Source organism: Gadus morhua, chromosome 8 (genome assembly GCF_902167405.1).
Source record: "Gadus morhua chromosome 8, gadMor3.0, whole genome shotgun sequence".
NCBI classification, from domain to species: Eukaryota; Metazoa; Chordata; class Actinopteri; order Gadiformes; family Gadidae; genus Gadus; species Gadus morhua.
The window spans coordinates 26,940,982-27,013,070 of NC_044055.1; the positions used below are offsets into that span (position 1 = coordinate 26,940,982).

At 42.1% G+C, this 72,089-nt stretch overlaps 4 protein-coding genes across 5 annotated transcripts in view; all 4 read right to left on the reverse strand.

The window, feature by feature from the left end:
- Positions 1 to 1,587: 1,587 nt before the first annotated feature.
- ptrh1 (peptidyl-tRNA hydrolase 1 homolog) lies at positions 1,588 to 38,827 on the reverse strand. Of its 2 annotated transcripts, none has more exons than XM_030364416.1 (5): positions 38,502 to 38,827; positions 18,466 to 18,685; positions 18,266 to 18,365; positions 2,440 to 2,485; positions 1,588 to 2,161 (listed from the first exon to the last, which is right to left on the reverse strand). In XM_030364416.1, the coding sequence occupies exons 1-5, from the start codon at positions 38,631 to 38,633 to the stop codon at positions 1,928 to 1,930; spliced, it is 732 nt and encodes a 243-aa protein (XP_030220276.1). In that variant the 5' UTR covers positions 38,634 to 38,827; the 3' UTR covers positions 1,588 to 1,927. The 2 variants fall into 2 exon arrangements, with proteins under 2 accessions (XP_030220276.1, XP_030220275.1); XM_030364415.1 differs by having other exon boundaries at positions 2,440 to 2,497.
- On the reverse strand, positions 34,694 to 37,229 carry LOC115549285 (uncharacterized). Its single transcript, XM_030364414.1, has 2 exons — positions 36,122 to 37,229; positions 34,694 to 35,512 (listed from the first exon to the last, which is right to left on the reverse strand). Exons 1-2 carry the CDS (start codon positions 36,670 to 36,672, stop codon positions 35,047 to 35,049), a joined length of 1,017 nt encoding a protein of 338 aa, XP_030220274.1. The 5' UTR covers positions 36,673 to 37,229; the 3' UTR covers positions 34,694 to 35,046.
- Positions 38,828 to 39,271: 444 nt separating the features above from the next.
- Positions 39,272 to 56,369, reverse strand: LOC115549398 (natterin-3-like). Its single transcript, XM_030364544.1, has 4 exons — positions 56,241 to 56,369; positions 42,115 to 42,159; positions 41,209 to 41,260; positions 39,272 to 40,675 (listed from the first exon to the last, which is right to left on the reverse strand). The coding sequence occupies exons 1-4, from the start codon at positions 56,253 to 56,255 to the stop codon at positions 39,585 to 39,587; spliced, it is 1,203 nt and encodes a 400-aa protein (XP_030220404.1). The 5' UTR covers positions 56,256 to 56,369; the 3' UTR covers positions 39,272 to 39,584.
- A 14,692-nt stretch (positions 56,370 to 71,061) lies between these two features.
- The window catches only part of LOC115548330 (natterin-3), a 2,296-nt gene continuing 1,268 nt past the window's right edge, over positions 71,062 to 72,089 (reverse strand). Inside the window, exon 3 of the mRNA XM_030362865.1 lies at positions 71,062 to 72,089. This exon is cut by the window's right edge and continues 190 nt beyond it. Within this exon, the coding sequence (XP_030218725.1) occupies positions 71,195 to 72,089 (895 nt within the window). The 3' untranslated portion in view covers positions 71,062 to 71,194.

Below are 72,089 nucleotides of genomic sequence, written 5' to 3' on the forward strand. Positions count from 1 at the left end.
GATCCCAATACCAGCTAGGCGGTCCAGGAGCAGAGGGTGGGAGATGGTGTCGAATGCTGCACTGAGATCGAGGAGGATGAGAATGGTGAGTAATCCAGAGTCGGCTGCAAGGAGGAGGTCGTTGGTGATTTTGACTAGGGCTGTTTCAGTGCTGTGTTTTGGACAGAAGCCAGATTGGAACGGTTCGTGGAGATTGTTAATGTCGAGGTGGGACTGTAGTTGTGCGGCAACCACCCTTTCAAGTGTTTTGGAGATGAAAGGGAGATTGGAGATGGGCCGGTAATGGTTAAGGTCAGTTGGGTCAGCACCAGGTTTTTTCAGGATGGGAGTGATGGCAGCCAGCTTGAGAGTGAGGGGTACAGTACCAGTAGTGAGGGAGGAGTTAATTATGTTGGTGATCATGGGGGAGATGGACGGAAGACATGCTTTGACAAGGGAGGTGGGAAGAGGATCGAGCTGACAGGTGGTGGTTTTGGCTTTGCGGATGAGTTCTGAAACGGTCTGTTCTGTTACTAGGGTGAAGTCAGAGAGGGAGCTGATGAGAGGTTGGCCAGAGAGTGTGTACACTCCCTCTCTCGTCTGAAAAACGCTCCCATTCAAAATGCATTGGTTTACATTTCGTTCTGTGTAGCATGGAGAAATCAGAGAAACACTCCCATTCAGAATGCATTGGTTTACATTTTGTTCTGTGGAGCACAGTTACATTTATTTATTTTCAGTTTTTGAGGTCTGCTTCAAAAATGCAAAAATGGAAATGTGCACTGTACTATCTGCGCACCCCCCTTCTGAAGCCTTTCTCTTTCTCTCTCTCCCGTTTCGTTTTTGTGGAGCACTTTAATTGTCTGAGAACGCGCGTTCTGTGGAGCACGTTCGTTTCAGCTTTTGAAGAGGTCTGCATAAAAAATCTAAAATATTGACATAAATAACTAGAGGGTGCACTGTGCTATCTGCGCACACCCCTTCTGAAGCCTCTCTCTCTCGCTTCGTTTTGTGGAGCACGTTAATTGTCTGAGAAACGCGCGTTCTGGGGAGCACGTTTGTTTCAGTTTTTGAGGTCTGCTTAAAAAAAGAGGGTGCACTGTACTATCTGCGCACACCCCTTCTGAAGTCTCTCTCTCTCCTATCGTTTTGTGGAGCACGTTAATTGTCTGAGAAACGCGCGTTCTGGGGAGCACGTTCGTTTCAGTTTTTGAGGTCTGCTTAAAAAAAGAGGGTGCACTGTACTATCTGCAGACACCCCTTCGGAAGCCTCTCTCTCTCTCCCTCCCTTTCTCCCGTTTTGTTTTGTGGAGCACGATAATTGTATGAGAAACGTGCGTTCTGTGGAATTTAAGGATGAATGACCTCATTAGGTTTACACTCCAATCAGCAAAGCGGGGTGCACTGGGCATGCGCGGATAGAAGCGACACAGTGCTTCTGCAGACAACTTTTGATTATCATACGTTTCCTCATTGCCCGCCACAGAATAAAAAATATTTAGGTTTAAAGTAACGCTTTCAGAACGAATCACTCATACATGCCCACCCACAAATTGGTCGTTGTAAATCACCCTGGGGAAGAACATGGTGAAGAGGTAGACCAGGGCCTCAGAGTGGAGGTGTCTTTATCATAGCTCTAACATATAGAAGATAGTCCCGCTGGTCTAAGCTTGCAGGGACCAGAGGGGTTCCGGGTTCAAACAGCAAAAGAGGGAAACTTATTAAAATGATAATCTTTATAGAAGTAATCAGAGCAAACATTTTAAAGTCCACTGCGGGCGGTTTCCCAGCTCAGCCCGGGTCCAGGCTCCAGGGGTTAGGGTCCCTGCCCTGGGTCAAGGTCCATGCCCTGGTTCCTTAATGTACCGACAGCGATATATTGTTTCAGCTTTTTCTGACAAATGTACAATTGTTAGTACAAACTGCTAGATGCTCTCTATAGTCTAAATTAATGTAAGGGTTTAGGAAACTCTGCTGGCTCCCGGGGTTTGTCCCCCCCCTGCTGGTGGGCCCGGGACCTTCGGTGTGTGGGGGCCAGCCAGGCCAGCAGCAGGTCCACGCTGCGCTGCAGCACAGCCGCCACCAGCGGCTCCTCGGAGCGGGAGAAGCAGCCCAGCACGTGGCGCTCCACCAACGTCTTCCCCTCCGGCCTCCCGATGCCCACCCTCAGCCGCAGCATCACCTGGATCCAGTTCAGTCATGTTTTAATCCGGTTTAAAAAACAAGTAGGATTTTGGTGGTTTACCTGATCCATTGTAACAATACAGTTATAAACAGGTCTGTCTCTTTAGCTTCCAATGCTAGTGAACAACAGAAATATTAGCAGTACAAAATAAATGATGTAGGTGATGAGCTGACTGTATATATAATTTATTATTCTATGCTAATGTGTCATATATAGTTATACTATATATTATACATATGTATGATGTCATAAATAGCTATAACATGAAGTCTTACGTTGCTCTGCAGCGTGTCCACGCAGGAACGCACACCGTTGTGACCACTGGAAAGAGGACTGCGGTCAGAGGTCATTCAAACATTAGACTTTATATTCAACCTGACCCCAACTCAATACATAGCTCACAATAACCCAACACTTAACCTAACCCCAACTCAATACATACCTCACTATAACCTAACCCCAACTCAATACCTACCTCACAATAACCCAACCCTTAACCTGACCCAACCCTATCCCAGTCCTAACACAAACCACCTCAAGTGGCGTCTGAGAATGGTTTGGTCTCTGGATCATTGCTGTGGTCGCCACAGTGCCAATTGGTAAGCTAGCAGTCCTTTCAGCCAACCTGGTCTCACAGGAATCCGTGAAATGACCACGGACGCTTAACTCAAAATCTGTGGAATCCTCACGGAAACACTCCAATTTCCGAGATATGGCCATGGATTTTGCTCCAATGCAAGTTGATGACACTCATATACCGTGGCACACACACACACACTGATCCCCGTCTCAACCTGATCAAAGAGGGATCCGTGAAATGACCATAGCCTATATATATATATATGAAATTCATATTGACGGTATGGCACCATATCCCTGTTCTCGCCCATGCAGCCATCTTGACCATTTTTGTTGCTTCGAGGAGGTCTGGTGGTCTCCTTATATAATAAATAAACATATATATATAACGAAATGAATAAAAATGAATTAAACGGTCTATTAATTTCAAGAAGGGCCGGCGAGAATAGGGATATAGTGCCATACGTCAATTTGAATTTCATTAATTTCCGAGAGGATGGTCAATGGTCAGATACAGAGCTTGTTATAACAATAATTTATATTGATGTAACGAGAAAGGATGTAATGCTAACGCTAAGAAAATAAAGGCTAGGCCTACATGGTTATAATAATTTGAATATAATTAACTTATAAAGCGTATAACAGACAACGAGACAATCTAGTTGGGGGCCAGCAGAGGCTGCATTTGAACCGAATTCGGCCTATAACCTTATACATATAATAGTCTAACTCTATATGTCGAATGTATGATATGCTGTAGGCCTACATATAGGCTCGTTTTTTATGTTATAAATATTTTAATATTGTCATACCTGAACCACATTCTCCATAGAAAAAGTATGACGGGTTACTTGGTGTTACAACCCTCTTCGTTGATTCGATTGGTGGAAGTGGATTGTCAATGGTCAGATACAGATCTTGTTATAACGATAATAGCTACATTGTCTACTTAAATATTATAACTAAATAATTGGATATTTATTTACGGTATATATAATATATTTTAATATTTAATTTATTCAATATTAAACCAATGCATTTCAATCTGGAGATGATTTTCGACTTCAGAAGGGGGGGGGGGTGCGGGCTGCGCAGGATTCGTCAAAACAACAATCCGATTTATACGATTTTTGAGCAGACCCCCTCAAAAACTGAAACTAACCACGTTCCTTAAACCCAGTCTCACACCAGATTGTAGTAAAACTGCGCACAGCGGAAAATACATTACAATAACGGCTCTAAACATGTGACACGCATACGTTTTTTTGGCCTACTCTTTTCAATGGGCCTGCGTCCACGTCACGTGAATCTCATGGTTGCTATGGTGGTAATGCCATCGACTGCCCCCCATATCTTTACATTTTCCACAGTTTAGACTTGTAATTAATAAGTTACTTTTGAAATCAACTTGACTCATTCTTTTAAATCACTTCCTGGTGGCTAGTTACGTCACTCTGAGAGATGCGAACGGACATATCGGTAGTGACACAGCCTATCACCTATTCGTGAAAGCAGAACATCAAGCTCATTGATAGAACGAGGCAGGGTAATTTGAAATAATTCATTAAAGGGGACCTATCATACCACCAGGTGTGAGTGTGATTAGCCATTACAAGCCGTTTTCAAAATGTGCAGCATTGTGACATCACAGGTGGGAGTGTCCACCTAGATGTATGACGGATAGATGAGCAATGTTTGCTGCAGTCCACTGGGTAGGCTGGAAGACTGATCTATCCAGCACACATCTAGGTGGACACGCCCACCTGTGATGTCACAATGCTGCACTTTTTTTTTTTACATTTTTAAATGGGGTCTCAAAGGACGCATACACATCAACTTGTGGCTCCAGCCCTACAGGAAATGACTCAGCAAGTGCTCCATCTCGTTGCACCACGACCAGCGGCTCGCTTGCAAGAATTTGGCCTGAAGTTCTTCCCAGACCTACACCCTAGCCATCCAACATGCATATCTGAGAATCAGGGCACTCTTTAATAATGACGAAAAGTTATGAGAGAAATTCACATAAACTTCTTGTTATCTCATAAGGGGCGTGGTGCCGGCTCCTTTTGACCTTTTGACGCCAGACTTCAAAATCTTGTCCACAGGCCAGCTGTATCGACACACCTTAACGCACAAATTTACACCTCCATCCCACCAAAAATGGGGACCAGAAACGAACCTGTCTTATGCAAATGTACCTTACTGTTGGAGGTCACGCCCCTTTTCCCGCCTTTTCAAGATAGCTAGAGATGCCAAAATGTATATGCACATTTCCAGGGTCCCGAGAACGGATCATTTCAGTTTGTGGTGAGTTCTGTCCTGTGTGTTACCTGTGTTCCTGGTGTTCCCTGTGTTACCCGCGTCACCCGTGTTCCTTGCCTTTTTGAGTTAATAAATTATCCTTTTACTCGAACTGTCTGCGTTTGGGTCCTACCTGCCTGCCTGCCAACCGCTAACTGTGACAGAATTATCCGACCATCATTGGACCCAGCGGACGTTTTTTGTTGGAGGCTGTGTTCCAGAAGGGGTCCGCCCTCTACCTTGACTTTCAGAGGGGTGCCGCCTTCTAAACCTTCCAGAAGGGGTCCGCCCTCTACCTTGACTTCCAGAGGGGTGCCGCCTTCTAAACCTTCCAGAAGGGGCCCGCCCTCTACCTGGCCTTCCTGAGGGGTTCCGCCTTCAAGACCTTCCAGACCTTCTAGAAGGGGCCCGCCCTCTACCTCGCCTTCGTCTTCGCCGATGCCGGCCACCTGTGGGTCATTGCCGTTGCAGGCCTCCAGGATTGCAGGCCTCCAGAAAACATTTTTTGTTCCCTCCTCCTGACTCCCCTCCACCCACCCTATTTGGATTTGACTTTCTTTTTTTTTTCATGTCGTAGGTCGCCTGGTAGTCGACCCTTGAGGGGGGGGGGGGGTACTGTCATGTTCTGTCTGTTTCCTTGTCTTGTTTTGGTGTGTTACCTGTTTTACTTTGGTATCTGTCTTGTTTCTCCCCATGTCAGGTTTCCCTCCTGTGTGATTACTATTTAAGCCCTTGTCTTTCCTTTGTTCCTTGTCGGATCATTTTAGTTTGTGGTGAGTTCTGTCCTGTTTGTTACCCGTGTTCCTGGTGTTCCATGTGTTACCCGCGTCACCCATGTTCCTTGCCTTTTTGAGTTAATAAATTATCCTTTTACTCGAACTGTCTGCGTTTGGGTCCTACCTGCCTGCCTGCCAACCGCTAACTGTGACACAGACAGCGATTAAAAAAAACAAAACGAGTCAAGTTCAATACAAAAATAACTTATTTTACGCAGTTTAAAATTACAAGTCTAAACTGCATAAAATGGAAAGATATTCCAAGGTGTCCTATTTCCTAGCCAGCAGACCCTAGTTTACGACAAAAACATCACAATCGACGGCAACTCAGTTGCTGCCCTTAACATCATTAACGTGGTTTGGAGCAGAGATGTTTGAACTCATGAAGTTGTTTGCAACAGTGCATACATTGTGTGCATTAATGTTCCTCATCAAAGCATCCCGCTTCTATCACAGGAATCTAGAATCAATATGTTCGGGGCTTTGTTCAGAATATTCTGCATATAACATGAACATGTATTAAACATGTGTTAAAGAAAATGAAATAATGGACATAGGTCGTAAAAAAGTGCACATGGATGTATACGATGACTTTGGGAAAGGGGGGGGGGGCAATGGGTGGGTGGAAGGGGCCGGTCGATGGCAACCACCATAGGATTGTTGTTTTGACGAATCCTTCGCAGCCAGCTCCCCCTTCTGAAGTCGAAAATAATCTCCTGATTGAAATGCATTGCTTTAATATTGAATGAATTTGTAGTAGACCATGTAGCTATTATCGTTATAACAAGATCTGTATCTGCCCATTGAAAATCTACTTACCCCAATCAAATCAACGAAGAGGGTTGTAACACCAAGTAACACAGTGTACTTTTTCTATGGGGTTGTGGTTCAGGTATGACAATAATTAAATATTTATAATATAAAAAACTAGCCTATATGTAGGCCTACAGCATATAATACATTTGACATATAGAGTTAGACTATTTTATGTGTAAGGTTATAGGCCGAATTTGGTTAAAATGCTGGCCCACAACTAATTGTCTCGTTGTCTCGTTATAGGCTTTATAAGTTAATTATATTTAAATTATTATAACCATGACCATGACATCTTGGCGTTATCATTACATCCTTTCTCATTACATCGATATAAATTATTCTTACAACGAGATTTGTATCTGACCATTGACCATCTCGGAAATGAATTAAATTCATATTGACGGTATGGCACTATATCCATATTCTCGCCGGCCCTTCTTGAATATAATAGACCACTTTCGTTGCTTCGAGGAGGTCTGGTGGTCTCTGTATATAATAAATAATTATATAAATAGGTATGTAGGCTACATACCTATTTATTTTTATTTATTTATTTATATACGGAGACCACCAGACCCCCTCGCAGCAACAAAATAAATAAATATATAGGATATGTATAAATATGTATGTGTACATATTTTTATATATATATATAAATACACGTACATATTTTAGGGCTGGGCGATATGGACCAAAACTCATAACGATATTTTTTGTTTGAATGGCGATATACAATATTAAAACGATATTTTTAACAAAACGGGTAAAGTGTGTAAATTTAACTCCACGCCACAAGTATATACAGGTGCTGGTCAAATTATTAGAATATCATGAAAAAGTTGATTTATTTCAGTAATTATATTCAGAACGTGAAACTTACATATTATATCAATTCATTACACACAGAGTGATATATTTGAAATGTTTATTTCTTTTAATTTGGATGATTAGTACTGACAATTACTGAAAATCCCAAATTCAGTATCTCAGAAAATTAGAATATTAGTTACGACTAGTACAAAAAATGATTTTTTAGAAATGTGGGCCAACTGAAAAGTATGAACATGGAAAGTTTCAGCATGTATGGCAATCAATACTTAGTTGCAGCTCCTTTTGCCTGAATTGCTGCAGCAATACGGCGTGGCATGGAGTCGACCAGTCTGTTGCACTCCTCAGGTGTTATGAGAGCCCAGGTTGCTTTAATAGTGGCCTTCAGCTCTTCAGCATTGTTGGGTCTGGCATCTCGCATCTTCCGCTTCACAATACCCCATAGGTTTTCTATGGGGTTAAGGTCAGGTGAGTTTGCAGGCCAATCAAGAAGAGGGATACCATGGTCCTTAAACCAGGTACTGGTAGATTTGGCACTGTGTGCAGGTGCCAAGTCATGTTGGAAAATGAAATCGTCACCTCCATAAAGTTGGTCCGCGGCAGGCAGCATAAAGTGTTCTAAAACTTCCTGGTAGACTGCTGCATTGACCCTGGACCTCAGGAAACACAGTGGACCAACAGCAGCAGATGACATGGCACCCCAGACCATTACTGACTGTGGAAATTTTACACTGGACTTCAGGCAACGTGGATTCTGTGCCTCTCCTGTCTTCCTCCAGACTCTGGGACCTTGATTTCCAAAGGAGATACAAAATTTACTTTCATCTGAAAACATAACTTTGGACCACTCAGCAGCAGTCCAGTCCTTTTTGTCTTGAGCCCAGGCGAGACGCTTTTGACGTTGTCTCTTATTCAAGAGTGGCTTTACACGAGGAATGCGACAGCTGAAGCCCATATCTTGCATACGTCGGTGTGTGGTGCTTCTTGAAGCACTGACTCCAGCTACAGTCCACTCTTTGTGGATCTCCCCCACATTTTTGAATCGGTTTTGTTTGACAATCCTCTCCAGGGCGCGTTTATCCCTCTTACTTGTACACTCTTTTCTACCACATCTTTTTCTTCCCTTCGCCTCTCTATTAATGTGCTTGGACACAGAGCTCTGGGAACATCCAACCTCTTTGGCAATGACCTTTTGTGTCTTGCCCTCCTTCTTTAAAGTATCAATGGTCATCTTTTGGACAGTTGTCAAGTCAGCAGTCTTCCCCATGATTGTGTGTCATACAGAATCAAAACGAGAGACCATTTAAAGGCTTTTCCAGGTGTTTTGAGTTAGTTAGCTAATTAGAGTGTGGCACCAGGTGTCTTCAATATCTGACCTTTTCACCATATTCTAATTTTCTGAGATGTTGAATTTAGGGTTTTCATTGGTTGTCAGCTATAATCATCTTCTTTTTGGCAAAAAACACTTATAATGTATCAGTCTGTTTGGAATGAATGTATACATTCTACAGGTTTGACTTTCTAAATGGAATTAATTAAATAAATCAACTTTTTCATGATATTCTAATAATATGACCAGCACCTGTATATGCGCAATGAAGCACAGCTGTGCTTTAACAGCAGATATAAAACAATAGTGTTGCCTGTTTGAAACATGTCAAGTACTATTAAATGAAAACAACATAGTGCAGTGCAAAAGTGCAAATAGCATACACTTATAGGCATAATGTGCAAATAACAAAAAATAAAAAACAGGCTGACCGAAAAACAGGCCTATGGCTTCACAGTATTACATTAAAAACAGAGAAAATAATAAAATACAGGCCTACATAAGCCAATATTTTTGTTATTTGCAGGCATACCCCTGCAAATAGCAAAATTGTAAACAGTAGTGCAGGCCTCACCTGAAAATATACAGCTGCATAATTAGTCAACTATGAAAATAAAATGTATAGAAAATAAATAAGCCATAATAAACTCAAATGGCTAGATATATTGTAAATATTCACTGAGGTAGACTGAGAATATTTAGTCTTTGAACCAAAAATTTTACCAGAATATTTAATCTGAAGTCTTCCGATGTAAACTTGTTTCTTACAGGTTCTGTGCTAGGAAAACAATCCTGTGAACTGTTTCAGGCTTCAGGGATGCCCTATAACAGCTTACAATGTTACCACTTCAGCTGAAAACTCGCTCTGAAGGAGAACTGGCTGCTGGTACTAAAAGATACTTATTTGCTACCTTGCTAAGCGCTGGATAGATCATTTCAAATTCCCTCCACCATTTAAGAGGATCTGTATCATTCTCAATACTAGCTGACAGCAAGTAGCTTGAAAGTTCATTTTCAATTCTCTCCTGCTGTGTCGGTGTGTTGCCGCTGCTGGTCACAGTGCTTCGTTTGAAGAAGCTGGCTAGTGACTTTTACTTCTTTGCTGCGGATGGTGCCATTGAAACTTCTTGCTCTACAGGCTCAGACAGAGGCAGCCGACTGCCTTTAGCCAAAAGTGACTTTGCCTCCTCAACAACTTTTTGTTTCAAGGCATCAACCCTGTCTCTTGGAATGCATGCATCTTTGAAGCGTGGATCCACAAATGTGGCCATGTCCAAGAGGTCACTTGTGGCTGGATCAGAGTACTTATCAGTAAGGTAGTCCACAATGGTGGACTTTATTGACCTGCAAAACTCAGTGTCACCTTCCATCACTGCCAGGGTACTCATGCTGAAAAGATGCAGGACAGGTCTGACATAGGAAAGGGTCACATAGTTCTCCCCTGACAAAGCGTCCGTGAACTCCTGGAGGGGTTTAAGAGCCTTCTGGACCGTCTCCGGTACCTCAATGTCCTGCCATGTGAGGACTAGGTTCCGGCTCTTTTTGTCAGAGGAGAGGACCTTGGTGATAGCCGCCTCTTGTTCCAGGATCCTTTCGATCATCAGCTGCCTTGATCCCCAACGTGTGGCAGATTCTGTCTGATGAGTTGGGAGGCCAAGCTGTTGCTGGACTTCGGAGAGCGCACTCCTCCTCAGCCAGCTGTAGGAAAAGCTGCTGACGATCTTTTTGCACAGGGAAATGGCCCTTGTGATGCGGCTGTCATCCATCCCATGACCTGTGAGAATCAGAATCATAACTTTATCAGCAGAGTGCTTTCTTAAAAATATAAATATGGTTGATCTGCTTTTCAGTGAACCCGCAAGCTCTAACACAGATGGCGTTGACGGACGAACTACTGGTGGTATTGTGTGTATAAAATGTCCTCTTTAATAAACAATCTGTACACTTACAAAGTTATGAATGCCTCGTTTTATATGTTAAGACCCTTATTATACAACCAAAGAAGTGTCGGGCTACTTCTAGCCTTGTAAGAGGTTTAAAATAGCGATTTAGTTTTTACCATGAGATCATTCCAAGGTTATAGCGTTTTGGTAGAATCAGCTAAAAACAGCCAACTTAAGAATGCGTCGACTCCAAACTCCAAACTTCGAATATAATTTGAATATCAAAAAATAAATCAAAATTCGAACGAATATAAGGCAGCCCTTAATATTCGAACCTGTTATGGGCAGGCCAAGAGGGAGAGACGTCAGTCTATTCATAATATTGTAATGACCACGGAAGAGGCAGTGAATGAAGTATTGATTAGACAGTGATTTATTAGATGCCTAATAAACCGTTGGAACACGCAAGACCGGTAACCATAGCAAAGCCGGTAAACAAACCACGCAAAGCCCAATCCAGGTCTTACTAAAGGCATTTACTTGTCAAAATATTATTAATAAATATTCAAATATTAATATTAATAAACAAACAAACTTCGAATATGATTTTTGGGCAAAAGTCAAACCCCTAGTCTATATGCGAGTTCAAATAATAGTTTTTTAAAACAATTTCTTTAATAATACTGTAGAGACACTTACCAATAGCCAAATGAAGTCGGTGACCAAAGCACTGCATCCTCAGCCACTCATTCAGCTCCACCGCCTTGATGATGTTGCTTCCGTTATCTGTCGTTATAGCTATGAGTCCCTTTTCGTCAAGCCCCCAGTTAACAAGGGCATGCTGAAGAGCCTCTGCAATGTGTTCACCCGTGTGGTTGTCTGGAAAATAGCTTGTTTGGAGGCACGCTGTTTTCCGCTCCCAATCTTCAATAAAGTACACTGTTATACACATGTGCGGCTTGTCCACATGTCGGTTGTTAGCCCGAAATGCGTCACTTTAGCTAGTCTTTCCGGCAAGTTTTTTCTGCACGTAGCTTACATCTCTGGCAGATACTCCTGAGCAAAATGATTGCGGCTGGGCAATTGGTACCGTGGGTCATTTGCTTTCAACAAATTGATGAAACCCTTTTTCTCGACCACGGCTATAGGGACCATGTCCTTGGCAATATGGAATGCCACCAAATTGGTTATATCGCGCCACTTCTTACTTTTACTGTCATAAGGCACGGCACTGATTAATGAAGCTTGCAACGAGCTTTGCTTAAGGAGAGAGACATTCTGTGAGCCTTTGGCCGCAGCAGCAGCACCATGTCGTTTTACACTCTCTTCATAGAGCAGTCGGTGGTTCTGCTGCAGGTGACTGAAGAGATTTGTAGTGTTTCCACCTTTTTGTCGTAACCAGTTTCCTGCACCTTTTACAAATCACGTCGCTTTGCTGTTTGTCTTGAATCCTAAACCCGAAATAACTCCAAATAACAGAGCCATTATTCTTTTTTTTTGTAACCAACTGCTCACTACCACCGTGTCCGCCATGTTTTGGTTCAAAGTTTGTGATGCGTAACCTTCTTTAATAGGTCCATGTGCATAACGTGGGTGGGAGAACACTACGTACATTTAAGGGGCGGGATTTGTAGGCTCAGAGAGCAGCGATCGGCTTTATAAAATAGCGCTCGCAAGGCAACATCAAAATAATATATAATATACCGGTATGGCGATATTGTCCCAACTACATATCGCTTTCAAAAATATACCGGTATAATTTTAATACCGGTATATCGCCCAGCCCTAATATTTATAGATATTTATTTATTTCGTTATATATAGATGTTTATTTATTTATTTATTATATACAAAGACCACCAGACCTCCTTGAAGCAACGAAAATGGTATATTAAATTCAAGATGGGTGCATGGGCGAGAACAGGGATATGGTGCCATACCATCAATATGAATTTCATTCATACATATATATATCTAGGCTATGGTAATTTTCGGATCATCATCGCCCGTGGTCGACTTGTTTATTGAAACAGGGATCTGTGTGTGTGCCCCGGAATATGAGTGTCATCAACCTGCATTGGAGCAAAATGCGTGGCCATATCACGGTAATTGGCGTATTTCCGTGAGGAAACTGTGAGACCGGGTTGCTTTCTGCAGCATTTGTATTTTGTATCAGTAGTGGTAGTAGCATTGTAATTTTTGAAGTAGCGTTTCTTGTAGAACTAGTTTATTAATATAGAAGTTAAATGAAAATATACATTTGATGTGCCCACACAAAATCACCTGCTGTCAGGTGTGGTAACATCTAAACTCAATGTGTTATCATAACTATGCGGATGACATTCAAATTTACCTTGCTCTTTCTCCTAATTAGAATGCACCCTTTCTCTCCATCGGTGTCACGAACAGGTTAACACTTGGATGTCACAAAATGTTCTTCAGTTGGACACAGACAAAACTGAGGACATTATATTTGGGAACAAAGAGCAAAGATCCAGGGTTGCTACTATGGGATAAATTAACCATTACTTTTTATATTAACTATGAGTATTATCAGGCCTATATATCATATAGATACATTAATAGTGGAAAGCGGCAAAATCACCCCTGAATTCATAGGAGAGACTCACACAGCGCTAGAGAGTCTGGGGCCAAGGCGTACTGACGTCCACCTAATGTTTAGATTAACTGCGGATGATCACCACATACTTTAAGGAATGTATGGCTGATCATCCTTACCATAAAAGGAGATCTTATGTGCATGCTGTGGGCGGTCATACTATATGGAAAACAGCTTCGTTTGTGAGAATAAAAAGACCATGATCTTATGACACGGCAGTGTCTTTGCAAACCTCACTTGATTTGTTGTTGCTTGTTCGCAGGTAGCAATAAAGTCTCTTGTCATACTCGATCCGAACTCCTCGATTACTCATGCTCTCTTAGTTAGTTGAAGTGATAGAATTCGGTTATTTTCTACCACACTATTCTACCTGGCAAAAATTGACTTAAGGCAAAGGATGCTGCAAGAAATCTTGGCATCATCATTGACAGTGATTTGAGCTTCAATAATCATGTGAAAGCAATCATCAGCATTTCTTCACCTGAAGAACATTGCAAAATTGAGGAACCTTATGTCAGAGAGTGACTATACATACTAACTATGCAAAATACTGCTGCTAGGGTGCTAATTATAATAATAATAATAATAATAATAATACATTTAATTTAGAGGCGCCTTTCAAGACACCCAAGGTCACCTTACAGAGCATATAGTCATCATACTTTATTTAAAAAAAAACAAGACATTGTGTAAAAATAAATAAACATAAGCAATAAGAAATAAATAAAACAAAAACAAAAAAACAATCAAAACAGTGATCAGTTAATTATGTTAATTATTAGTGATTAGCTAATTATGACTAAAAGGAGTGAGCACATCACCCCTATCCTAAGGTCCTTATACTGGCTTCCTGTTATTTATAGAATTGATTTTAAAGATCTACTTCTTGTTTTTAAAGCACTAAATGGCATTGGCCCAAACTATATACACATGACATATTCATAGAGCACACCCCGGCCAGATCACTGAGGTCTCAAAAGAAAAATCGTTTGGTTCAAACTACTTCCAAAACAAAATGTGGTGAGTCAGCCTTTCGTGTTTATGCAGCTAAACTTTGGAACAAAGTGCCAGAAGAAATTAGAATGCTCCCACAACTTCTATTTTTCAATCAATACTAAAGACTAAGCTCTTCAATAATGCATACTATTAACATTTCTAATGTTTTCCTTCTTTTTTTTTTTTTATTCTTATCGATTTATATTTTAATGTCGGATTCATATCTGACCTTACTGAAGGTCTTTTTTATTTTTTGTGTCCCTTTTTACCCTTATATTTTATAGTACATGTGTGATTTCATTGAAGGTCTTTCATTATATTGCTTGAATGAACCCACCGCACCAGGTGCGCAGGAAGGTATTTTGAGTGGGGGTGCTGCGGTACTGTCTATAATATAAGATACAGTATTTACATGGGGGGAAAATATGCTTATATATACACAATATATAGGCTACGTGTTGCATATGGAAAATAAAAACTTGGGCATAAACTTGAACACTCTTGGTCTCTCGCTCACTAGCGCTCGCTCACACACAAAAAAATCGAATTGGCCTATATATCGGTTGCAAACTAACACTTTTTTTTCCACGACATCCGATCGCCGAATATGTCATTAACACAGAGTATTAAATAAGTCTACGTTAAGTATTCTGACTTGTACTTGACTATAATAAATCACCAGGTATACGCAATGTCTGAGTTAATTTGAATGCTTTATTCCTCATGCCGTGCATGGTACAATCTTCAGGTTTCCGGTTCAATTGCATTTCATAATACAAGTCCTGCTTTTGGCAGTGCTAAACATTAATTTTTTAATTTCAGTTCCAAGCAGCTTGAATCCAGAAAAATTGCTCCCAATTAATATTCCCTGACAGGGGAACATAAATTGGGGCAAATGGACTCGATTTAGGCTGCTAGGAACTGACGTGGGACGCTCGGAATCGGGTGGAAATAGGCGATTGCATGTATTTGTGACTGTGTGTGTGTGTGTGTGTGTGTGTGTGTGTATTCGGGACACCGGGAGAGAACCGCTTCTAAAACATTCCCCCAAAACCCACACACGATTTCCAACACGCAATCTAATCAGTTCTCTCCCCAAATTCCCCCCCACACACAGTTAATGAAAACACGTTCAAACGATGGTCTAACGTCCCTCCTTCTGGTAGCCATTGAGACCATCCCGTCACTGCAACTTCAGTCCGTGGGCACCGGCGTCCCGGATACACACACTCACAAAAAGAGTCACAAATACATGAAATCGCCTAATTTCCACCCGATTCCGAGCGTCCCACGGCGGTTCCAAGCAGCTTAAATCCAGACCAATTGCCCCAATTAATATTCCCTGGCAGAGAGCGCGCACAAACAGTCCACACTCACTAAACTAATACCACAAACATGACAATGCCTAGTACACAGATTCTGCACAGCGGCAGCAATAACCAAAAAATGAATAAAAATGCATGGTCTTATCTATTTGAAAACTCCAAATGTAGACTTCCGTCTAAAAAATCTAAAATTCTCTTTTGCGCCATTCTGTTCGTTCACGTTCTTCTTTATTCTTTAACAACTTCCGCAAACCCTGTGAACCCGCAAACCCCATATAGCAAGATCCCCATGCATGCCTGTTATAGCTAAAAACTAGCAAACACATTTTTCCCACGTCTATTTTCGTCCCCAAAGCCTAATTATTTGTTATATCGTTTTAATATATATATATATATATATATTTAATATATAAAAATTAAGAACTTTTTTTTTTTTTTTTTCCTGCAGCTAGGGGGTGCTGCAGCACCCTCAGCAGCCCCCTTCCCGCGCCACTGCACCGCACAGTTTGCCTGCGCGGAAAGAAACCCAATAGAGTGGGAGACACATAGGGCCCTATTTTAACGGTCTGAAACGCAAGTGGGAAGCGCAAAGCGCAAGTAGCTTTGTGGGCGGTTCTACGGCGCTATCGCTATTTTACAGGCGGATAAATGACACTTGCGTTGCGGCGCAAGTGTCAAAAGGGTTGGTCTGAAGCAGCCTAGTTACCCGTAGGTGTGGTTTGGGCATAACGTCCAACAAACCAATGAGAGTGCCAGCTCCCATCCCCTTTAAGAGCCATGAGCGCATTTGAATCGGACGAGTTGATATTTTGACAGCGCGTCTGCAGTCTCCGATGAGACAGATGCACATGAATTTCAAACTGCAAATGGCTCAGTTTATTGCCAAATAATATGGCCTAATTCACACATGGAATAAGGGTTTTTCTTCCACAACTTCAGAAATACTCAGTCCTCAAATAAATTTCGGCAAAGAAAACGTATATGATATAATATATGATATGCGGTAACTGTGGTTCTATTTAATGATATACGTAATACATTATTGTTACGTATTTTAAGAATCTAAGCTTCCCTCACTTGTCCACTAGGAAGTAGGACCAAACATATAAGCTGCGTTACCCTCACATAGCCACAAGGGGAGCATGACGTTATTGAAGGCTGCTCCCTCTTCACCTTTAATTAAGTGAAGAAGCCGAAGCCATAACGTCACCCCGGCCACGCCCACTAGGCCACGCCCACTGCATAGGCCACAACCACTTGACGTCCTGTACGGAGGACGTCGAGTGAACGCCCCAGAGATTTTCAGCGACACCCGCGAGGGGACATGGGCCTTTGCCCATGTCCCGTAGTAGCCAGAGTTATTATCTCTCACACGTGTTCTACCAATTCCTAGAATTCCCTCCGTATAGCTTCACTTACCATGCCGAAACATGCCGACGACTTTATAATAAATGAAGTGAGTTAAAGCAACCCGGGATTGGACAACTTTCTTCGAGAATACTCAACATTATAAACATTGTTTCTTATCAGTATTGTATGGTATCCTAATATGCATGTGTCCCAGCGGTAATAGACATTGCCATTGATTGTATTATGCGTTACGTGTTTAGTTTGCGTGTGTTTAAACAGAGCACACACGCGCGCCCGCATTCATTCATTCTTTTTAACACTCACTCGTGGTAAAACAATGTTTTTCACGATCAAATACTCATCAATCCTAAAAGTTATGGGCATGTAGGCCTACACGATGTCTCTGTCAAGAAAATATGTGTTTGCTGTACGGTGTTTGCAGATGCATTGATTTAAAAGTACAACTTATTACCGCTGCATCAGCTGTTCTTTCCCAAATAATTTACCAAGAATGTGCGGCTAGGTAGATGGGAGAAGCAAAGTGTATGCGCGAGGTGCACAAGCAATCCGTATGCATCGCATGCGCATGCATGCATGCGCCCTTAAAATAGCATCTGAACAACGCGCCACTGACTTTAAACCAGGTATTTCCTGGTCAGTAGCGCAATGGTATTCAGAAACGGCAAAATACCGTTTGCGCCAGAACACGCCTCCTCCTTCCGCCGAACCGCCCCTTGGGGCGCATGATCAATCCCTAATTTACCGGCGAGTGGCGGTGGTGGGAAAAGAACGCTCTGCGCCAGTTGTAAACTAGCAACGACACATGCGCCAGTGACTAAGTCACTTGCGCCGGATGCAAGATAGGGCCCATAGTCTCCAAACCACTGAACCCTGTGAAATTCTGTGAAATGTACATAGTGAAAGGATCTCCCGAAGGCTTAATGGTCTTCGTTAATCCTGTCCTGGTATTCTGACCTGTGCATATGATCATTTATCAGAAAATAACAACCCCTATCCGTAAACATAACCCTATCTCTACTAACCCTAACCTACCTCAACTAACACTAGCTCTACTAACCTACCTCAACTAACTCTAGCTCTACTAACCCTAACCTACCTCAACTAACACTAGCTCTAATAACCCTAAACATAACCAAAACATTGGTATTATAGATAGATAGATAGATAGATAGATAGATAGATAGATAGATAGATAGATAGATAGATAGATAGATATTAGTCTACTATCCAGTCTATCTATTAATCTCCCAGTCCAATATAAGATAACTCTACTCACCTGGCGCTGCCTCCATTTTTGAAGGCCGTCTTTCCCAGTGCTTTGTCTAGTTCGTCGTGGACCAGCAAGATGTCTTCTGCCCGCACGCCGTATTTCACCGCTGAACACCGCAGGAGACAACGCACAAAATTGTAAGGTTAACACAGAACATGCTGCGGACAACACACTAACATGTTGGGGTCCCTAGTGGAGTCACCAACCTGCCCTGGCCACCGACACCCCATTGATGTTCATCGGTAGTTTGGGTCGGAGGAGAATTACTGGAATGTCCTGGATTGTTGTGACGATGACCTCACCAGACACTTGCTTGTCAACATGCCAACAGTGGGCGAGTTCCAGGCGGGCAGCGAGTGCACCAAGCACTGCCATGCCCACGCTGTGCCGGGTGGCATCCATCCCCGGGTTCCCCAAACCCACCACCTGCAATCACACACATAGCAACCAGTTATACACAGGTCCTCACCGACCAACCACACAGAGAGCAACCAGTTATACACAGGCCTCCATCTACCAACCACACAGAGTCTGCTTTTGTCGGAAACTCCCGGCAGGTGAAGCAAAACATCTCGTCCTTTTCCTTGTCATGACGGACCCACGGAAAATTCTCAATCCAACTTATTAAAAAGTTCCTTTGCCTTTTAGTTTCGTAACCCGACGGGGTCTCGTTTTCAGGTGTCTTTCTTTTATTTGCGTTACATTTACCCGGCACTTGGCCAGTTTATATAGGAGGACGATATAGGAGGACGTTTATTTTGTCAATTTAGTCTGTGTATTTTCAAAGAAAAAAAATAATTTCCCCGAACGGGCAACTACACGTCACATTTTAGTTGCCCGATCACAGAGTTTACCTGCCCCGGGCAAGCGGGCAACCGTTTGAAGGACTGTCATGACTTCGACAGTCCTGACTTTGTCCCGTCAATCTTCACCTACTCAACCCAGTCCGGCAAAGAGGGCGATACATAAATGGAGCAGTAAATATGATCACCTACGTGTGATTTGTGGTTGACTGATCAACAAGCATGAGTCGACTGAGTATGATTGTTCCCAAGTCACCCAAGAACTGCTGATTGGGATCGATGTTCCTAAGGCAATTGAACCCTGGGAAATAATAAATAGCAAAGGCCTATATGCAGTCAAAACACTGTTTGGATGGGAGGTAAATGGTCCACTCTCTTCTTGCTCTGCTGTCAAACTTGGACCCAGTGTGGTGTTAGCCAATCGAATATCGGTCTCCAATCTCAAGGACCTTCTCCTTATGCAGTATAACCACTAGGGGTGGGAATCTCTTGGCACCTCCCGATTCGATTCCGAATATGAGGTCAACAATTCGATTCTGAAGCGATTATCGATGCATCTCGATGCAACAATTTTTTTTATGCCAATTCCATGCGTGATTTTCAAAAATATAATAATAATAATAATAATAATAATACATTTAATTTAGAGGCGCCTTTCAAGACACCCAAGGTCACCTTACAGAGCATATAGTCACCATACATTTTTTTAAAAAACAAAACAAGACATTGTGTAAAAATAAATAAACATAAGCAATAAGAAATAAATAAAACAAAAACAAGACAAAACAAAACAAAACAAAAAAAACAATCAAAACAGTGATCAGTTAGACGTTGTGTGCGAGTTTGAACAGGTGAGTTTTGAGTTGTAAAATATATATATACATCTGGGTTTGCTACTCAGAGTTTGCTAATCAATTCCTACTTTTGTGATGATCATTAAAGACATCAACAGATGAATTAACTTATCTAATATTTCATAAGAGAGAAAGCTTTTGTCACAAATATGACTTTCTATGAACAATGCAATAATCAATGCAGCTTGCATTCTAACACAATATGGAAGCATGCAAAAAATAGGTTTCAGTTTTATTTTCTTTCTAATCTTCCTTTTCTATGTCATTAAAGGAAAAGCTGCTCTTGAATTAGAAGGAGTTCTTGTGTCTGGCTGTGAGTTTGCGCTCATGCTATGCGTAGGCTGAATCGCTATTGTGTCAAGACAAATCAGATTGGCCAATACACACTGAAGATAAATTCAATAATTTTAAAATTACAAAAATGATCCCTCTCTGGCGAACAGAATGTTGCAGCAGGCAAAAAAAAAAGAAAGAATCGTTCTAGCGAGAATCATGATGCATCGAAGAATCTATTATTTTTCCCACCCCTTATAACCACGACCTCTGCGAAAAAGTATGTTGAAAAGGAAGAGACATCGGATGAGGATATAAAATTCATGACGATGGCATGCAATTCTTTTGTTCTCAAAAATGGACACTACCAGCTGCCTTTACCTTTTCGCAATAAAGACACAGTTATGCCAGACAACTATGCAGTGGCCCAACAACGCACTCTAAATCTCCTCAGGAAATTTAAGAGAGATGCAGGATATGCCATCGAGCATAAAAGGTTCATGACTGATGTGCTGGAAAAGGGTTATGCAGAAAAGGTCCCAATGGAACAGCTTCATCGTAAGGATGGACAGGTCTGGTACATATCTCACCATGGAGTTTACAATCAACAGAAGGGTAAACTAAGAGTTGTGTTCGATTGTGCTGCATCTTTTAAAGACACCTCTCTAAACCAGGAACTCCTCCAAGGACCCAATTTAACAAACACCCTCATAGGAGTCCTCCAGTTCCGCCAAGAACAGATTGCCTTCATGGCAGGCATTGAATCAATGTTCTACCGTGTGCAGGTCCGAGAACATCACAGGGACTTCCTCCGATTTCTATGGTGGCAAGGAGGCGACACCAACCAACCCTTGGAGAACTACAGGATGAATGTCCACCTCTTTGGTGCTGCGTCTTCTCCTAGCATTGCTAATTTCGCTTTAAGGCAAACTACAGAAGACAATTGCCACAGGTACGACAGAGAAGTAACTCAGACGATCAGCAACAACTTCTATGTTGACGACTGCCTCATGTCTACAGCGACAGTGGAAGAAGCCATCAAGGTTGTCAGTGACCTCAGAGAGGCATGTGCCCAAGGGGGATTCTCATTGACCAAATGGGTCAGTAATAGCCGTGAAGTGCTAACGAGGATTCCATCACAGAGCCAAGCAATTTAAGGAACTAGACTTAGACAAGGAGATATTGCCCATCGAAAGGGCACTTGGGATTGAATGGAACACCGAAAGTGACTCTTTCACCATCAACGTTGCCATCAAGGATAGGGCCCTTACCAGAAGAGGCATCCATTCTATGGTTAGCTCAATCTATGATCCATTAGGATTCCTTTCTCCATTCACCCTGAAAGCAAAACAAATACTCCAAGGACTCTGCAAAGTAAAGTCAGGATGGGACGAAATTATCCCAGGAGACTTTTCCAGCCAATGGCAGAGATGGATCACCGGACTGAGCAGCTCAGCAGATTTAAAGTGGATAGGTGCATGAAACCTGAGTATTTTGGCCCTATAAGGACTGCAGAGCTCCATCACTTCAGTGATGCAAGTGAAATAGGTTATGGCACTGTCAGCTATCTCAGGGCCACTAACACAGCAGGAAGGGTCTACTTTGTATTTGTTCTGGGAAAATCAAGAGTGACTCCTCTCAGACAGATCACGATACCCAGGCTGTAGCTTAATGCAGCAACACTTGCCGTGAAAGTGGATCGGATGCTGAAGAGGGAGCTACAACAGGAACTTAAGGACTCTGTTTTCTGGACGGATAGCATATCGGTATTGGGATATATCCACAACGAAACAAGAAGATACCATACCTTTGTTGCCAACAGAGTTACTGTTACGACCCCTAGGACCCGCCCACTTGAGCTGCTTTGGGGAAAAACAGGGAGGGGTATTGCATGCAGGGGGAGGGGAGACAATGCGGTCGGCTCACGGCCGTAACAGTTACATTGATCTGTGAACTATCCCAAGACAAACAATGGAGATATGTTAACTCTAAGGACAACCCAGCAGATGACGCTTCACGTGGGTCAAACATAGAGCCATTCTTGAAGTTGTTAAGATGGCTGAAGGGTCCTCAGTTTCTAGAGAAGGAGGAAACAGACTGGCATGAAATCCCAGAGAGACTAGGACAAATCCCTCTAGATGATCCCGCGGTCAAAAGGGAGGTCTCTGCAAACATTGTTAGTGTGGACACTAATCCAACCAGCATGTTGGTTGAGCATTACTCATCATGGAATAGACTGAAACAAGGGATTGTATGGATATTAAGGATACGGGCACTTCTCCTTCTACTACAGGAAAGGAAGAGAGCAGCTAGTGGAAACATGAGCCCAGAGTGGACAAAATTAAAGTCCTTGAAAGAAAAGATGAAGCATCCTAGGATAGAATCTGGGGCACAGGAGCTGTCTGTGGAAGACATCAGAGAAGCTGAAAAATCCATCAATCGTTTTGAGCAAAAATGCTACCTCTCTCAGGAGCTTGCTCACTTGGAGAAAGGTATACAAGTGAAGGCAAGTAGCTCAATTTGTAAAATAAATCCAATTCTGGATGAGGGAATGTTGAGAGTGGGAGGGCGGATAAGCAGGTTGGCAATGCCGATAGAGATGAAGAATCAGATTAACCTTCCGAAAGGTTCTCACATATCCATACTAGTCTTACGCGACATTCATCAGAGTTGGGCATTCTGGAAGAAGTCATATGCTCCCCACACTGAATCAAAGATATTGGTCGCCTAGTGCCAACTCCTCCGCCAGAAAGATCATCAAGAGTTGTGTTTTCTGCCGCCAGATGCAAGCAGCAGCTGGAGAGCAGAAAATGGCCGACCTTCCGGAAGATAGTGTATCGCCAGATCTCCCACCCTTTACGCATGTTGGGATTGACTATTTTTGACCCATAACTGTAAAGCAGGACCGGGCACATGTGAAACGCTGGGGAGTGATCTTCACTTGCCTGGTGAGCCGGGCTGTGCATTTGGAAGTAGCAGGCTAATTGGATACAGACTCGTGCATTAATGCGTTGCGCAGGTTCATATGTCGCAGAGGACCAGTCACCAGCATACGCACAGACAATGGGACCAATTTTGATGGAGCACAGAAAGAGCTGCAGAAATCTCTTAAGGAAATGGATCAACACAGGATTCAAAATGCACTAGTGAAAGATGGAGTAAAATGGACTTTAAATCCCCCATTTGGGGCCCACTTTGGTGGAGTTTGGGAAAGGCTGATTAAGCTGGTGAAGAAGATTCTGCTTTCTGTCCTAAAGGAACAGGTGTTGGATGATGAGACTCTGCAGACTGCTTTGTGTGAGGTTGAGTCTATCATGAACGACAGGCCGCTAACAACAGTGTTGTTAGCGATAGTAACCCACCACAAAGTGTTCACATAAGTAACCCACCACAAACTGTTCACATAAAGTCACAAATGTATAGTACTTACTAGGGATGGGCATGATTAATCGACGATCGACTAATTGATCGTTAAGAATTTCGTCGATTTCGTAAATTTTTCATTGATTAAATTAATGCAGTGTGCAATTAAACATTTTACCATACGGGGGCAATATTTAAATATGCGGCTCCTCCCCCGCAATAAACATCCCGCTTTGAACGGTGAACTCTTTACGCCTAGCAGCTATAAAAAGCTATAAAAACTACAAAATGACTATGTACTATGTGGAAAATGTGCCGACTTTGGCTCAGCCTGGCTCCGCCCTCTTCCGCTACGTAGCTAAGATGGCTGCCGTTGAGTACGAAAAGTGTACATTGCCACACACTTCGTGATTTGACCGTTTTCAGTACACTTATTTTCGCCCAATCTGAATCAAAACGCCCTACGTGCTCAAACTTAACTAGTAAGTACGGATAGTATGGATATTGGAACACGGCGATGTAATAATGAAGCGGACGAGGCCACGGCGAAGTCTGGTGTGGGACCATTATGATTTAAAAAATGACTCCACAAATTACGTGATTTTGTAATTCGTCAGGCAACTTATATCCAAACCATTTCCATACTATGGAGCCGTTGGTCTTTCGCTTGCAAACAAGCTCCTCGGAGCTGCATGCGCAGGCGGACTCCCTAGCTGTGTTCGAAATCGTTCCCTATCACGGATATAGTGCACTATATAGGGTGCTCGCCATTTTGTAGTGGTGTTCGAATTCTCAGTGGTTAATTTCATGCACAATATAGTGCACTTAAAATACCCAATGAATAGTGAACGATTTCGAACACGGCTCATGTTTCAAAAAGTGATGTGAGTCAGTGGAGGGGGGGTGGGGGGGCAGGCAGAGACTGTGTGTGTGAGCCGGAGGCAGAGCGGGAGAGACATAAGCAGAGTTACGAAATAGCAGGCGGCAGGCGCGGTTCGAAACTGGTGTTATTTGGAACAAATGTGCTGTAATTTCAACGCAAATTAAATTATATCGATATTGACGATATGGTCTCGTTTCATATCGCGTTTGAAAAAATATCGATATATTTTAAATATCGATATATCGCCCAGCCCTATACTATACCGTACTATCCGTACTCACGAGTACGTTCATATTTCAGATGTGAGTGCTGTTCCAAATCGAGTACTCTGTGGTGCACTAACCGGAAATTACGATCACGACTGCCGCCGCGGCTCCTCCCCCGCAATAAACATCCCGCTTTGAACGGTGAACTCTTTACGCCTAGCAGCTATAAAAAGCTATAAAAACTACAAAACGACTATTAATGCGGGCAATGTGGAAAATGCACCGACTTTGGCTCAGCCTGGCTCCGCCTCTTCCGCTACGTAGCTAAGATGGCTGCCGTTGAGTACGGAGAGTGTCCTTCGATCCACACTTCACGATTAGCCCGTTTTGAGTACGACATCCGGGTCCTTGAAGTATACTTATTTTCGCCGGATCTGTATTGGACTGTACTACGTACTCAAAATTTGGCTAGTAAATACGGATAGTACGGGTATTGGAACACGGCACTGGCCGGAGGCAGAGAAAGCCGAGGAGCCATTTTAAAAGCAGGTCGAGGAAAGACAGGAGAGGGGGACCGGTGTTTCAGTTCAAGTCGTGACCGTGTTAACTGCTGACCATCAGCCGAATGCGTCGCTTGTTGTCGTGGCTACGCCAGCTGTTGGAAATCGGGAAAAGATTCGTAGCTGTCCTTGCGAATGCCTATTTGATTTGTTTTCAATAAAATGTCCAAAACATAACCATCTCATTCGTATTTGGAGTCTAATTGGAGGAAACTTGTCACGTAAGCCGAAATAAATGGAAAAATGGTGTTTGTTTTTTAATAATAAACACGGGATTCAAACTCATACCATTTTGGGGGAAAGATATTTCAAGCTGAGATTCCATTCCATTGTGCCGTTGAGCCAGAGACTTGATTCAGCTGCAGGACTAAAAAACACCACTAGTCTTCTTCCTAAGAACAGGAGGCAGCCAGATCAACTTGTCACCCGACTGTCCATGCTATTATAGACCATGGTATTTGTCTCGCTTACCAAAAGAAGAGGCCATTACACCAATTATTCAAAACCTAATGTTGTGTTTCCCTCAACTGCCTACAACCCAGCCAAAAACACTGTTATGCGCTCTTTCGCTACCATTTCAGTCGCCTGATGTGGCGTAGTCTCTTGCTCTGGATCGTCTCTAGCAAAGCAGCGAGCTCGAGAATCAATGTGACGCAAGGCAGTATCACTCTGAGACACAACGTTTATTCAGATCAACAAAGCATACCTACAGATCGTCCAAGGGATGATAGGTCTAACGCCCCTGACTAGTTATTTCAGTAAAGTATACGCAATGGATAGAAATGGCCAGGAGACTGTTCTGGTAATACCGACCTTACCAAAACATTTCCCTAAATCTTTTAACAGATGACCTGACAGAACTCGTTTCTGTGGGGAAAGGGAAACTGGGGAAAGCAGCACCTCAGAGGTGCCTTCAACATCCTTACTGTAGGCTACTGACAGCGATATATTCTTGTTTCTCTTTCTTCTGACAAATGTACTTATTGGATAGGGCGTTTAGCAGACGCTTTGGATAAAACCGTCTGCTAAACGCCCTGTAGTGCCCACTCATAAAAGCGCTATATAAATGCAATCAGTCATTTGTTCCAAAAGCATAGTCTTTCTCTGTTTGTTGAGATTTGTACTTTTATCAATGTATTCTGACAATCTCTGCTTTTATATCTGAAAATGTGCATATGTGTCATTCCCATGTCGTTTGATTAATGAATCCTCGTGAGTGATTGTGTCATACATGTATTCTTATTTTAACCGTGCCACTTTTCTGCTCAGGCTTCTTTACAGAAATTACTAGTCAGGGGCGTTAGGCCTATAATCCCTTGGACGATTTGTAGGTAATGCTTTGTTGATCTGAATAAACGTTGTGTCTCAGAGTGATACTGCATTGCGTCACATTGATTCTCGAGCATGCTGCTTTGCTTAGAGACGATCCAGAGCAAGAGACTACGCCACATCAGGCGACCGAAATGGTAGCGAAAGAGTGGATAACAGTGTTTTTGGCTGGGTTGTAGGCAGTGGAGGGAAACACAACATTAGGTTTTGAATAACTGGTGTAATGGCCTCTTCTTTTTGTAAACGAGACAAATACCATGGTCTATAATAGCATTGACAGTCGGGTCACAAGTTGATCTGGCTGCCTCCTGCTCTTAGGAAGAAGACTAGTTGTGTTTTTTTAGTACTGCAGCTGATCAATTCTCTGGCTCAACGGCACAATGGAATGGAATCTCAACTTCAAATATTTTTCCCCCAAAATGTTATGAGTTCGAATCCCGTAATGTATGCTTTGTTGATCTGAATAAACGTTATGCCTCAAAGTGATACCGCCTTGCGTCACATTGCGTTGTATAATGCAATTAAGATTAAGCAATTGCATTGCTTAATCCGATCTAGCTGTCCCATGTAAACGCATTCATGTCCGAAGTCGCTGCTTTGCTTAAAGAGACATCCATTGAAAGGGGACAACAACACCACATCAGGCGACCGAAATGATAGAATGAGCGCATAAGTGTTTTTGGCTAGTTTCAAGCAGTGGGGGGAACATTAGGTTTTGATTAACTGGATGTAAAGGCATCTTATTTTTTGGAAACGTGACCAATGCATGGTCTTAACTACATGGATAGTAGGGTCACAAGTTGATCTGGCTGCCCTTCGTGTTTTCAAGAAGAGATGTGAATTTTAATATACTACGGCGGAGATTTCCCTAGTGGCTCAACGGCACAATGGAATGGAATTACGGTATGTTATATTTTTCCCCCACAATGGTATGATTTCGAATCCCGTAATGCATCATATTTTAAACATTCATTTTCCTTTTATTTCGGCTTAAAACGGTTGTACGTGACAAGTTTCTTCCAATTACACTCCAAAAACGAATGCGAGTGGAAAAATGTTGACATTTAATTCAATAACAAATCAAAGAGGCATTCGCAAGGACAGCTACGTGTCTGGTCCCGCCGTTTCCAACATCTGGCGTAGCCAGTGCCACGGCCACGACAACAAGCGAAGCATTCGGCTGAGGGTCACCAGTTAACACGGTCACGACTTGAACTGAAACATCGGGAGCGAAGGAGAGGCAGCGGAGAAGCTCTCGGGTCCACTGCGGAATAGAGGCTCACGGAGACCCTATGGAGCGTGTGTGTCCCCTGTTGTAGGATTAATTGTAATAAACGCCGTGATCGGCTTAAAATCCTCACTGCCAAGCGTGATTTGTACGTGGAACCCGGCGACATCAAGGGCCGGGTTACCACAGCACACACACACACACACACACACACACACACACACACACACACACACACACACACACACACACACACACACACACACACACACACACACACACACACACACACACCAGTGTTTCCTATGAGGGGCCGTTTAGGACATAACTAATTGAGACACTCCCACACACATACCTATGAAACACTCTTACACTCACTACTGAAACGCTCACACACTCACTACTGAAACACTCACACGTACATACATACTCTTCTGAAACACTTACACATACATATGAGAAACACACACGCATACATACATACCTCTGTGGCATATATACATACATATGAAATGCTTACATTCATACAAGTGAAACATTTATACGTATCTATCTGAAACACTCATGCAAGCACATATTTGTATAAATGTTTCAAATGTATGAATACGTTTTTCAGTTATATGTATGTATGCTCTTACATGAGGATGTGCAAGCGTTTCACATGTAGTATTCATACCAGTAATTTCAGTAGTGACGGTGAGAGCGTTTCAATAGTGAATGTAAGAGTGTTTCATAGGTATGTGTGCATGAAATTCCAAGGTCAAGGTCGGCATTTAAACCGGAAGGCGGGAACAAAGAGTGCATTTTTGAACAGCCAGAGCGCGCCAATCTGAGCCAACCGTCAAGAGCGAGTAAGAGCGTGACATTACCTCAGTAATCAGACCGTTAATAGTCAGTTATCTCACTTACACCTTATCTCACTTACTACTTACACTAACCGTCAATGGCAGACAATAGCCTTTTAACCGCTGAAGCCGTGTCCTTACTGAGGAACTTACTACAGTCGCCTTCACTTATTAATAACGTGACAAACTCATTAGGTACACCTTCTGCCAATTCAATTAATTCGGAAATTAGGTCTTTGTACCAACCTGGGTCTAGCAGCAGCAGCATGCAACCCGCACCAGTCAACGGACTACTGAATTATTGTCCCCGTTATGAAGCAAGGGCAACTTTTAGCTCATGGAAAGCTAAACCCAGGCAAAAGTAAGTATAATTGTTTATTTTTTTATTGTTTAAGATAACTGTACCGTACCATTAATTTGCATTGTTCTAATATTGGCTAGCCAGCAACGTAAAGGTAATGTTGCTTGTTAGCTATCGTAGCCCGACCTATTAGCCCCCCACTCGCTGGTACACGTTACTTAATATTAATTTCGGTGTCAACCAGGATAAAGGATTTTAAACAACATAAGCTCCAGCCCAAAAGGGGTATTTAAATGGTATGTGTGCAAAACATTACAGTTGTAGAGCGTAATCAAGTGTACTAGATAGCCATTTATTTATGTGTGTACAAACTGTCATGAAACGAACTGCGCAAATTCGATTTCGCGACGTCGAGAACTTGTGAGGGTCATACAGTTTTCAACCGACACCGATATCTCTCTCCCTCTTTAAATTGAGGTTTACCCGCTTATCACAGGTGACAACTATTACAATTTGTAATAGCTTGGGGCTAATAGGTGTGTTTACGATAGCATATTTGCGGGAAGATAGCACTAACGTTGGCTCGTCTGACGCGTTGTTTTTCATAGAGTCAGACAGAAAACCCCGTACCACAGGACGTTCAACAAGGACGTTATTTTGCTGCTCAGTCCCTCAGACGACATAGTCGTCAAGCAGCGGAGGAAACAGCAATTGTACAAAAGAGGGCATATATTAAATGCTTTCGAGTTCGATAAATCCTGGGACCATGGGGCAGTTCTCCGGGAAATACGTAACGCTTTTAAGCAGAAAATTCCCGAAGTAGGGCCATATGAAATCCGTTTTATTTTTTTCCAAATTCCGTTTTGTTTTTTTCCAAATTCCGTTTTTTCCGTTTTAATTTTCATTAATTCCGTTTTTACACTTAAAATCATCAGAACGAGTGTCAAATAAGTGCCAACGAATACAATTTAATCAGATAGAAGACTACATTTATTAAAACATCACAATATTGCACTGTTTTTAGTGCTTCAAATAAAAACATGACATAAATATTAAAGTGCTTATAAACTATTTTTTTATAAACTCAAAGTGTTGTTTGAAGGGGCGTGCCCTGGCTACGGCGTTCATTGTTTTTCATATGGATTTTGGACTTCAAGTGGTCATCGCACGTATCTTTGCGTTTCCAATCGATAGTATGTTGACATATTCTACAAAACACCTGAGTGATAGAAGTGTTTTGGATATTGTTCGGCTCTGAATTTGGGGTTAGAACCGAATTACGGGCGCTTCAACTTCTTCTTCGGCTTCTTGTTAGGAGCGGGACCTATTGTTTGCGTGGTGGACAGGGGATTTTTTTTTAACATTGTTGTGCGAGTGACTGCTAAACATTCAGTGACGTTAATGTCACCTGTGTTGTTTCCCTTTTCCCTCGAAACTGAATTTCACCAAAATAATGGCGAATTCCGCTGCATTCCGCTGCATATTGTAAATGTGACGTCTGATGTGCCTTGTCCCTGTTGCATGTTATATGTGCTGAAAAACAGGAACCTGCTGGAAATCAGTTATTTTACTAAGACAGGCCCGTTTTAAATTGTAACTTTGTTACTTTTAATACTTTCCTGCTTAATAAAATAAAAAAAAAATAAATAAATAATAAAAAAATATTATCAGTTGATTCCGTTTTTATTGTCCAATTCCGTGATCCCGTCCGCGTTTTCGTTATCGCGGATTTCATAGGGCCCTACCGAAGATGTGAGGTATGTAGCGTTAACATTATAGCAGAGCCAGTCAGACTCCAATTCACTGTAGTCTGTATTCGGAGACCTTTACTTATCTAATTAAACGATAATGTTTTTTCCAAGAAGGACAAATGCCCTAAAGGTATAGCTGTATACAATACATACATACATCCTAGTAAGTGGAAGTGCTCCAAAATAAACTTTCTTGTTAGCACACATACATTTTTAGAGCCATATACCCCAAAAGGGGAGCACTGTAGAGCCCTGGTTTAAGACATCTAAACAGAATTACTTTATAATTAATACATTCATTATTAGACTATTTAGTTAATTCCACCAAAAACATTACAACATTACACAAGATTGTATGGATCTCCTTGCATACATTCTAGAAGTGTCTTCAACATTCAAAATGGCTAATCACTGATATGTACTCAATTGGTTTGCGCACAGCTGTGAACTACTGATGGCCTGTGGCAACAAGCTGATTGCACCAATGTTGAGGGATGGCCAGCAACTCGATGCCAGTTTAATACATAAAATTCTGAAATTAAAGGCTCTATATGTGAGGCCCTCCAGACAACTTGAGGCATGTATAAAGGTGTTATCTGTAACTTCTGAGTTTGAAAGTAACCTAATTGTGCATGTACTGTAATTATTTTCGAAAGTTGCATATAGGCTATAACTTTAAACCAATCCGACATGCTGAATTTTTTACTGCTGGTTTAGTGAAGTACTCAACAACAGACAAGCAATAAGATCTTCGAAATATATCGTTCTTTCACAAGTTAATACATTGCACAAAATGTATGAAAAACCACTACAGCATCTTTGTTTGAGGAACTGTAGGCTAGTTGATAGAATGACTATGGGATATTAACTGCAATCAATTATATCCCGTTTTAAGCCTGAAAATTCTGATACAAGTTGCTGCGAAGAGGAGGAGGAGGACGTAGAGATGGTGCGGTCAGTCGCCACCAGAGCAAGCGGTCTATTCAACCCTGGCAGGGATCAGCTGGACCACCCCACCATGTCGGCTGGCACCGGCGAGCACCGTGGCCAGCAGCCTTGTTCCAGACAGTACCCCACAATCGACCACCACAAGTACCGATTACAGAGCCTACCTTTCGGTTATCGATCTGTCATCTGATGAAGATGGAGATGAGGATCTGTATACTGCCTTATCGGCCAGCATGGAAGACCAGATGTGAGTATTGAAATATTGCCTTTTATTAAACAAAAGGTTCTTTTACTTGAGGTCTTTTTGATTGCTCCCGTTGCTAATTTTGATGATTGTTCTGTTCTTTAACTTTTGCTAGTCTAAAACACACCATTGTTATTGTAAGTATGCACTGTATAAAGTTGAGTTACATTATAAACTATTGCAGTGTGCGATTTTAAATTCCTCTTAAATTATTCTGCTATACTAACTTAACCCAATTAAAGTGAATTCTGTATAAGAAGTCATTACAATGTACAATTATAAATTACTACAATTAACAGGACAGTTAGCTGAAGTGAGGATTAAAAGTTATTACAACGTTAAATAATAAGCTAGCACTGTCCTTGTCTGTAAGTGAAAATCAGGTGGATGTGTGTATGCACAAATGGCTACACTATAACTGCGTATGGTTGGAACAGTGATCTAAACATTATTTTCCCTTTGATGTTTGCTTTCAGAAAAGAAAGTTCATCTGGAAGTGTCCCTGTACAAGAGATTTTATCTACGCTTGGTGAAAAGATCAACCATAACCAAGTCAACCGGTTCAACATAAACCGTGTTGCTGTGCTGGATGGTGCCATTCGGGGCTTTAAAAGAATCTCGTTTGACCCGACACACAGGATAAGTGTGCGTTTTTCTGACGACAAAGGAACAAGTGAAGAAGCTGTGGATCTTGGTGGTCCAAGAAGAGAATTTCTTCGACTGCTTACAGAAGCTCTTGCACAGTCTTCAGTGTTTGAGGGAACAGAAGGGAACCTCAACTTGGCTCTTGATTCATCAGGTAGCCATTATCTTGTTTTTGGTTTTCATGAAATAATTATATACCCTGTAAAATAGATTATGGCTCCCACTCAATTTTGAACCTCATAGTGATTTTAATCCTTTGAAATAATAGCCTAACACTGTAAAAAGCCAGTGTGGCTACCCTGGTACCAAAGAGGGTGCCAAACTCAGATTACAAACTGTGACTTTAAGGCATTTCCATGGCAACAGTTAAAAGGTTATGCTAACACTACCTAAATTCTACCTCTCTTTTTTTTCAGCTGTCAGAGAGGACCGATACTTTGTTACAGGAAGGGCTATTGCAGTAAGTCTGGTACATGGAGGGCCTTCACCAAATTTCTTGTCCCAAACACTGTTTGACTGCATAGTTCAAGGGCCAGAGAAATCTAGACCAAACCTTGGGGACATCACCGACTCCGAAATCCGTGAGAAAATACAAAAGGTTTGTTGCATTTTCATTTCATCATATTCAGCATTCTCTATCTATCTGTCTTATCATTTGTGCCCCCAATTCAGTTAAATGGATCAGTTTATATCCGTTTTACACTGTGGTATTTTGCATCTGCCACAAGATATCATTTTGGATGTGACGAAGTGCCCAGGTTGCGTTCATTGGACTGAAGTAGCCTTACCCAATTAAAAGTAAAATCATATCACTGGCACGTTATAAGCCACTAACGTCAAAATTACAATCACCTCTAGCAAAGCAGTGTTGAAATATGAGAAAATTTGAGTTTTGAGCAAAAAGTAGTCACTGGAATAATGTTTAACTGGAATTTGGATGAGAATTTTATCTGATTTTTAAAAAATGAACTGTTAATCATTTTTAGGTTTCAGAATCAACAACTCTGGAGGAACTCACCCAGTAAACCGAACCTCTCCAAGACTATCTTGCCAATGCAGGCTGTCTGAAGCCACTGAAAAGTGTTGACGACAGGGATAGACTTGTGGAAGATGTCTTGATGTTTCAAGTCATTAATCAAGTCCGTGGACCATTTGAAAGGTATTTTAAATTTAGTTAAATTGAAAATCCTGTTGTTTGATGCCTGACACATGCAAAAGAGTGAACTCTTCATTGAATCACCATTCCTCCCATACTGTCATAGGTTCAGAGATGGGTTAAAAACGCTTGGAGTCCTGGAGCAGATCCAGAATCATCCAGAATCGTTCAGTCCAGTGATGTGCTACAATCCAAGGCCGCTCACCGCTGACCAGGTTGATAGGCTGTTCCACATCCGGTGGTCAGAGGAGGGGAGCAACCAGAAAAGAGAGGAGAGAACAGTAGTTGCTTTCTGGAGGGACTATTTGCAAGATGTTGAAGGTATGTGTGAGAGATAGAGAGAACAACTCAGGAAACTCATATGTGCACTTTTCTAGGAAAAGGGAAACAAGCTTCTGGTGTTAACATGACAAAGTTTATGATTTAAAGTATTTGGTCTGTCTCTCATTCATATTTATCTTCCACCCCAACAAAGTCCTGAAATGTAGTTTGTGTTCTGTGCTTAATTCTATGCTGTCCTGCTTGCTCCACAGAGGAAGATGGATCAAAGAAGTTGGGGGACATCCTAGCATTTGCAACTGGATCTGATGCAGTACCACCAATCGGCTTTTCTCCTCAACCATCTCTTGAATTTCTTCACCCTAGTGGTGGAGCAGCAAAGTTCCCTGTTGCCAACACCTGCATCAGCTGTCTTCGACTGCCGATCTACAGCACGTACGATTGTTTTAAGACCAACATGGACTTTGCAATAAGAAACACACAGGGGTTTGGCATGCCATAGATGATGAATTTAAAGTTCAAAAGTAGAAAAATGTAACAGTATGTAAAAAAAAAAAAAAAATCTGACATTTTGTTTATTGTACAATTACATGGTAATGTCGGTATCCACTCCAAAAATGTGTATATGTTGGAAATTCAAATTACTGAATTCACACTAGACACAAGTTTGCTTGCTTTGTTAACTTCAGGGGATACATTTCCTAATAAGGGCTTACATTTGTCCTGTTGTTTGTTTGAGTAAGAATGGAGCCAGTTTACTTGATGAATTTGTTTTTATTGTCAAGTTTAATTAAAGTGTACTTTACTTGTTGGATGAGCTTGGGGGTTCTGTTGCAGAATGTAGATGTGTCCAATCTACATTTTTTTTATACAGGTACATTTACATATTAATAAATGTTTTATGTAATAATAGCCCCATCTCTTAATTCAAGTTCAAGTTTATTGACATACTAGACATCAACTAGCAACATCAATATCAGTAGTGAAATTCTTAGGCTAAGAGCCAACTCAACTTTGCACACTAGTAAGAGAATCATTCACTTAGTCCTCTGGGATGTCTTGCTTGCAAAAAATGTAAAAGAGACAGAAATAATTGTATTCCATGATTTCCATCATTCATTAATGGGTCCTTCGGCTCCTGAATTCTCTTACTCCCCTTCGAACCCGAGGTAAGTAAATGTAATGCAAACAAAATAAATGAAGATCACAAAGAGAGTCAAGTATGCCTTCATTTTCCATAAACGTAAATAAGTCAGAGAAGTAATAAGAAACGACTCGGTTTAGTCCTGCCCATAGCCTCTCTATTCTTTGGTTGTGTACGCTGCGCCCCATGATCATACTCCCTCTATTCACCCCTCTATTGTTCAGCATGAATCGGGCAACCTCTATGTTTTCCCTTCCATGGTCGCTCCGTACTCTCGAAGGCAGACCAAAGTCAGATACACTTTGCTGAAACAGGCTCAAAACGCTTGATGCCCTGTTATTATTGAGGCACTCAAGGTATATGATGGAGCGACTGTACCCATCCACACAGCCATGGAACACCATTCTCCACCTCACCAATTCATGGTTCCCGTCAATATGCCTGTATAAAAGAAAGAAGTGACAGCTGTTACAATCCTGGAAAAACACTCAGAATTATTTAGGGTCACATCATACAAGTGGTCCATCTCTATGGGCCAGAAATATTGTTGCGAGACCTTAATGAACCCTTAGGGTAAAAAAAAGGTTGTATGTTTGTGTTATTTGTCCATTAGTATCAGTTATAATGTAGCTGGCTTCCCCAACTGATAGCCGGGCAAGATCACCATTGAGCAATAAAACAATGAACTCATGGTGAACAGCCAAATATCAACAATATTCAAAATATGTGTTAATCTTGTTAACCATAATGTGGCTAATCTCCCGAGTGTGTGTGATCTGTGATCACGATCACTTTTATGTAAAATATGGTGATCAAAATGATCGTGTTGATCACACACACTCAGGGATACATTGTATTTTTTTTGACTCAATGGAGCTAAACCAGTCCTCGGTTGGGGGAAGTCAGCTAGTTCTAATCTAGGGAAGCCTATGAGCGAAACTTTTAAATCAAAATTGTACCGGTAATATAAATACAGGGATCACAAACAGTAACGTTAGAGAAGCCATAACTTGTAAGAATAGACCTGTCAATGGCCCAAAGCACACATACCATAACTCGTTTGGAGTTTGCACACTGTAAACCCTTCGGCGAATGGCTTGACTGCGTCTCAATGACCGTCCGACGGGATCAATCTCCTGCAGAGTTTGACGGATCCTCCAGCGCTGGATACGAATTCCGCGAGCCCGTAGACTTCCAATGACGTATCTCTCACCAGCATTCGGGGTACTCATGGAAATCTCCCTCACGATTGATGTAAGTTCTACATTGGTCAAGGACGTGTATTCTAAAGGTCCGACACCAAGACGTTGCCTATGTCTGAACACAGTCCGACGGCTTATTCCGAAAAAAGAAGCAATTCCCTGCCAGTTAAAACCAAGTCCCAGGCACTGGTTAAATTGCTCAACTGTTATGTCGTATCGTGGGCGACATGGAATGCCAAGTCTGGCTGTAGGTGGAACCGGAGGAGGAAGGCAGTTTTCTTGAGTATTTCTAGGCCTAGTTCTAAAATTACACAATCTACTGAAACAAAAACATATTGACTGCAAAAAAACAACAGTCTCTCCATCAGGTCCTTCCCTAGAGCGAACCATGGACAACATAGAATTTAATATAATGGTGTGGTCATTAAGCTCTCTAAAACATTTCTCGTCTCCCGGGTCTTGCTGTAGGCTTTCAACGCAGCGCAGCACCCTATTTAGATAACATACGATTTCATCGCGATTGCCAATTACAAATAAAGCCTCCAGACTGATCAAAATAATTAAAGTTGCACCTTCATATTCATATTCAATAACACAAAAAACCTGAAATGTCAGTCACGCTCTTCACCGTTGGCTTAGATTGGCTGAAATGACACGCTCTTCACCGTTGGCTTAGAAACCGGCATTCTTTGTTCCCGCCTTCCGGTTTAAATGCCGACCTTTACCTTGGAATTTCATGCACACATACCTATGAAACACTCTTACATTCACTATTGAAACGCTCTCACCGTCACTACTGAAATTACTGGTATGAATACTACATGTGAAACGCTTGCACATCCTCATGTAAGAGCATACATACATATAACTGAAAAACGTATTCATACATTTGAAACATTTATACAAATATGTGCTTGCATGAGTGTTTCAGATAGATACGTATAAATGTTTCACTTGTATGAATGTAAGCATTTCATATGTATGTGTATATGCCACAGAGGTAGGTATGTATGCGTGTGTGTTTCTCATATGTATGTGTAAGTGTTTCAGAAGAGTATGTATGTATGTGTGAGTGTTTCAATCAGTAGTGAGTGTGTGAGCGTTTCAGTAGTGAGTGTAAGAGTGTTTCATAGGTATGTGTGTGAGAGTGTCTCAATTAGCTATGTCCTAAACGGCCCCTCATAGTTTCCTATACATTTCCTATACATGGCGCGGCGCCACAGAATCAACATCGAGCGGTACGAATTGATTGTCGTTTTTTTTTAAATTGTATTAAAAAAATTAAAAAAATAAAAAAAATTCAATAACGCGATTTGGAAATCTAAAAATCTTTCCGTCCATTCATCTCTGCATAGCACTCGTTCTCCCTGTCATACACACACACACACACACACACACACACACACACACACACACACACACACACACACACACACACACACACACACACACACACACACACACACACACACACACACACACACAGAGCGAGAGCGACGATGCAAACACATGAACCCACCGATGTCACCCGTCGCTTAGCAACCGGACACGCTGGGGTTGATAAGTTACCGGACTACTGTAACTACTACGGAGTGATAATATCAAAGACGTGAATCAGGCAATAAATCCTATTTCCTTGACAGCGGTAATGTTCGGTGTGCGTTAAAGTACAGACGGAGTGGACCAATTGCGAACTACTGCAGCTGCTCCAAGTTAAACCCCAAACTAATCGGAATAAGTATTTATAGCGGACTACACCACCTATTCTATTCCGCATAGAATTGTATTCCGAACCGATTGAGGCGTATATATATGATACTTTTCTATTCCGATTGAGCTGTTCTTCCACATCTATGCGAATCAGATGTGTCCGCATGCAAACGCGGAGTTACATGCAAACTCACTGACGGCTGCGTCGCCGTGCTGCGCCTGCGCCGCCGTGCTGCGCCTGCGCTGCCACCCCCCCCCCCCCCCCCCCCCCGCGCACCACACATTGGTCCTTGGTCTGTGGGAAACACTGCACACACACACACACACACACACACACACACACACACACACACACACACACACTAGAATTGGAAAATATTTCAATATAGCCTACTTGTAGGCTATATTGAAATATATAATGTCCTTTCACAGAATTTCAACCTCGTAGTGATTTTATCTATTAAAAAATGTAATAAAAACAACGCAGTATAAAACTTGACTCTCCTTGACAGACTTACCATCCTCCGGTGCGCCCCGAAGTGCGCGTCTCTCTGCGTCTCCATCAGCGGTCCGAACCGTTTATACAGCAGAACTCGACTCACAACTCGGGTGATTGTGCATTGCATAGTTGCAAAGTTAAAGAGCTTCATCAAAAGGCCTGACACACAACGGTGAAAACTGTCGGTTTATCAATTACCTCCGATAGTCTTCTTTACGTCGTTAGTGGTTGTTTAATCGATAAATATTCCAAAAAAATCGAATCTGTGTGGAGCTACAAGGAACACAGCGTGTAACAAGGGTGAATGATGATAACGCTGGAGCTCAGACGGTTCCAGAGTCAACGTCTTCCTGTTCTGTCCGATCACAGCGCCCTCCTGCGGGCTGAATGAAACACACACACACACACACACACACACACACACACACACACACACACACACACACACACACACACACACACACACACACACACACACACACGCATGCACACACACACACACACACACACACACACACACACACACACACACACACACACACACACACACACAAGCACGCTATGCACACGCGCACACACACACACAGATACACAAACTATGCATACGCGTGTTTGTGTGTGTGTTTTTTATTAATTGAATGCATCTTTACCTTGGCCTATGAAAAACCCTGTAAATGTAAACTGTCTGTAAAAATGTATGTATTTAGCCAGTGCACATTTTTATTTAAGTATTTTTTTATTTTTGATGAATAAAGATTTCTTTAATATTACTAGAAATATGTCTCATTAGATATATGTCTAAATTCTTCTCACTGACAGCTCCAGAAAATTCCAAATACCAGTGAAATTCCTTGAATATGTGAACATACAGCCTATTGCCATTGACAAAGATGGTATAACAGTATTAAGCATTTCATCTGCTTCATATTTAATTTATTCTACCGTCTTCCCACAAGTCAGCACTTTTGGGACTCACAACCCAAATAACGTGAAAAAAACCCACGAAAGAACAATTTCGAGGAGAGCTTGAAGATTTGAGAGAGCTTTATTTAGATTTAACTCGTGGCTTTAACGACGATGCTGACAAATCCCTGGGGGCGCCTCACTGTGGATGGGGGGCGCAGGGCGCTACATCGGCAACCAGCTGGCACCGCTCCACCACCGCGCTGATCTCGCCCACCTGCACGCCGTCGTAAGTGCCCGTGACCGAGGTCCAGCGCGTCTCCCCGCGGGGGTTAGTGCGGCTCAGTCGCGCCGTGAAGGGCAGGTCAGCGGTCATCTTGCGGCCCTCCATCCTCACGGTGCACGAGTGGTTGGGAGGCACCAGCAGCTCCACCGCCACCTCGTGGTCCAGGGTCTCCTCCAGGCTAGTGCCCTCAGAGAAGCTCACCGTCTGCTCCTTGGTGAAGTCCAGCGTGCCGGGGCCCAGCAGGGGCACCTGGGCCTTCATGGTGGACACAGATCCGTTGCGCGTCTGACGGCCGATGTCCCAGGTCTTCCGGGTGCTGCTGCTCTTCTCAAGGGACACTCTCTTCTCCACACTGGTGCACTCCAGGTTTGTGACCTTGGCCAGCTGCAGTGCCTCGGGGGGGTGGTGGAAGAGCTCCATCTGGTCGATGGTGTAGCGCACGTGGGAGATGTGCTGGCTGTAGGCGTCCCGGTTGATGCTCAGCACCTGGTACTTCTTGTACCAGTACTCGTCCCCCTCCCAGGGCAGGAAGAAGGCCTCGTGCAGGCTCACCACCTTGCCCAGACCGTACTTGTTCTTTCCCACGAAGATGTCCACCCCGGGGCAGGTCCGAATGGCATGCTGAGGGACGGAACCGTACGAGTCCTCCTTCCACTCCAGGAACTCAAAGTGGTCCACGTTGACCAGGACCTGGAACTTGGTGGAGGTGTACTCCTGGTCAGAGTAGGGGTACAGGCAGAAGTTCCCCATGCTGGGGTTGTAGAAGCCCGCCTCGCAGTTGACTTTACACACGTAGTCCGTTCGCCCAGCGTAGTCGTTGAAGATGCTCACCGTGCCATTGGGGAGGACCCCTTCCCAGGTCACCCACTGGAGGTTCACGTTCTCCCCAAACAGGTGGGGCCCCTCGGGGACCCCCGGCCCGGGGTCCATCGCCCGGGGGGAGGCGGTGCTGTGGGCGTCCAGAGAGGGGACGACCTCCTCCAGCTCTGGCTTCAGGAAACCGTCTGGATCATCCCAAATAAACCATACCCGTTCTTTAGTTTATGGTATATTCTTTATATTGGATACAGTGAACAGAGTCGTGAGAATACCCAACAGGATAACTGGCAGAAGGACAGAGTTCAGGTTTACGCTCTAAATAATCAATCCACCTTCATAAATAAACCCCAGAAAGGGAACAGTATATTGAATGATTTTGTCATTGAATGGACACTAAGGACTTTAGTGAATGAACGGATGCCCATATAGCAGTACCTGGTTTAGGGTTTGGAATAAATGGTAAGCCTACAGAGAAGGTAGGAGAAGGTAGTAAACTACGATCTCTGTGTTCCCCATGAACACAGAGATCTAAGTTGAAGATTACAGTAGTAGAAGGACGTATATGCAGTGTTAGAAGGTAGTACTACTAGGTAGTAGAGGTGGTATATGCACTAGCAGTATTAAAAGGTAGTACCAGTAGGAAGTGGTATGTAGTATATGTATTACTTAGAAGGTGGTGCAGGTATCTGAAGTAGATAATATAAGGTAGCAAACTCACCACAGCTGCATAGCTGGACCAGCAACAACAGGAAGGGAAGAAAGTGCCTCATCTGTAGATATGCAGTCCTACAGTATCAGCACCATCATAGCACTTCCGTTTTAGTATACATACAGGAGGTCTCATATATATATATATATATATATATATATATATATATATATATATATATATATATATATATATATATATATATATATATATATATAAAATATACGGTCTCAAAGCAGTGTAACTAATAAAAAGATATCCATTGATCCTTAAATCTATCCTTCCGATCATGCACTAAACCTTTCAAAATAATACGATTTTAGTGATCCATCGCTGTTATCCAATCAGCAGAATAATTCCACAAAACTTGGCACTTTGTATCTAGTCTGGTACTGTAGATTGTCAATAAATGTTTAATTTACTTGTAAATTAATGTAAATCTGTGCCCCGAATGTCGTAAAATCCTACAGAGGTCATTTTTAATATGGTACTAACAAAGAATAGTACAAGTGCAATGTACTTCAGTATTACAATAATACTAACATAGTACTAACATAAGTGTCACATAGTTATATCATAGTAGTAGCCGACTAACAGTACTAACATGTTCCTACAGTACAAACAGTACTAACACGTTACTACAGTACTAACAGTTCTGACATACTACTTCAGTACTAATTTAGTACTGCATTATACATTAGAAGAGTTGGTTGATCGAGAAGTTTTCTTTCTGTCTGTAGTACATAAGTAGAATCAACCCATCAATCAACCAACCATACACTCAATCAATATATCAATCAATCATTAATAAATCATGTCTCTTTGTCTTTTATGGAAATCACAATAAATCGGATCAAAATAATGATTCAGTAAAGTTATGGATTAAAGAATATAGAGCTCTGAACTGATCTCTACCTTCTCAGCTCCTCTCCCTGTCAGAAATACACAGCTGCCCGTGATCTGAGTGATAGAGGGAGGGAGGGAGGGAGGGAGGGAGGGAGGGAGGGAGGGAGGGAGGGAGGGGGGGAGGGAGGGAGGGAGGGAGGGAGGGAGGGAGAGGGAGACAGAGGGAGGGAGAGGGAGGGAGAGAGATAGAGGGAGGGAAAGGATGGAAGGTTGAGAGATGGATGGATAAAGAGGGAGAGGGAGGAAGGTAAAGAGAGGGAGGGGAAGAGAGGGAGAGGGAGGGAGGGAAGGAAAGGGAGAGAATGAGGGGGGGTGGGGGCAGAGGGAAAGAGAGAGATTTAACACTCTGCAAAAGACTGCCCGATAAAACCACAGTTTTATGCCATGCGGTGGTATGGTTGGTGAGGAGCGAAGATAGTGGAGATAGCTGGTTTGAGGTCACAGTAATATCGCTCCTTATCGTCCGCTTGAAGTTCTTCAGGGCCATCAGGGATTGCGTGCTGATTGCTGCTCTTATGTCATTGGGACAGAATACAGGAGACTGATCCATTGTTCTTGAGGGTTACAGTTGCTATGATAGCGTGCAGTGTCAAGGCCAGCTGAAATACGCCTGGAGACAGATATTTATCAGGGTTGTTTATTATACCTGTTCGATAAAAGAGTTATCAAACAGGTATCAAGGTCTTTTACTTGATTGAGGCTTTGTAGTAACACGCCACTGCTTCGTGTTGCAGGTTTAAATCATTACTAATCCTTATCATAACCCGCTTACAGCCACTGAGTCAGAAGTACTGACATGAAAATTAAACTTGTCAATCATCTGTGGAACGGGCAGGGCTCGAAAAACTCCAGCCAATCATTTCCATTGCCACCGAGTTGCATTGGACAGTAAGTACGTCAATCAAACGGTCGTACTGCACTCCCCCTCCCCCGCGCCCCGCGCGCGACCCCTTCGTGCAGTACTCGTGACCCAGAGCAAGCTCCTGTTTTGGCGCGTTTCCACTGCAGGGTGCGGAACGGATCGGATCGCAAAGGTGCAGGTCGGGTCACGTTTCCACCGCCAAAAGTGGGCGTGACCCGGACTTTGCCGTACCCGTTCCGGCCCCATTCTCGGGACTCCTCCGTTGCGGTACCCAAAACGAGACCAGACGCCTGAAATGGTCCCGTGAAATTCTAGCTACACCCCCCCTCCGTTGATTGGTTGACAGAATCGTCACTTCCGGGTGACGCGGGGATAAAAACAAACAAACAGTAGCCTCGAGGTATTATTCTTTACAATTAACATGTCGCGTAAAAAGCTTGCTTGGGCGAACAAGGAGGTGGAGACGTTCGTCTGCATTCTTGGGGAAGAAGACGTTGTTTACGATGTTTACGTAGCTGCCGCGGCGATCGACATCCGGCCTACCACCAAGGGTACTGTCGGCAGTGGAAACGCGACCTCGGAACTGAGCTGGGCTATACCGCCCCCTCCCTACCGCACCTTTGCGATCCGATCCGTTCCGCACCCTGCAGTGGAAACGCGGCATTTGTTGTTACCCTGCGGTAGCTACTAGAACTAGTTAATCCACATTTGGACCTAGCAGTAGAAGACAATTTCCATGGCAGACAAGACGCCACCATCCCCACCACCCCCACCACCACCACCAGCAAAGAGAAGGAAAACTCTTTTTCAGAGAGTAATTGATAATAAAAACGCTGAAAGAAAAAAACTGAAAAGAAGAATAATCCTAGGCGCTGCTTTCGAACGTTGGCGGCAACTGAAGGACGAGAAGGGTCTAAAAACCGATGCTTGTGTGGCGGTTGACCTAGTTTCAAAGTTTATACCGTTTATACTCGGTAATACCGGTGTTGAGACGAGTGTATTACTCGGTGTGAAAATGTCCACACCGCGGCAACCCTAGTGAAAACCTGGACTTCCAATACAATTATATGAAACAAACATACATTTTCTAAAAATAGTAATGATTTATGTGACCGTTTAATGTTTATAACATCTGGTGCAACCATAGCCGCGAGAACGTATTCTCAGCAGGGGGTGCTGGAAAAAAAAAAAACGGCCTGCACTAGACTCGCAACTCGTCACATTGATAAAAAAGATATATAGCAGCGCAGCTCAATTACACCAGTGCATGCGCGCACAGTTGAAAATCGATCGTTGTGTTCACTTCCTTCACACCATGGTTCACATCCAGCTGCTCACAGAACAAGTTTAGCGCACCACCGCTACCCTCACACTTTTTCATATAACCTTTTTTCAGCACTAGGTCATATGAGCATTAAATAAATGCTGCGTCTCAACATGCCTTGGACAGCAGCGAGGATGACTCGCTTTGCCACGGGCCGAAACAGTTCGGAGCGACCACAGCCAGAGCGAACACAGCGGGGCAGAGGAGTGTCAGGAAGTCTTTGGTGTACACATCCGTACGGCCTATTTGCACTACTGTTTAGTGGCAATGCAGTGTTTTATTCTATGCCTTTTTATTTTCGTATATTATTTCAATTAATACAATTTATTTATTCATGAAATCAAGATCTGGTCTTCAAATCTTTTTTCCAAATATAGGTCGTCTTACAATGGGGTTTGTGTTTATATTCGGACCAATACGGTACAGCGGGCGCTCACATGACGTTAAGCATTTCCTGGTGCATAATGTGACGCTTCAGAACCTAAAATCCCGTTTCTCCCCGTTGACACGACAACACATAACCGGCGTTTTCAGAAATCTCCACTTTGGCAGGAGTTTTTAGAAATGATCGTTTTCTGTGATAAGACAGGGCCTCGGACAGGGGATGTTGCAGCACCCCCAGCACCCCTACTTCCCGCGGTACTGGGTGCAACTTACAGCTGAATGTAGTGCCATGTTGTTAAACGAAAACCTACGCTAGCCTGGCTCGCTCTCGCGCAGCTCTGTTCGCGCTCGTGCATGATTGCGCGTCCAGGTACTTGGAATGGGTGGAGTCAGAGTCAGCGTTGAAGGAGAGGGGGTAGGACCATTTGAGTTGTGTATTTTCAAAATCTGCTGGCGTTTCGCAAATCGCGTACCCAACCTTTAATATATATTGTATACAAAAATATGTTATGTTTAAAAATGTTCATGTTTAAATGAGAAACAATTGTTTGATTACATTTTAATCTTTTTGATTGGATAAAACAAATTATTTCTGATAGATATTTCTTAAATGAGAAACAATTGTTGGAGTGAATCAATATTTTTTTGTTTAGGATTTAACATACGATTTAAATGTATTCACTTCATTCAAAGAATAGAATTATACTTGGTGCCAAGTTGTATTATTTAGTTTTTATGAATATAGGAAAAATTGTTTGAGGCAAGCTATATATTTGTCATTGGCTCAAGTTATGTAATATAGATGTGAACCATTACCCTAGATTTTTTAATTGGTTCAACAGAAGGCTTTTTCCAGTGTTCACTAAAGCTTATGGAATTATATTTTTGTGCTTATTTCGAACTTGAACCCATGTTTTCAAGGCCGTGCTGGCACCACATCTACACTGGAAAAAGCCTTCTGTTGAACCAATTAAAAAAATCTAGGGTAATGGTTCACATCTATATTACATAACTTGAGCCAATGGCAAATATATAGCTTGCCTCAAACAATATTTCCTATATTCATAAAAACTAAATAATACAACTTGGCACCAAGTATAATTCTATTCTTTGAATGAAGTTAAAGGTTGGGTACGGAATTCGCTTTTTTGGCCATTTTTGCAAAATTACTTGAAATCCTTATCATAACCCGCTTACAGCCACTGAGTCGGAAGTACTGACATGAAAATTAAACTTGTCAATCATCTGTGGAACGAGCAGGGCTTGAAAAACTCCAGCCGATCATTTCCATTGCCACCGAGTTGCATTGGACAGTAAGTACGTCAATCAAACGGTCGTACTGCACTCCCCCTCCCCCCCCTCCCCCGCGCCCCGCGCGCGACCCCTTCGTGTCAGGAAGTCTTTGGTGTACACATCCGTACGGCCTATTTGCACTACTGTTTAGTGGCAATGCAGTGTTTTATTCTATGCCTTTTTATTTTCGTATATTATTTCAATTAATACAATTTATTTATTCATGAAATCAAGATCTGGTCTTCAAATCTTTTTTCCAAATATAGGTCGTCTTACAATGGGGTTTGTGTTTATATTCGGACCAATACGGTACAGCGGGCGCTCACATGACGTTAAGCATTTCCTGGTGCATAATGTGACGCTTCAGAACCTAAAATCCCGTTTCTCCCCGTTGACACGACAACACATAACCGGCGTTTTCAGAAATCTCCACTTTGGCAGGAGTTTTTAGAAATGATCGTTTTCTGTGATAAGACAGGGCCTCGGACAGGGGATGTTGCAGCACCCCCAGCACCCCTACTTCCCGCGGTACTGGGTGCAACTTACAGCTGAATGTAGTGCCATGTTGTTAAACGAAAACCTACGCTAGCCTGGCTCGCTCTCGCGCAGCTCTGTTCGCGCTCGTGCATGATTGCGCGTCCAGGTACTTGGAATGGGTGGAGTCAGAGTCAGCGTTGAAGGAGAGGGGGTAGGACCATTTGAGTTGTGTATTTTCAAAATCTGCTGGCGTTTCGCAAATCGCGTACCCAACCTTTAATATATATTGTATACAAAAATATGTTATGTTTAAAAATGTTCATGTTTAAATGAGAAACAATTGTTTGATTACATTTTAATCTTTTTGATTGCATAAAACAAATTATTTCTGATAGATATTTCTTAAATGAGAAACAATTGTTGGAGTGAATCAATATTTTTTTGTTTAGGATTTAACATACGATTTAAATGTATTCACTTCATTCAAAGAATAGAATTATACTTGGTGCCAAGTTGTATTATTTAGTTTTTATGAATATAGGAAAAATTGTTTGAGGCAAGCTATATATTTGTCATTGGCTCAAGTTATGTAATATAGATGTGAACCATTACCCTAGATTTTTTAATTGGTTCAACAGAAGGCTTTTTCCAGTGTTCACTAAAGCTTATGGAATTATATTTTTGTGCTTATTTCGAACTTGAACCCATGTTTTCAAGGCCGTGCTGGCACCACATCTACACTGGAAAAAGCCTTCTGTTGAACCAATTAAAAAAATCTAGGGTAATGGTTCACATCTATATTACATAACTTGAGCCAATGGCAAATATATAGCTTGCCTCAAACAATATTTCCTATATTCATAAAAACTAAATAATACAACTTGGCACCAAGTATAATTCTATTCTTTGAATGAAGTTAAAGGTTGGGTACGGAATTCGCTTTTTTGGCCATTTTTGCAAAATTACTTGAAATCCTTATCATAACCCGCTTACAGCCACTGAGTCGGAAGTACTGACATGAAAATTAAACTTGTCAATCATCTGTGGAACGGGCAGGGCTTGAAAAACTCCAGCCGATCATTTCCATTGCCACCGAGTTGCATTGGACAGTAAGTACGTCAATCAAACGGTCGTACTGCACTCCCCCTCCCCCCCTCCCCCGCGCCCCGCGCGCGACCCCTTCGTGTCAGGAAGTCTTTGGTGTACACATCCGTACGGCCTATTTGCACTACTGTTTAGTGGCAATGCAGTGTTTTATTCTATGCCTTTTTATTTTCGTATATTATTTCAATTAATACAATTTATTTATTCATGAAATCAAGATCTGGTCTTCAAATCTTTTTTCCAAATATAGGTCGTCTTACAATGGGGTTTGTGTTTATATTCGGACCAATACGGTACAGCGGGCGCTCACATGACGTTAAGCATTTCCTGGTGCATAATGTGACGCTTCAGAACCTAAAATCCCGTTTCTCCCCGTTGACACGACAACACATAACCGGCGTTTTCAGAAATCTCCACTTTGGCAGGAGTTTTTAGAAATGATCGTTTTCTGTGATAAGACAGGGCCTCGGACAGGGGGTGTTGCAGCACCCCCAGCACCCCTACTTCCCGCGGTACTGGGTGCAACTTACAGCTGAATGTAGTGCCATGTTGTTAAACGAAAACCTACGCTAGCCTGGCTCGCTCTCGCGCATCTCTGTTCGCGCTCGTGCATGATTGCGCGTCCAAGTACTTGGAATGGGTGGAGTCAGAGTCAGCGTTGAAGGAGAGGGGGTAGGACCATTTGAGTTGTGTTTTTTCAAAATCTGCTGGCGTTTCGCAAATCGCGTACCCAACCTTTAATATATATTGTATACAAAAATATGTTATGTTTAAAAATGTTCATTTTTAAATGAGAAACAATTGTTTGATTACATTTTAATCTTTTTGATTGGATAAAACAAATTATTTCTGATAGATATTTCTTAAATGAGAAACAATTGTTGGAGTTGTTAGATTTCAGCTTATTTCTAAACTGTTCGGACAGACTCTGCGTTGTGTATTTTCAGTCGTAGTAGTAATTCTTGAAGTCGAAAACAAAGCAGCTTGACAGGTTGGATTAGAGGGTTGAATAGATGGTTTATTCCAGGATGTACAGCGAGATACAGACTTAGGTTGAATAATCTATAGTGGACCCGGTGGTCGATGACTTGTTCCTCGGCTGTCGAAACCCTCTACTCCTCGAACCAAAGGGTTGGGGCGAGTATTATACAAAAAGGGGATACATGAATAACACGTGAACAGACGCACTCTCAGCCTTGATAAGGTATTTGGCCCTGGCTATGTCCCGGAGGACCAGGTCGGTTCAACCTTGTTGAGACATAACAATGGCAGAATGTTAAGGATAACACCTTGTATCAGTATGAGAGGCCCTGGCCTGTTCCTAGACTAGAAATGTGAACAACAGAGAGACACTAAAATACACCAACATTCTACATTCCTCCCTCTTGATCATACTAAACATAGTTTAAAGATCACCAACAAAAAGAGAATTCAGTGTATTTTCTGGTGACCCATTAATAATTAACTAAATCAATGAAAGAAAGCATAAAAGGCAATAGGACAAGTAAATTCAAATCATACACAAGTAAACCAGGTGTAGGCCACTATAATAAAGAAAATAACAAACTCATTAGGTTACTCATGATTAAAACATTTTTAAAGAATCAAGAAAGTCAACTGTCGAGACACCTCCCTCTGCTTGTCACAACAACATCACAGACAATACTGCATGACTCAGTTGGTTTTGAGTAGCAGTTGCAACAGAGTTATTTTCCAGTTGATGGCCACCGCAGGTGTGATGGGGGATGAGGATGAAAGTTCGTAGTAGGGCGTCAGGACAAACACAGACACAGTTCAGTTCAAGGACTCCTCCCAAGGACTCAACAAGTGTCCGTGTCTCCTGGATCTCCCAGGTACAATGAAACATGAAACAAAGAAAAGGTGCAGTATCAGTCATGGGGGAGGCATTGTCACAGCCTCCAACATTAATAATAATCAAAATGATTCGATAAACAATGAAAAATGATCATACAAAAATAAATCGCTTGACTCGAAAAATTGTTATATCAGTAATCAGTAATCAGTCATCATAGTTCTCAATAAACCTTGTGTGAATGAATGAATGATTGAACCTTTGTTCAAAAATAAAACAAAACAAACAAAATGTTCTAAAGCTGAGCAGTTGTGTCAAGAAGGAACCAACATGAACTTAGATAGGCAGTGACAAAAGTCCTAGCATCTTTCGAAGACTAACCTCTTGTGAAAATAAAGGAATGAAAATAACAAACACTTAAACACTCCCTACTCTTCACCCCGTATCAGTTAGTTTGCGTGCCAAATCTAACGAGTGTCATTCCAAGTCGGTGTTATTGTTGGTTTCGAACACTGAATAGCATATGCGGCTGAGTTCTTCAACACTCTTCGCCTGTAACTTCTTCAATCGTTCCCTCATTTTGTCTGAGCGGTTTTCTTCCCCTACTCTCTCGTTGGAGCGGTCACGGTACATCTTTCGAGGGGCTTTACATTCTCTGATCCAGTGTCCAATTTGTCCACAGTTGTGGCATGGTCGAGGTTCTTTCTGTCTGACTGGCTGGGGGAATCGTCCTCTGTCCCTGTTGGACTGGGGGAATCTTTCTCGTTCCCTGGCTATTCCCTTCTTCTCGTCTGTGGTCTTCATGTGTGGTTGTATGTTGTCATCAAATCCTCCATAGAGTGACTCATTCTTAGTCACTGCTCCAGACCTCTCCTGGGAGAATTGTTGTTTTGGGGGGTTCGGATGTAGACATTGTTGTGGAAGAAAGGAATGTGGTGGGACAGGGGTGAATTGGGGAAATTGTTGTGGGGTCTGGGTCGCATCATAATTAGCATAGTCAGGTGGGGCAGATGGATTTCCCTTCTGTGGCACGTGGGGAGTACTGCAGATGACCGGGTACTCGCCTATAAAGCTGTTGATGTCTGAAAGAACACTGTGTCTCGACTCCTGTAAACCACCAGGGAAGATGTATTCCCCATCTGGGCCACACAATGGCAGTTTGGGGTACATGCAACCATAGGCTCCCAAGGTTCCTCCTCCTTTGCCTTGGTCACTCCCCTCAGAGGGCCCTGAGTCGAGGGGGTGGGCCGCTATCAGTCCTTCTCCGACTAGCGTCGTGTGTAGGTCTGTGAACTTCCTCTGCTCTTTGTTCCGAGTCGCTTCATCCTTGAACAAACGAATTTCGTCGGCAAGCAGTTTGATTTGCACTCTAATTTTTTTCAGAGCAGTTGTCTTTTCCAATTCATCTCTCTTTTTGTTACAGAGTCTCGCTAACTGAATAAAGATCAATCTCTCTAACCTCCACTTCAAAAACATCTTGTTCCTTTGGTTCAGATTGCTATCCTCTTCCTCCTCCTCTGCCTTCTTCCTGCCTTTATCTTTCGGCATTTTTTCTATCTTTTTCTATCTGTAAAGTAACTAAAACTAGCGACCAATCGCTGCTTAGAAAGAAACAAATAGACGCCTCCCACGGAGCTCGGTATGCCAACAACAGATGATGGCACACTTTTCCCTTCTTCGATTAAAAACAATATATGTGATTCCTCGGCGGGGATCAAAACAACATAGCACAAACAAAAACTCTAGCGATTCATGTAACCTCACCAGTGAATTCAATACAAGTACGGTTTCACTCCTTGTCCAACAAGTCGTAAAACAAAAGCCCTGAGCAAACCCGACGTCTTAAGTTATATTCAGGACACGTATCAACGTTGACAAACTAGCAAAGATGAACAAATCACTTGAATGACATGCTATTACAATATTCTAGGACTCAATCCCAGCTCAAAGGCCTTATTCAACAAACAATATTCTAGGACTCAAACCCAGACCAAAGGCCTTATTCAACAAACAATATTCTAGGACTCAAACCCAGACCAAAGGCCTTATTCAACAAACAATATTCTAGGACTCAAACCCAGACCAAAGGCCTTATTCAACAAACAATATTCTAGGACTCAAACCCAGACCAAAGGCCTTATTCAACAAACAATATTCTAGGACTCAAACCCAGACCAAAGGCCTTATTCAACAAACAATCAATAGTTTCATATGGCGTATATTCAGTGATTATTACACAAACTCTTAATCACTAATACAGGTCCTCACTTCGTCAAGCTCTTAATGACACAACTTCATTACTCAGCAAATGTAGTGCAGCCTAATAGTAAAACAAATAATAATAATCACAGTTATGTGTGTGTAGATTATTTTAAGATTACTTTCTTGTTCTTTTCTCTTGGTCGAGAGTTTGGAATGAGATTCAGTCACCGTTGATTCCCACGTGGTGCATAGAGATGCGCTGGTTCAGCCGCGTTGTGGATGCGGGTCCCTCAGCAGGGCAGGCGTTGATCAGACGTTCCCAGGCAGGGCGCACGCTCTTCTCGGTCACAGGGCAATCTTCAGAGGCAATCGTCTTCTCACTCCTCTCTCTTCAAGACGGTGTCACGGCACCAAATGTTAGATTTCAGCTTATTTCTAAACTGTTCGGACAGACTCTGCGTTGTGTATTTTCAGTCGTAGTAGTAATTCTTGAAGTCGAAAACAAAGCAGCTTGACAGGTTGGATTAGAGGGTTGAATAGATGGTTTATTCCAGGATGTACAGCGAGATACAGACTTAGGTTGAATAATCTATAGTGGACCCGGTGGTCGATGACTTGTTCCTCGGCTGTCGAAACCCTCTACTCCTCGAACCAAAGGGTTGGGGCGAGTATTATACAAAAAGGGGATACATGAATAACACGTGAACAGACGCACTCTCAGCCTTGATAAGGTATTTGGCCCTGGCTATGTCCCGGAGGACCAGGTCGGTTCAACCTTGTTGAGACATAACAATGGCAGAATGTTAAGGATAACACCTTGTATCAGTATGAGAGGCCCTGGCCTGTTCCTAGACTAGAAATGTGAACAACAGAGAGACACTAAAATACACCAACATTCTACAGAGTGAATCAATATTTTTTTGTTTAGGATTTAACATACGATTTAAATGTATTCACTTCATTCAAAGAATAGAATTATACTTGGTGCCAAGTTGTATTATTTAGTTTTTATGAATATAGGAAAAATTGTTTGAGGCAAGCTATATATTTGTCATTGGCTCAAGTTATGTAATATAGATGTGAACCATTACCCTAGATTTTTTAATTGGTTCAACAGAAGGCTTTTTCCAGTGTTCACTAAAGCTTATGGAATTATATTTTTGTGCTTATTTCGAACTTGAACCCATGTTTTCAAGGCCGTGCTGGCACCACATCTACACTGGAAAAAGCCTTCTGTTGAACCAATTAAAAAAATCTAGGGTAATGGTTCACATCTATATTACATAACTTGAGCCAATGACAAATATATAGCTTGCCTCAAACAATATTTCCTATATTCATAAAAACTAAATAATACAACTTGGCACCAAGTATAATTCTATTCTTTGAATGAAGTTAAAGGTTGGGTACGGAATTCGCTTTTTTGGCCATTTTTGCAAAATTACTTGAAATCCTTATCATAACCCGCTTACAGCCACTGAGTCGGAAGTACTGACATGAAAATTAAACTTGTCAATCATCTGTGGAACGGGCAGGGCTTGAAAAACTCCAGCCGATCATTTCCATTGCCACCGAGTTGCATTGGACAGTAAGTACGTCAATCAAACGGTCGTACTGCACTCCCCCTCCCCCCCTCCCCCGCGCCCCGCGCGCGACCCCTTCGTGTCAGGAAGTCTTTGGTGTACACATCCGTACGGCCTATTTGCACTACTGTTTAGTGGCAATGCAGTGTTTTATTCTATGCCTTTTTATTTTCGTATATTATTTCAATTAATACAATTTATTTATTCATGAAATCAAGATCTGGTCTTCAAATCTTTTTTCCAAATATAGGTCGTCTTACAATGGGGTTTGTGTTTATATTCGGACCAATACGGTACAGCGGGCGCTCACATGACGTTAAGCATTTCCTGGTGCATAATGTGACGCTTCAGAACCTAAAATCCCGTTTCTCCCCGTTGACACGACAACACATAACCGGCGTTTTCAGAAATCTCCACTTTGGCAGGAGTTTTTAGAAATGATCGTTTTCTGTGATAAGACAGGGCCTCGGACAGGGGATGTTGCAGCACCCCCAGCACCCCTACTTCCCGCGGTACTGGGTGCAACTTACAGCTGAATGTAGTGCCATGTTGTTAAACGAAAACCTACGCTAGCCTGGCTCGCTCTCGCGCAGCTCTGTTCGCGCTCGTGCATGATTGCGCGTCCAGGTACTTGGAATGGGTGGAGTCAGAGTCAGCGTTGAAGGAGAGGGGGTAGGACCATTTGAGTTGTGTATTTTCAAAATCTGCTGGCGTTTCGCAAATCGCGTACCCAACCTTTAATATATATTGTATACAAAAATATGTTATGTTTAAAAATGTTCATGTTTAAATGAGAAACAATTGTTTGATTACATTTTAATCTTTTTGATTGCATAAAACAAATTATTTCTGATAGATATTTCTTAAATGAGAAACAATTGTTGGAGTGAATCAATATTTTTTTGTTTAGGATTTAACATACGATTTAAATGTATTCACTTCATTCAAAGAATAGAATTATACTTGGTGCCAAGTTGTATTATTTAGTTTTTATGAATATAGGAAAAATTGTTTGAGGCAAGCTATATATTTGTCATTGGCTCAAGTTATGTAATATAGATGTGAACCATTACCCTAGATTTTTTAATTGGTTCAACAGAAGGCTTTTTCCAGTGTTCACTAAAGCTTATGGAATTATATTTTTGTGCTTATTTCGAACTTGAACCCATGTTTTCAAGGCCGTGCTGGCACCACATCTACACTGGAAAAAGCCTTCTGTTGAACCAATTAAAAAAATCTAGGGTAATGGTTCACATCTATATTACATAACTTGAGCCAATGACAAATATATAGCTTGCCTCAAACAATATTTCCTATATTCATAAAAACTAAATAATACAACTTGGCACCAAGTATAATTCTATTCTTTGAATGAAGTTAAAGGTTGGGTACGGAATTCGCTTTTTTGGCCATTTTTGCAAAATTACTTGAAATCCTTATCATAACCCGCTTACAGCCACTGAGTCGGAAGTACTGACATGAAAATTAAACTTGTCAAGGAACGGGCAGGGCTTGAAAAACTCCAGCCGATCATTTCCATTGCCACCGAGTTGCATTGGACAGTAAGTACGTCAATCAAACGGTCGTACTGCACTCCCCCTCCCCCCCTCCCCCGCGCCCCGCGCGCGACCCCTTCGTGCAGTACTCGTGACCCAGAGCTCGTGACCCAGAGCAAGCTCCTGTTTGTTGTTATCCTATGGTAGCTACTGGAACTAGTTAATCCACATTTGGACCTAGCAGTAGAAGACAATTTCCATGGCAGACAAGACGCAACCATCCCCACCACCACCACCACCACCAGCAAAGAGAAGGAAAACTCTTTTTCAGAGAGTAATTGATAATAAAAACGCTGAAAGAGAAAAACTGAAATCAAGAATAATCCTAGGCGCTGCTTTCGAACGTTGGCGGCAACTGAAGGACGAGAAGGGTCTAAAAACCGATGCTTGTGTAGCAGGATAAAGGTGCTATCCATGTTAGTCACGGTACAAGTACCACTAGTGGCCGTCATGATGTGGGCGGTATAAAAGCAGCCGTCCTCCACCTGCCTCTTCCTCTTTTGCGCTCCTGTCACTTGCGCGTCACTTCCGGGCCAAAAGGTGGTCTGGTCCGATAGGGCGACTATTTGTTGCTGCTTCAGGGTTTTTGTGCGAGCTGTGGTGTAAGTTCTTGTAAGCAAGTTATTTTAAGTATTTTCTTTCATGGCAATGTAGTTGATGCTGTCTGATGGCTAACACTAGTGTGGTCTCAGGTAAACGCTGATGACGGCCGGAGTCCTCTCTCCCTCCCTCCTCCTGTGTAAACGGGAGTGTGTGTGTGCCCGTGTGTGTGCCCGTGTTTGGTCGTAAACAGGTATGTGTTAGCATAGCAAACAACTGTAGCATTTCTGTTTTATGTAGCCACACTAATATCATGTTTTCGTAAACGGGACCAACTGCAATCAGCTCATTGGGGTTGCTGCTGCTTTGCCAGGCTGATATTGTCTTTCCACGCTACTCCGCTTCACTGTTGCTGCACGCCGCGTTGTTTACTTCACGTGCTTTGCCAGGCTGATATTGTCTTTCCACGCTACTCCGCTTCACTGTTGCTGCACGCCGCGTTGTTTACTTCACGTGCTTTGCTGGCTGATATTGCCTTTCCACGCTACTCCGCTTCACTGCTGCTGCACGCCGCGTTGTTTACTTCACGTACACCACCGGCCGGCACCTCGTGCCTACTGCCGCCTGTCGCTGCGGCGCACCCCCCTCCCGAGTAGTGCTCCAAGGGTGCTCATCCAGTGTGTCTTTTAACCGGGGTTGCCCCCCCATCCGTGTGTGCATGAGTGTTAATGTGTGTTCTAATTATTTGAATGGTTTGTTTTCTTTTGGTTTGATTACTCATTTAGTTTTGCGTTTATCTCAACTATTGTGTGTATTTTTCTTTTGATTTGATTACTCATTTAGTTTTGCGTTTATCTCAACTATTTTGTGCCTATTGTTGTTTTTTCTTTTGGTTGCATGCTGAAGATTTTGAATTGAAAAGGAAAGTTATTTAATAAATTGTATTTTTCTATGACATTTAAACTACGTCTCATGCCTTCTAAACGAGTGGACTTACCTGTGTACTTTGCATCAATTCCCTGAGGTGAAATTCCCAGGGTGGCGTTGTCGGTTCCTTTTTCTTATTTCTTAGTTAGATCTTTTAGTTTATTTTCCTTTCACCTACCACCTTGCCACACTTGTGTGGCGGTTGACCTAGTTTCAAAGTTTATACCGTTTATACTCGGTAATACCGGTGTTGAGACGAGTGTATTACTCGGTGTGAAAATGTCCACACCGCGGCAACCCTAGTGAAAACCAGGACTTCCAATACAATTATATGAAACAAACATACATTTTCTAAAAATAGTAATGATTTATGTGACCGTTTAATGTTTAACATCTGGTGCAGCCGCGAGAACGTATTCTCAGCAGGGGGTGCTGGGAAAAAAAAACCCGGCCTGCACTAGACTCGCAACTCGTCACATTGATAAAAAAGATATATAGCAGCGCAGCTCAATTACACCAGTGCATGCGCGCACAGTTGAAAATCGATCGTTGTGTTCACTTCCTTCACACCATGGTTCACATCCAGCTGCTCACAGAACAAGTTTAGCGCACCACCGCCACCCTCACACTTTTTCATATAACCTTTTTTCAGCACTAGGTCATATGAGCATTAAATAAATGCTGCGTCTCAATTCAATTCAATTCAATTTTATTTATATAGCCCTTAATCACCATTACAGTCTCAAAGGGCTTTAACAGGCCAAATATTTGTGACACCCCCCTTTACCCATGCCCCCACACGGGCAAGAAAAAACTCCCTTGAATCAGCAAGGAAGAAATCTTGAGAAGAAACGCAGTGTAGGGGATCCCTTCTTCCAGGGATGGTCAGGAGTGCAATGGGTGCCACAATTGGCATACAGGTAAATACATGTACATCATATTAAAATGGTGATGGGGTTCTGGCCGGTTATCCATAAGGAGAGTCCAGGCATCCAGTCCAGCACCCGCAGCACGCTACAACTGACAGAAAAGTGAATTAGAACGGGAAAGTACATAGTGGGAATGTATAATGTAATAAGAAAAGCACAAGCAGACAGAGTAGTCTTCACTACGCATCTGTTGTTTTCACACTCCAAATGCAAGATTGTAGAGGTGCGTTTTGAGCTTCCCTTTGAATAGCTCCACAGAGTCAGCTTCCCTGATCGCTGATGGCAGCCTATTCCATAGAAAGGGGGCTCGATAGGCAAACGCTCTCTGTCCAGCCGATTTCTTTTTAACCTTCGGCAATGAAAGAAGGCCGGCTCCCGAAGACCGGAGAGACCGAGAAGGACTATAAGGAATGATCAGGTCCTTCAGGTACAATGGAGATAGTCCATGCAAGGCTTTATAGGTCAGCAATAGCACCTTAAAGTCTGATCTGAAAGTTATTGGTAGCCAATGTAAAGAGGCGAGAATAGGTGTAATATGATCAAACTTTCTCGTTCTGGTCAGCAATCTAGCTGCCGCATTGTGTACCAGCTGTAGACTCTTTATAGTAGAGTTCGGTAATCCCGAGAACAATGCATTGCAATAGTCCAGTCTTGACGAGACAAACGCATGAATCAGTGTCTCTGCATCCACTTCAGATAACATTGATCTAATTCTTGCAATGTTTCTCAAATGGAAAAAGGCAATTCTAGTTATACTTCTTATATGCTGATCAAAGCATAGTTGAGGGTCAAACAAGACACCAAGATTTCTGACGGATGCACTCTGTGGGATGGCGAAGCCATCCAACCACAGAGAGACATCCTCAAACTTTTCCCGGTCCCGCTTCGAGCCGATAATCATCAGCTCCGTCTTCCCAGAATTAAGCTGTAGGAAGTTTTGTGACATCCAGCCCTTCACAGCAGCCAAACAAGACTCAACCTTTTGAATCTGGGCAGAATCCCCGGAATCTACAGGAATGTAGAGCTGGGTGTCATCCGCATAGCAATGGAAACTAATTCCGAAGCCGCGGATAACGTCACCGAGGGGAAGCATATAAATTGCAAAAAGCAATGGACCAAGAACCGACCCTTGTGGTACGCCAAAGCGCAACTTACAATGCTTCGATTCTGCACCCTCATGAAGCACAAATTGGGTTCTATCTGTGAGGTACGATTCAAGCCAACCAAGAGCCGTACCCCCGAAACCAACATAGTGTTCAAGACGGTGGAGAAGAGTGCTATGGTCAATCGTATCAAACGCAGCGCTCAGATCCAACATCACAAGCATTGTGCTTGTATTTTTATCCAAAGCAAGAAGGATGTCATTTACAACTCTTGTAATAGCAGTTTCAGTTGAGTGGAAATTCCTGAACCCCGACTGGAAAGGTTCGAAGAGATTATTCCTCGCCAAATAGTCAACAATTTGCTTTGCTACAATCCTTTCCAGTACCTTAGACAAGAAGGGCAGATTCGATATAGGCCGATAGTTCCTGACTAATTCAGGATCTAGGCCAGGCTTTTTAAGTAGCGGTTTTAACACCGCAGCCTTGAAATTGGAAGGAACAATTCCTGTTGAAAACGAAAGATTCATAAGCAAGAGGATAACAGGCCCCACCGTTGGAAAAAGATCCTTAAGAACCCTAGAAGGGAGCGGATCCAACACACAAGTTGTTGGCTTTGAGGCCTTTATCACCCTTTCAAGTTCCACCAAGGAAATCGCCTTAAACTCCAAAAGAGTTGCGTCGGAATTCACCATCCTATTTGGCAGAACCCCATCCTGCCCCACAGGATGTGTAGGATTAGCCGCCCGGTAAGCATCAATTTCCTCTCTAATTGATTGAATCTTATTCTCAAAGAAATCCATAAATTCACCTGCCGAAATCGAGGAGCCTACGGTCTGATTCTGTTTCTGAGTGAGACTCCTCACCGTGTCAAAAAGAAATTTAGGATTATTTCTATTCAAATTAATGATACTAGAAAAGTAGGCGTTCCTGGCGATAGTCAGCGCGCCCTTATAGGTGATCAGACTATTATGCCATGCAAGATGAAAGACCTCAAGTTTAGTCGAGCGCCATTTGCGTTCAAGGATCCTGCAATTTCGCTTCAAAATGCGAGTTTCTGCATCAAACCAAGAAGCTGGTTTTTTCAATGTTCGTTTTTTAGTTACGTACGGAGCAACTGAATCAATGGCAACAGACAAGGCAATGTTGAGGTCATCAGTAAGGCACTCCACAGAACCACTATAGTTACAGAGAGGTGCAAGTGAACCAGATAACTTATCTTCCATAGCTGTAATGGTTGCAGGTGTGATGCGGCGACAGCTGAAAGTAGCTTGCTGATCGTCGCAGGGGCAGGATACCACCACCTGGAAGGTGAGCAAAAAGTGGTCTGATAAAGCTGAGGTGTAGGAAGAGACCACTAGCTGCGAAATGTCAACACCGCGGGTCAGAACGAGATCCAACGTGTTTCCACCGATGTGGGTTGGTTGCTGGACGAGCTGTTTGAAGCCAAGCGTATCTGTAATGGACAGAAAAGCCCTTGTGAGGGCATCAGACGGGTTATTCACGTGAATGTTAAAATCCCCAATAAGCAAAATATTGTCTGAATATGTGGCCAAATCAGCTGCAAAGTCAGAAAACTCATCCAGAAAGACTGAATACGGTCCTGGAGGACGGTATACTACAGCTAAAACAAAAGAGTCTGGAACTCGTTTTGCTTCTCGAGGAGCTGAGGTGCAGAGCGCTAGCACCTCAAAGGATCTGAAAATATATCTATTCTTCGGCTTTAAATTAAGCTTAGAATTAGATATCAGGGCTACTCCACCACCTTTCTTAACTTCTCTAGATACTTGGGTGCTGACGTAATGGGGTGGAGTAGCTTCGTTTAGGGCTAGAAACTCATCTGGTTTTAACCAGGTTTCAGAAAGCCCCAGTATGTCGATCTTTTTATCAATAATTAAATCATGGACCAAGAGCGCCTTCGATGAAAGCGACCTTATGTTCATGAACCCTATTCTGAGTACTTCCCTTTTATTATTTTCAGAGGGAGTCTGGTTAACACTCAGCTCTGAAGCGGTCAAGGGGATACCGCGGTTTCGACATACTGGTTGCGGCCCTCGTCTGCGGGTTTTACACCTCGAGACAGCGCGAGGCCGCACCACCGTACATATAGGTACAGGGTTATTTTCAGAGGGAGTCTGGTTAACACTCAGCTCTGAGGCGATCAGTGGGATCGCCAGAGTTGGACATACTGGTCGCGGCCCTCGCCTGCGGGTTTTACACCTCGAGACAGAGCGGGGCCGCACCACCGTACATATAGGTACAGTGTTAATTTCAGGGGGAGGCCGGTTAGTTGTTAGTATTTGATTTGACGTGCGGTTTATCATGCGATTTGCCATGCGATTTTGCACGCCTGTACTAGGTACAGCGTTAATTTCAGAGGGAGTGTGGTTAACACTCAGCTCTGTGTTAACCACACTCTCAACATGCCTTGGACAGCAGCGAGGATGACTCGCTTTGCCACGGGCCGAAACAGTTCGGAGCGACCACAGCCAGAGCGAACACAGCGGGGCAGAGGAGTGTCAGGAAGTCTTTGGTGTACACATCAGTACGGCCTATTTGCACTACTGTTTAGTGGCAATGCAGTGTTTTATTCTATGCCTTTTTATTTTCGTATATTATTTCAATTAATACAATTTATTTATTCATGAAATCAAGATCTGGTCTTCAAATCTTTTTTCCAAATATAGGTCGTCTTACAATGGGGTTTGTGTTTATATTCGGACCAATACGGTACAGCGGGCGCTCACATGACGTTAAGCATTTCCTGGTGCATAATGTGACGCTTCAGAACCTAAAATCCCGTTTCTCCCCGTTGACACGACACGAATAACCGGCGTTTTCAGAAATCTCCACTTTGGCCGGAGTTTTTAGAAATGATCGTTTTCTGTGATAAGACAGGGCCTCGGACAGGGGGTGTTGCAGCACCCCTACTTCCCGCGGTACTGGGTGCAACTTACAGTTGAATGTAGTGCCAGGTTGTTAAACGAAAACCTACGCTAGCCTGGCTCGCTCTCGCGCATCTCTGTTCGCGCTCGTGCATGATTGCGCGTCCAGGTACTTGGAATGGGTGGAGTCAGAGTCAGCGTTGAAGGAGAGGGGGTAGGACCATTTGAGTTGTGTATTTTCAAAATCTGCTGGCGTTTCGCAAATTGCGTACCCAACCTTTAATACATTTAAATCGTATGTTAAATCCTAAACAAAAATATATTGATTCACTCCAATTGTTTCTCATTTAAGAAATATCTATAAGAAATAATTTGTTTTATCCAATCAAGAAGATTAAAATGTAATCAAACAATTGTTTCTCATTTAAACACAGGCCCGGTTCTACGGGGGTGCATAAGCATGCATTGCACTCCCAAAAAAAATGTTTGCACCCTCAATTGAAAAAAAATAAAAAATATTATTTTTTTTATAAATATGATAAAAAATAATAAAATACTTGCTCACAAAACAAATTGTAATGAAACCTGTGACAATTTCCATTAAATACCGTTGAGATATCAGCATCCAACATCACTCCGCATTTATGTGTGGTGTTTTGTTTATATGTTGCTTGGCAACAGTCCGCTCAGTGGGGATCTATTTTTGTTGCCGGAAGCAGTATGATTAAATAAACAAACAAATCAAAATCTATTGTCAATTATTATTATTAACAGTACATTTTACTAGTATAACTGTTGTATAAAGCAATATCACACTCGAGGTCGCAATGTTGTCGCTCTATATCAGCGCTGCTGTGATTGGCCGCCGGCCGGCATCGTGTGCAAAATGCACGCACCCATATAGTATATCTATGGTGCGCACGGTAGTGACGTTGAACTTCTTCGGCAGCAACAGTTATATATCCGTTGGATATCCAATACATGTATTCAATGTATTATGTTCATAAGAACCCATATTTCTTTTTATTGCATTTATTTACAATCGTGTTAACTTTAAGAGTATGATTACTTTTTGTTCAAAGTTCAAAGTCTGAAAGTGTTCTTTCCTTGTTCAGCTAAAATCTGTTTTATTTGTAAGTGGCAATGTACAATTGCCACTTAATAATCGTTATTTTTGAATTGCAGTCACATGTTTTTTTTTGTGTAGAATTCTGTTCTTTTTTATCCTGCCACAATTTATAAAAAAAATAATCGTTATTTTTGAATTGCAGTCACATGTTTTTTTTTTTGTGTAGAATTCTGTTCTTTTTTACACCTCAAAAACCTATCTCATATTCAAAGCTATCTAAGATATCAATAAGCTAATGTTTCGGCTGAAATGTTCTCCACATCACAAGACATGATATGATACCATCTTTTAAGCACAGTAATTGTTTGTTGTCCCAACATGTCAGTAGAACTACGCAGAAGTGCTTGTCTATGGTAGGAAAAGCCTGTGTGTAAAAAAGCGAAGTCTGAACTGAAGCTGGGTAGCTGGTTTTAGTATAGTACTGGTGCACCCCCTGTAATCTCAGATGCACCCCAAGGCATTCTGTTCTGGAACCGGGCCTGTTTAAACATAACATATTTTTGTATACAATATATATTAACAATCTAAATGGCAGAGTTAGGCCTACTCCAGACCTTCCTCCAGTCTCCAGACACAGACAGGCTGTGCTAGCTCACAGAACCAGTGAGTCATCGTCACTCTGGTCAAGGCTCTCTACTGCAGGTTCAGCTGTAGGTGCTACCTTGAATGAATAAGCAGCCGATGTCCAAAAAGCTTCAAATCATGATCAGGCAGCTGGTGCTCAAAGCAAGCATCACCTGACAGCTTTAATCCATATCGGATGTATAGGATGGAGTTTAAGGTCTGCAAGGACATCCGGTTCCTGAGTTTGCGTTTTACGAGGACTGAGCTGCCGGTAAGTGCGTTGAGACGGGGGAGGGGCCGCGCAGGCACATAGTGCTTTCACCTCAAAAAGTCGCCAAAAGTCACCAATAGCAGCTGAAAAAGGAGCTAGATTTGTCGCTTGTCGCTGTTTTGAAAAAAAGTCGCCAAAGGGGTCTGAAAAGTAGCTAAATATAGCGTCAAAATCGCTAAGTTGGCAACACTGCGGTTTGGTCCAGTAGTCATAAGCGTCTTTGTATTTAATGCGCATGCGCAGGCTTGTACGTAACCTTGAAATTGTACATTTGTCTAAACAAATATTTCTAAATTGAGCTCCTAATAAAATATAACTGTGTTTTAGGAAGAAAACAAAAAAAGTTTATTTAGTTTGAATGACAAAATTATTAATCAGTTGAATACAAAATTTTACATTTGTCAAAATGGATATTTCTTAATTGAGCTCCTAATTAAAAATATCTATATTTCACAGTATTTTGAAATAAAAAAAAGTTATTTTAAAAATAAAACAAAAAATGTTTATTTGAATTGAATTACAAAATAATAATCAGATGAAGTACGGCTTAAAAACCTTTTTCCAGTGTATGGGGGTAAATGAAGACCGGTGAATTTGAACCCCGGTCGCTGGCGTTCGGGTCTACTAATCCACTACGCTACAGCCGCTACCTCTCAGCGGTTGATAACATGCGATACATTTCTTACATAGGGTGTATTTTAAGTGAATTCCCTAAATGATAGAATAAAAACTAAAAAAAACGCCCCTTTCAAGTGAACGCGCACTGAACCTAAAGCGGAAAACCTGGTTCAACTAATTGAATTTAATCTACACACATAATCTACAAACCAGGGGCCGTATTCACAAAGGATTTTAGGGCTAAAAGTAGGTCCTAACTGGCGAATTTAGGAGTAACTCCTAAAAATAATGGGCGTGTCACTCTTAAATGTAGGACTCCTAACTTTTTTCACTAAGAGCAATTCACAAAGTATTTTAGGCCTAAAAGTAGCACCTAAGTCTAGGAGAGTTTTAAAAGTCCTCAAGAGGACTCCTAACTCAGTAAGACCTATTCACAAAGAATCGTAAAATGCCTTCGAGACGAAATGTTAGGGTATTAAACTTGTTGTGGAGTAGTGCGCGATGCATTAACATCCCCGTCTAACAGGAATAATCAGATTAGTCCCGAAATAAAATGTTTGGCCACACTACGTTATTTAGCAACAGGGGAAATGCAACTTTGCAATGCCGACGATTTAAAAATATCGCAACCATCAGTCAGCCGTGCCATAAACTTTCCTTGGGACATTCAACAATTACACAGGATCAAAGCCAACTTTATGGCACTTGCAGGTATGCCCGGTGTGGTCGGTGCTATTGACGGGACGCACATAAAAATAATTGCGCCATCAAAAGACGAGGACGTGTTCGTCAATAGGAGGAAAGTGCATTCCATCAACACGCAGGTTGTTTTTCATGCAAATTTTAACATAGCCTACTGGATGTTGATGCAAAGTGGCCTGGAGCTTCAGCTACCCATGATTCGCACATTTTAATGGTGTGCGGTCTGAGGCAGCTTTTTGAGATGTACCAGGTGTCACTTGCTGGGTGACGGTGACTATCCATGCAAGACGCGGCTCTAGACACCGTGGCTCTAGACACCCTACCTCAATCCACAACCGGTCGTGTATGTTTGTGTGCTCTAGCATATATGGAAGATATCAGTAAACAATAATAAATATGGATTCAACAAATAAAAGGCATCAAAGAGCCAATACGATGTGTTTTACGCATAGGACTAAGCGTAATCTGCGTAATCACTTACATGTTATACTTTAATGTTGTGGAGAGAGGAATTGGGCAGATGAAACGTCGGTTTCATGTCCTCCACGGCGAAATACGCCTCACCCCAGAGAGGGCAAGCACAGTAATCACTGTATGTGCCATTCTACACAACCTCTGCAAGCGGAGGAACATTCCACAGCCAGACGATGATGATGATGATGATGATGATGATGATGATGATGATGATGATGATGATGATGATGATGGCGATCAACATTACAAGGAATTTGGCCATGTGGTACCGAGTGGACAGGCACACATTTTACCGAGTGGACAGGCACACATTTTAGGTAAACACCTTGGCACAAATCAGTCAACACTTGGGTAGTTCGTAACATTTATTTTCTTTTAGATTTTACGTATTTTTATTGTTTGCTTTCTCTCTCTCTTGAACGTGCAGGCTACAACGTCATTATCGTGGTCTGCACTATAACTACTTAATAGGAATTCATTTCTAGCCTAGGCTATTTCCTTGTTTTTCGGTGATTCAGTGGGCTCGTCTGAACAACCAATCATCGAACTGACAGCTTCTAAACTCGTGCACGAGAATTGACGTAATCCATAGCAACGGCGCGTCACTCTTAGTTCACTCATTGTGATTTATCCTTAGTAAGAGTAGGTCTCAGCGGCTTTGTGAATAACTTTTAAGAAAAAACTCCTACGTAAAATGTTTTAGCGCGAGTTAGGAGCACTCCTAGCGGTAAGATAAAATGCTTTGTGAATACGGCCCCAGATCCTCATTAGTTATGAGGATCTCACGGGGATTCAGGCAAACCACAATATTACTGTGCCTCCTACTGGCAGGATAGTGCACTTGCATTGTGAAAATGTAAAACTATAAAAGATATTGCTCATACAAAATAAGATCAATTTAGTAGGAAATATTGTGTCTTAATAATATAAAATGGTGTAGTATATAAAAACTTAATATACACAAATGTGGGCACACGTTAGGTGTGCCCACATTCGGTGATTCAGTGGGCTCGTCTGAACAACCAATCACCGAACTGACCGCTTCTAAACTCGTGCACGAGAATTGACGTAATCCATAGCAACGGCGCGTCACTCTTAGTTCACTCTTTGTGATTTATCCTTAGTAAAAGTAGGTCTCAGCGGCTTTGTGAATAACTTTTAAGAAAAAACTCCTACGTAAAATGTTTTAGCGCGAGTTAGGAGCACTCCTAGCGGTAAGATAAAATGCTTTGTGAATACGGCCCCAGGTAGGCTACGTTAAATGCACTCTGATGACAAACACAACTCACACATATCCCGGACAGAATGATTTATCACAAAGGATTGCTAATTATGAGGATGTGGAAATACGGACCTTTCAACACAGTAACTATCACACACACATGACATTGAAAATGATATAGATCCCGAGACTAATTTCTTTCACAGCTTAAAGGACAATTCCGGTATTTTGAACATTGAGCCCCCTTTCTGGTTTGTTTAGGATGAAATTTGAACTATTAGTCCTTTCTCGGGTATTTGGCTCATTTTGAATCGCTCCTGCCTGCTTCACAATGGTTGTCTGTGTGCATACACAAACCTGTCAACCCAGCAACCCTAAACGTTCGTTTTCAAAAATGTGCAAGGAACCGAGTGGTTAGTGGCATTCTTGAAGTTTAAAAAAAAATTATCGGCGCAATATATGGTTTCTGTCGTGTTTTATTGCACATTTATCGCCAGTTGATTTCAGTTGGAAGACTCATTACTGCACGATGATATTACTCCGCCGAACCGGAAAGGTGGGCTGTTTACGTTGGTGTGAAGTCTTGTACCGTACGCACCTCGGATTAGGGAAAATCACATAGAAAATCACTGAAAATGGATTATGAAAGGTGGCTTCTGGAGGACGCACTCGATTTTGAGTTTGTCGGCAGAGGATATCGTTTTGAACCAGAATTCACCCAAGAGGAGCTACGTGAGATGGAGGCTAGGGCTACGGAGGCGCCTGAAGCTCTGGCTGAAGCGGTCCCCAGGATCACGGGCGGGTGGTGTGCCTGTGGGAAGTGCAGGCAGATGCCGACGGAAGTCGAAAGTAGGTGCTGCACGGAGTGGGACCTTGTGCGGAAGTTTATATGCGGTTCTGAGGTATCTGAAAAAATAGTTCCATTTAGCAACTAACACGGATGGAAACCATATATTGCGCCGATATATTTTTTTTAAACTTCACGAATGCCACTAACCACTCGGTTACTTGCACATTTTTGAAAACGAACGTTTAGGGTTGCTGGGTTGACAGGTTTGTGTATGCACACAGACAACCATTGTGAAGCAGGCAGGAGCGATTCAAAATGAGCCAAATACCCGAGAAAGGACTAATAGTTCAAATTTCGGTGTCACCCACTCTATTTCATCCTAAACAAACCAGAAAGGGGGCCCAATGATCAAAATACCGGAATTGTCCTTTAAACAATGACTGCCGATACTACAATGAAGAGTAATTCAATAATACCATCAAGACCAGTCATAAACTTTCAATCATTCATTTCAATAGCAGAAGCCTGTATGCCAATTTTCACAACATAAAGTATTACCTCGGACAATTCTCGCAGCCATTCAACATTATTGCCATTACAGAAACCAGGATTAACAATGAAAGGGGCATGGACTTTGAACTCGAAGGGTACGAAATGATTTGTAAAAACAGAGAAAACAAGAATGGAGGTGGTGTGGCTTTGTTTGTAGATAAAAATCTCACCTACAAGGTAGTAGAGAACATGTCAATAAGGATAAATGATGTTTTTGAATGTGTTACAATTGAAATATTAATGGAAAAAAAGAAAAACATCATTGTGAGTTGCATGTACAGAACTCCAGGCTCCAATATAGATTCTTTCATTAACTGGGTTGCAGAAAAATGTACAAAAACAAACCACAAAACCATGTTTATCTGCGGAGACTACAATATTGACCTTCTGAACCCAAACAAGCACAGAATGACAGACGAATTCATTAACACCTTATACAGTCTCAGTCTGTACCCTAAAATAACTAGACCCAGTCGAATCACCTCACACTGTGCCACGTTAATTGACAACATTTTCACAAACGTCCTAGATAACAACATAAGAAGTGGATTATTAATAAATGACATCACTGACAATTTACCTGTATTTATTGTCTATAACTGCAACTACAATAAAACCTCCAAAGACATCAGACCCCTACAAAGGCAAAGTGCAGTAACTACGCCAACATTGAAACTGAGAAAAATGCCTTCATAGTATTCATACTGGCCGGCCAAACCTGTTTCAGGTACAATAGTGGTGATACTCTCAATTAATACCTTTATAGGAAGAAACATAGTTTTTGTTTCAAGACAAAGAAGGTGTTATAAAACCCATTTTCAGTCTGAACTCAATTTTGACAAAATACGTAGTTACTGCACTTTGCCTTTGTAGGGCACGCAGAGGAATCTATGATTGCATTAGAAAACAATTTGATTGCATATGACTGGGACTCAATATATAAAGAAAATTATGTGAATGTAGCATATGATAAGTTTGGGAAGACAGCAGAAAAAATAAACATAAAAATGACCCATGGATCTCAAAAGGATTACAAAATGCTTGTAAAAAAAAGAACACTCTATATAGAGAATTTGTCAAACACAGAACTAAGGAAGCAGAAAATAAATATAAGAAATACAAAAATAAGTTAACAAGTATTATCAGAATATGTAAAAAAGAATATTATAGTACAATATTAGAAAATAATAAAAATAATATTAAAAGCATATGGACCATATTAAATAATGTGATTAGAGATACCCCGAGACATATCACTTACCCCCAGTATTTCAGCAAAAATGATAAAAAAAAAATAATAAAATGGAAGAGGTGGTTAATCAGTTTAATAATTATTGTGTAAACATTGGACCAAATTTAGCGGAAAAAATACCTATGACAGATACTTTAGCCCATGATGATACACCTATTAAGAGAAACACCAGCTCAATGTACCTCAATCCTGTTCTTGAAAAATAAATTATAGATGTTGTAAACAAATGCAAAAACAAAACTTCCATTGATTGTGATGACATTGACATAAAAACTGTCAAAAGGGTAATTACGGGTATCTCTAAACCATTAGCACACATCTGTAACCTGTCATTCCAAACTGGACAATTTCCTAATAAAATGAAAACAGCCAAAGTCATACCGATGTACAAAACTGGCCATAAACACCACTTCACAAATTATAGGCCAATCTCTCTGCTCCCACAATTCTCTAAAATTCTTGAAAAACTCTTTAATGACAGATTATGCAAATTCATAGATAAATACAAATTATTCACCGACAGTCAATATGGATTCAGAACAAACCGGTCAACAGCACTAGCCTTAGCAGAACTCACAGAAGAAATCACTAACGCCACGGACAATAAGAAATTTGTGATCGGGACATTTATAGACTTAAAAAAAGCATTTGATACTATAAATCACAATATATTAATTACAAAACTAGAACAATATGGGATCCGGGGGGTAGTTTTGAATTGGGTGAGGAGCTATTTAGAGAGAAGGCAACAATTTGTGATGATGGATGGATTTAAGTCAGAATGCTTGGACATTGTGTGTGGTGTTGACATTGTTCAGTCCGAAGGGGTCAGTGCTGGGACCAATGTTATTTAACATGTATATCAATGATATTTGCAATGTATCGAAATCTCTGAAATTCATACTTTTTGCAGATGACACAAATATACTGGTTTCTGGGGAAAATTTGCAGCAACTTCTGTCCACATTGACCGCAGAGATTAGTAGACAAAAAAATGGTTTGACAGAAATAAGTTATCTCTAAACCTAAATAAAACTAAAATTATGATATTTGGAAAATGTAAAAAATCGGAAAAAATTGAGGTACAAATAGAGGGTGTAAACTTAGAAAGGGTATATGAAAACAAATATCTAGGGGTAATCATTGAGGACAAAATTTGCTGGAAACCTCTTATAAAACACATACAAACCAAACTATCAAGAAGCATCTCAGTCCTGTGCAAAGCCAAGCACTTCCTGAATAATAAATCACTCCACATTCTTTATAACTCATTAATATTACCATATTTGTATTACTGTTCAGAAATCTGGGGAAACACATACAAAAGCTCTTTACAACCGTTGTGTATTCTTCAGAAGCGAGCCATTAGAATAATCCATATTGTAACTTATCATGAACATACTAATCAACTATTCATACAGTCCAAAACTCTCAAATTTCCAGATCTGGTTGAATTCAAAACTGCCCAAACAATCTTCTAAGCCAGAAATGATATGCTACCAAAAAACATACAGGCAATGTTTTCTGAAAGGGAGGGACGTTATAAGTTAAGGGGACAGCTGAACTTCAAGGTCCACCACACACGCACAACGAAAAAGAGCTTTTGTATCAGCATCTACAGAGTTAAATTGTGGAATAAGTTAAGTGTGGAAGTACAGAAAAGCCAAAGCATAAGACAGTTCAAAAACAAATATAAAGACATCATCTTCACAAAGTACAGAAATGTAGAAAAGCCTCTGTAACATATACATATGTAGACTGTAGTTTTGTAATATACATGGTATTTGTGTTTATATTTGTAATATCTATATATATAGTAACTTATAATATACATGTATAGGTATTTATAATGTAATATGAATTGTTTATAGTATATATATATATAATTGTTTACAATTATATATATAATTGTTTACAATATCTGTATGTGATTATATTGACTATTTATAAATATACCTAGATATATATACGTAGATATATATACACACAATTATTCTGTATTCATATTTACATGCATTATTATAGCTTGTATTATACTGACATTTTGGTGACATCTATCCAAGCTAAATTGATCTATTAAGGGGTAGCACTAGATACGTTTTTTTACTTCCTCCTACCCCCTTTCGAGCATGTAGAAAGTTTTTTTTTTAATTTTACTTCTTTTGTGGTTTTTTTTGTTGTCTCTTTTATTTTTTATTTAATCTATTAATAATCAATTGATAATCATTAATTGATTTATAATCATCTTTTTTTTATTGCTTACATGTTAGAAATAAAGACAATCAATCAATCAATCAACCCTAACCCTAGTAGTGATTCCTTATTCGATTCATTTGTTGGACTTTTCTGACTAAGAGCGAGATTTGTGACATCTTCAAAAATCATAATGACAGCACCACTTTATAAAGCATAATATGACTTTTGATATATTTTTATTATTACCCATGACGCCAATACGACAGACAGTTAATCACTAGCAGTGGTTAATAGCTGCTCTTCTGAATGCTGGCTGGATGACTCTGGGATGTGTCAGCCCTCAGGGACAGGGCTTGGCGTCCACCACCGCCTCACAGCGGTCCACCACCGCCCGCACCTCGCCGATCTGCACGCCGTCGTACGTCCCAGAGACAGAGGTCCACTGGGTCTCCCCACCTTGGTAGGTGCGGCTAAGGCGAGCCGTGTAGGGGATGTCGGCGGTGAACTTGCGGCCCTCCATTCGCACGCGGCAGGAGTGGTTGGGCGGCACGCTGAGCTCCACCGAGACAGAGTGGCTGATGGCCTCCGTCACCGAGGTGCCCCGGTCAAACTGGAGGGTCTTCTCCCCGCCCAGCTCGATGCCGCCGGAGCCCAGCAGAGGGATCTTGGCGGTGATGCTGCCCTTCACGCCAAGCATGGTGCCACGGCCGATGTTCCAGGTGGTCTCGGTCTCTGTGCTCTTGGAGATGGTCACCGTCTTGGTCACTGTCTGGCAATCGTTGTTGGTGACCCCTGAGATGCGCATGGTCTCCGGTGGGTGTTGGAAGATCTGCGCGTCGTTGAGGGCGTACACCACATGGGAGATGTGCTGGCTGTAGGCGTCCCGGTTGATGCTCAGCACCTGGTACTTCTTGTACCAGTACTCGTCTCCCTCCCAGGGCAGGAAGAAGGCCTCATGCAGGCTCACCACCTTGCCCAGGCCGTACTTGTTCTTCCCCACGAAGATGTCCACGCCAGAGCAGGTCCGCACTGAGTCTTTGGGCACCGATCCGTACGAGTCCTCCTTCCACTCCAGGAACTCAAAGTTGTCCTTGTTGACCAGGACCTGGAAGTCAGCAGCCCGGTACCCACGGTCCGCGTAGGGGTAGTGGCAGTAGGGGCCCAGGCTGGGTCTGTAGAAGCCCGCCTCGCACTGGTGCTTGCAGACGTAGTCGGTGCGCTCAGTGTAGCCGTTG

Bases quoted from the DNA above. Each gene is read 5' to 3' on its own strand.
- LOC115549285 (XM_030364414.1), bottom strand. From the start codon at position 36,672: ATGTTGTCCATGGTTCGCTCTAGGGAAGGACCTGATGGAGAGACTGTT. The intron at 35,513-36,121 runs GTATGTGTGCTT...TCTTTTATACAG, and splicing joins CAAACTCCAAACGAGTTATG to GCATATTGACGGGAACCATG.
- ptrh1 (XM_030364415.1), bottom strand. From the start codon at position 38,633: ATGAAGCTCTTTAACTTTGCAACTATGCAATGCACAATCACCCGAGTT. The intron at 2,498-18,265 runs GTGAGTAGAGTT...CTCTGACCGCAG, and splicing joins AAAAATGGAGGCAGCGCCAG to TCCTCTTTCCAGTGGTCACA. The intron at 2,162-2,439 runs GTAAGACTTCAT...AACTGGATCCAG, and splicing joins TGGACACGCTGCAGAGCAAC to GTGATGCTGCGGCTGAGGGT.
- LOC115549398 (XM_030364544.1), bottom strand. The intron at 41,261-42,114 runs GTAGAGATCAGT...GCATATCTACAG, and splicing joins CAGGGAGAGGAGCTGAGAAG to ATGAGGCACTTTCTTCCCTT. The intron at 40,676-41,208 runs GTGAGTTTGCTA...GGGATGATCCAG, and splicing joins GGTCCAGCTATGCAGCTGTG to ACGGTTTCCTGAAGCCAGAG.